Consider the following 70767-nt stretch of genomic DNA (forward strand, 5'->3'; position numbering starts at 1 on the left):
AGGAAGCAGATGAAGGAAATGCCAAGGATCTGGAATTGGGAAACCCATATCAGGAGTTTCCCTTCTGTTTTTCTGGACTTACCTGCTCCCAAGAGACAAGAGGCCACAAATCAGAGAAGCCTGGCACCCAGGGCAGGTCAGGGAGGGAGGGGCGACCCCCTGCCCAGTGTTCTGGTGTTCATAGGTGAGAACTGGCTCTCTGATCCTCTTCACGATCTGATAGCCAGGTCTTCCTGGGATATCAGAACTCTTACAGGTCCTCCAAGCCCAGAATCCCCTCTTATGTGGCTCAAAATTAGCCATTGTCTCTTTCTCTTTTCTAAAATAGGGCCATGCTCCATGGGTTTGGGGACTAGCCTCATGCCCTAGTTTCTCTGATCTTCCTTTGAGGCTATTACTCCTCTGTATACACTTGCCCCTGGGTACCCAGTATGCTCCTTCAAACTCCCTCCCTGTCTACTTTTCTTCCCAGTTTTTTTTTTTTTTTTTTCCCTTTATTTATTTATTTATTTATTTATTTTTGGTTGTGTTGGGTCTTCGTCTCTGTGCGAGGGCTTTCTCTAGTTGCGGCAAGTGGGGGCTACTCTTCATCGCGGTGCGCGGGCCTCTCACTATCGCGGCCTCTCTTGTTGCGGAGCACAGGCTCCAGACGCGCAGGCTCAGCAATTGTGGCTCACGGGCCTAGTTGGTCCGCGGCATGTGGGATCTTCCCAGACCAGGGCTCGAACCCGTGTCCCCTGCATTGGCAGGCAGATTCTCAACCACTGCGCCACCAGGGAAGCCCCTCTTCCCAGTTTTGAAGCATTTCCCACTGTCTACAGAGAGCTCTGCTCGTATTCTTGCAGTGGCTCAAGATCGGCAACCAATCTGCCTGACAAAATTACAAAGCTTTCTGAACTCCTCATTTCCTGCAGCTCTTTCTGCCCCTCCCCACAGCATCTTGCGGTTCAGTGGAACCACAGTGCCTCCTCTTAATAAATTGGAAGTGTTTACATTGTCAGCTGGCGCAGGAAAGTTTCCAGTAATTTCCTGGATGTCTTACCAGCATCCTCTCTGGAGCCCCCCCAGGTTTCCCGTGTGGTATTTCTCAGCTGAGTGTAGTATTAGTCACAACTCTTCTGAATCACCATATTGACCTCCCTTCCCCCGCTTCTACTTTTTTTCCAACACAAACTGAAGCAACTGAAACTCACCTTCCTAGCAAAGATCAGGAATGGGGCACTCTGCTCTGGGAAAACTGGCAGAACAGGCCTTCAGATCGATATTTTCAGGAGAAATTTTCAAGAACCTGGATTCTTGCATTTTCCCATACTTAGAAAAGCACTAAAACGATGAACTAAGGTGTCTGTTCCTTGCGACCAGCAGCAACCTTCTACCAAGATGTGAGCTTGGTTGCATGTACCCTTTGCCAAAATCACAGATATGCTCACATCCCCCCCGCCAATACCTTTCAGAGCAGTTTCTCAGAGCTCTCTCAGAGTCTGTCTCCCTGGCTATATCCCTTGGTAAGACATTGAAAAAACCTGACTCACGGCTTTTCTGCAACCATGGCGAGCCACATGCAAGTTCCTGCATGACATTTTACAGAGAGGAAAAGGAAGATGGGAGGTCTGTAGTAAAAAAAGGGTCCAAGTCTTTTCACGGACTGAGTCCTTGCCAGGAAAGAAGAGGAATCTTTTTCTTCTTCCTCTTGGGCTCTGCTACCATCACAGGGCTTGAGAGCTCCACCTCCTGGTCTCCCAACTCTATTTAATTGAGGCTTCTGTTTATTAATTTTTTACATTACAAAGGAAGGTCACATATTCACGAATATCCAAAATGTGCTAGTTCTGAGCCCTAAGTACCCACATTACCAGCAAGTCCAGCCTTACCCAAAGGCTTGATTCCATATGAATTCCTAAGGAGCCCCAGGGTTGTTTATTGTTTGTGAATCACCTTAAGCTTAGGCTGAACCCAGCAGGGGTTGACCCTTCAGGCCACTGTCTTTCAGGTTGCCTCAGGGGCTTGTGTTTCTTCCTAGCTGCCTGGAAAACCGGCCCTGTCTGCTGCTTCCAGGGGTCAGGATGTGGGGGGGAAAGGGGGGCACGTGTTCAGCTCTTAGTGGTCCCTCAGGGAGGAAGGGTAGGTGCCCCTTCACTTTGGGCCACCCTGTCAGGGAGATCCACCAGCAAAGCCCCATGAGCCACCATGACCACCGCTCTTAGCAGACATTTCTCCCATTAGCCACAGCTGTTTGCCCAGGCCTGAAGCCTCCTCCTGCTCAGGACTCTGAGACGAAGCCCACGTTTGGGACACAGGTGGGGTAAGTATAGGTCTCACCTTGTTGTTCACGGGTAATTATTAACAGCACCACTTTCACTCCCCCAAAAATATGAGACTATACATCTCCTCCTCATTTTGCATGTTCTCTCTATGGTGTTTCTGTCTCAGTAGCCCCAGCACATCTTTTCTAGAGGAACTGGTGATCTCATAACATGAAGGAGAGTTCTTTAGGGTAGGCTGACCCCTCATCACACATGACCCTGTGATTGATTCTTCCTCTGAGACGCATGGGGTCCCTGCGATGCACTAGCCATATTTCCCATATCTTGGGGTGAGGAATCTTTTGTCGGAAGGAAAGAGGGAAGGAAGGAAGGACGGAACGGGGGCGGGGCGAGAAGGAGGAAGGGAGGGAAGGAAGGGGGAGGGAGAGAGAGAGAGAGAGAGAAAGGGAGGGAGGGAGGGAAGGAGGAAGGAAGGAAGGGGAGAGCGAGAGAGCAGAGTGAGAAAAGAAAGAAAGAAAAAAGGAAGGAAGGAAGGAAGGAAAGGAGGGAGGGAGGAAAGAAAGAAAGAAAGAAAGAGAGAAAGAAAGGAAGGAAGAGAGAAAGAAAGAAAGGAAGGAAGAAAGAAAGAAAGGAAGGAAGGAAGAAAGGAAGGAAGGAAGGGAGAGAGAGAGAGAGGGAGGGAGGGAGGGAGGAAGAAAGAAAGAAAGAAAAAGAAAGAAAAGTGTGTAACCAATACAAAATACTTAATTCACTAGCACAACAATACCAATTTATTTCTCTAACTGAATACGTGAGGTCCACCTGCCTTATCAATGGGACATCCAGTATCTCCCTCGTGAAGTATTCTCTGCATCATCCCTCCAGCCAGCTGTTCAGGAACACTCAGGTCTTAGCCTCTGAGAAGTCAGTCCCATCTTTGCCCATCGTGCCCAGAGTGAGCAGTTCACGCCAGTTGTGGGCACGGGAAGTTCTGTGGGCGTTTGCTCTTGCCAAGTGTGTCCTCTGTGGTGACCTTCTTGTTGGCCTGGATCCCTGCTGGCCCAAGAGCATGAGACCACATTCACAGGGGCAACCACTGTTCCCCAAAGAACCTCTCTGTGCTGGCTGGCAGGGTCCTGAGGTGCTTCTGCCTCGGCTGCCTACTGTCCCAGAACATCCCTCTCCTACCGGTACTAGGCTCTGGTGTTGAGATCCTTCGCCTTCTGGAAAGTTCCCAGTTGGGGCTCCTGGGTATCCCTGTGCAAACCCCTCCCCTCCTCTCCAGTAAGCCAGTCTCCACTCAGAGATGGAAGGAAGGCATGTTTTGCTAAATAGGAAATAACACAGAGACCAAAAGAGAATACACAGGTTTCTCTGTAGGCTCCCCAGGTCACTCATTGGCTACACCTGTCCCATCGTTGGGGTCCCCGGCCACATTCTGCGGTGCCTGGGAACCTTTCCCAAATACCACAGCCCCAGATATCCTGTGCAATATTTCCTTTTCTGCAAATTAAAGTTCATTTTGACCTCTGCTACTGGAGAGCAGCTGCAGTCCCACCACACATCCCCCTCCCGCCTTGGGCAGGGCAGGGAGGCTGAGAGCCTGGGGAGAGCAGCGAAGCTGTAGAGTTGGTGGAAGGGCAGGAAGCGTCTCTGCAAGGCTGCGGCTGAGCTGCCGGCACAGAGGCACATGGCCGAGGCCCCCAGCTGTGCAGGCTGGGTCTTCAGAGTGAGGCACACACCATCGGGCATCTCAGCCGAGAAGTGATCCTTCAAAAAGTCTGCCTTCTCTGAAGACACTTGGTTATAGATGGACCTCAGAAACCCCATGCCCTTTCCTGGGGTCTGTCGGTACCAGAAGAGGTACAAACGACGGGGCACAGGACCGCATCCCAGAGTCACATTCCGTCCCATCCCTGTGATACAGTGGCAAGGGCTGACACCAGATTCTATGTGTCCTGTGGGAGGACACAGAGTCCAGAAAGAGAATGAGGCAAAAGTTTGGAACGGGCCTTAGGTCAAGGGAATGGGATGGGAGTTTTCCACATACTCCCAGGACTCACCTACTCCCAGGAGACAAACGATCACCCAGCAGAACCTGTGGTCCATGGCAGGGGCGGGGCGGGGCTGAGGTCTCCCCCAGTGGGGCATCAGGTCTTTAGCAGCCCAAGGGAGGAGACTCTGTGACGATGTCCTAGTGCTGGGCAGCACCCACAGACTCAGGAGTGCCCGCACAGAGGGAGCAGGCAGCCCTCGTGCCAGCGCGGACACATGATGCTCCAAGGCTCAGCCCCCGCGTGCCCTGGAGCGTTCAGGCTCCCACGCCCCGAGTGAAAAACTGCAGCTGCAGAGGGACCCTGGGAGAATACAAGCGTCAGGGCAGTGAGGCCGGGTATGAAGACCCGATCAGACAGGCGGGACCCACTCCCCTCTCTAACGGCCAACTGAGAGCCACAGTTCAGAGGCATGGGCTCTGTGTGTCGTAATTCTAAGCCTGACGATTAAAACATTGGGAATGAAGAGAGCGAAGGAAAACAAAAAATAACCCTGCAAGTGTCAGTGTGGAGAGGAAATCTAGTGAGAAGTTGAGACCTGAAACCTAAAAGGACGTTTCAGTGCAAGGGAAGGAGAGTGGACGAGAAAGTAAGCGCCCAGCCCAGTGCGCTGGCTCTGAACTGAGGGGCGCAGGGGCCCGCTAACTGCCTGAGGGGTGGAGAGCAAGCGTCCGTGCAGATTGGGAGCTTCGATCAGGCTGGGGTTCGGGGTCTAGCCTTGGGTGGGAAAAAGAGAAATCGGAGAACAGACGAGCCAGATTATAGAATATGGATTTGGTGAAGACAGAGAGACACATATTTCTCACACCCGTTTCCCAAAAGCTGGGTCTCTTACTGTCCTTTGCGGGGTCTCCAGTCCTGGGACCCTTGCCTGGAAGTCGTTCTCTGATTCCCCAAAGCTCCGTGCTGCTCGGCCCTGGGCGGCCACAGCCTTGGCAACAGGGAATCCTCGGTTCCTGAAAAGAAGAGGCTCAGAAGTCAGGTACCTGCCGAGCTCCAAGCAACGCACTTCCTCACAGGGCGGAATCCTTCTCATCCTCTGGTGCCATTAGGGTGTGAGTCCTGACGTGCAGGCGTTTGTTTAGAGGATCCCTATGAAACCTTAAACCAAACCATCCACTTTACAGCAGGTTTGTTTATTTCACGACAAATAAAGCATTAAAATACTAGGCGGGGATGTGTTTATCTCTTAACCAGTTGACAGGGCAGAGTCATACTCGGGTGAAAAAAACCCCACACTCTAAAGACGTAGAATAGAGAGTCGCCACAGGGGTTGACTTGGGTATTATGGTTTGAGGCTCTGCCAGGGGTCTCCCTGTCCCTGGAGCGTCCTCTGCAGGAGAGAGGAGGGAGCCTTTGTGCGCATGCAGACAGCTGACTCTCCAGGACGCAGGGCTTTGCCAGCCCTTGGCTGCTGGGTTGTGCAGCCCTGAGACACATTACAAGGAGCAAAGCCGGAAGATACGGGGTTCAGCACCGGGTACAAAGTCCTGCTCTGAAATGTCAGGAGGCCTTCACTGCTCACTGCCTGCTGATGATACAGGATGCGAAGACCTGTAGAGCTAGGGTTAAAGAGACAGAAGGAAAAAGAAGCCTGAAAGTGCTAAGGCTGGAGTGGAAGAGAAGCCAGGGAGGGGCTGAGCCCCTGAACGCGCAGCCGGCAGAGTGAACTAGAGAATAGGAATCCCAACGGGATGGGGGATCCGTGGTCCTCAGGGGCAGGAACGGCTGGAGACCCTGGTGAGGGAATGAGGTGCTTTGAAAAAGGTCTGAGCATAGTTGGAGCTGGGATCTGGGCTGAGATCCAGGGTCTAAATTGGATGGAAGGGGAAGTCAGAGAAAGACACCTTTTAGAAGGAGGATGGGTAGGACTGCTGTGGCCAGAGGGTCAAGTGTCTCATGAAAGACTTCCCAGGGGCGCCAGCCAATTGGAAAATGCTTGGGACAACTTAAACTTGAACGTCTGTCCTCCATTCACCCAGAGGCACAATCTTGGTCAGGATGAGCCCGGCACAGACTGCTGGCGTCTGTGGGGGAACTGAGCCCTGCCGTGCCCCGTGAACCTGCGGGCAGTATTATGGTCTGGGATTTCTGTCCAGGGTCTAATGGGAAGTGGCAAACGGAGCCTTGGCTGGCCCCCTAGCTTCCTGGCTGGACCCTGGAGGTTTGTGCACAGGAAGGAGTTGGCTCTGCAGGGCTGTGTCTTTGCTGCTGGCGCAGAGATACAGGGCGGAGTCTTCCAGTTTCAGGGTGTCCACGTGCAGGTACAAGTGGGAGCTGTCTGGGCATTTGGGCCAGAATCGACTTGGAACAGTCTCATTGCTAGCGAGTTCCTGGTAGTTGTAGACGAACATGAGCTCCAGCGGCTTCTGAGCGCTCTGCTTATACCAGTACATAGCATTGTGTCCCAGGCGTTGTTCACATCTCAGAGATTTCTTACTTCTAGTTTCCATGACTAGGTATTTTGGTATCTGAGTTATTCCCATGTCCGCGGAGGCTGCTGGGAGAAAGGGACAAAATTCAGACAAAGCCCAGAAGGGGAGGTGTTGATGCAGCCGCAGGGCAATTGTTGGGGGTCCGGGGGCAGCCCATGTGAACCCAAGACTCACCTGCTCCCACAAGAGAGAGGACCACACAGCAGAGCAGCCCGCAGCCCATGGTGGTGTCAGGGTCGAAGTGGCATCATCTAACTAGGATGCCCCGGGGGTGGGGGGTGGCCTCTGGTCTCCTTGGCCTTGGTTGGTGCTTTTGCCTGTGATGTCAGTGTCCTTGTCAGTTTCCCCAGCCCCAAGCGATGTTTCTTCCTTCCCCTTTTATGCCTTACACAGATTTCGATAGAAGGTGGATTTGAATGGACTGGGCTGGGATAGTCCTCTGACAGTTGCTCTTTTGCTATTAGCTGCCCTCCTCACTATATAGATTCTCCCTCTGTCCCCCCTCCCTTCCAAGACCCCCTCTCAGCAACAGACCATACTCCCTTGAAGAGATCTCCTTCCTCCCCTGCTCAGTCCGAGGCAGGACAACACTTAAAACGCCCTTTCCCTCAGTGTCTAAGCTTGCTGGGGCCCCTTTGCCCAGCTGCATGGAGGGAGGGAGACTGGAAGGCTGTGGTCCTTTTCTGTACCAGTGCCCATCATTAAAAAGGCACGACTGTGACGCCAGCCAGGAACCAGACATTGGGAAGAGTGCTGAGAGGACCAGAACAAGGAATAAGCCATTCTCTGGCCCTGTATTGAGGGTGCAGCGCTTGGCTGGGCTTAAAGCAAACAAGTTGCCGCAAGTAAACAGCACAAGACGTCCGGTGCAAGACAAACGGAAATCAATTTGAAAATGACTTTAGCTTAGTATCTTTGAGAAGTCTGCAAACGATGCACCCAACTGATATAAGGATGAAGCCTCAACGCCCTGCTCCCCTCCTCACCCCCTCCCTCTACTCACTCCCAGCCCCTCCCCCCCAGTCTCGGCGGTCTCAGTGGAGCCACAGCTCCGCCTTGTGGCCAAAGCTGCACATTTCCCAGCTCACAGGCCTCTTACCGGCCCGCGTCGGCAGCCCAGATCCCTCACTCATTCCACAGACCAGGAGCAGCTGTGATAGGTACGAAACTCCAGGAAATCATGAAGAAGAAAGAAGCACCTGAAGCCACCAAAACAGTCGGCAACAATACCATTCATCCACTTATCTAGGAAATTCAATATTTACTCAATGGAGATTGGTTATGTCTGGATTCTTAGGAATGAACAAAATGCAGCCCTGCAGATACTACCCCAGCCCCTGTGGAGCTTATAGACCATCTTGATTTGTTCAACAAATACTCACTGAGCAACAGCTAGGAACAAGCACAGAACTTCAACACGTTCACCCCCAGAATTCTACTGTCGTGGGTAATTCAGTATAGTCCCAGACAACCACTAGGGAATCAAATGTAGCTTATATGAAGTTTGAGAAATGTGTCCAGTGTTTCAGTATTTAAATCACTTCATGAATGTGATAGCATATTTCCTCAGCTATTACAACATGGGGACTGAATGCAAATGATCTCCAAAGCCCCGTGCATTTCCAAAATGTTAGAAACCAAACCAGGCCCATCCGATCCACAGACAGTTTTCCAATCTGGGACTAGCTTGCGTGATCCACCGTGAGTCATTCCTACTTCACACCATAAACTGTTTATGCCTTTTGTCCACTTACTTATTGGAATATCATCCATTATCTTAAAACATACTGTTAGGCCAGTATTGAGTTTTCATTCTGGAAAATTTGAAGATAAGAATAAACACAAAAATGAAATCTATAGTTGCTAAATATAACATTTGTTTATTGTTATATTAGATATTTATTACCAAGTTGGAATAACAAGAATCTATATAAATCTATGTTGGGACTAGGGAGGGTAGTTATCCATGTGTAAAGTCAAGAGTTGATAAGTGAGATGTTTTTTAACCCAGGGATGTGCTGGGTCAGGAAGAAAATACTAACATTTTTCTAATGTAATAAATATTATCAGATTTTCACTGTGGCCCATAAAACAAAAAAATGTAAGGGTATATGGCTTAGAATTTAAGCAAAGTGGGTTGGATATTCCCCTCCTGAACAGGTTACATATATAATGGACCTTAAATCCACTGCAGTTGGAGATATTCCATTCTTAGATAAGAACCAAAAATTAACCCTAGTTAAAAGGCCAGCATTGTTACTATTAACATTATTATGATGGCCATTTGCTGTAGTAAGAAGACACTGATTGGCCCTTCCACAAGAAAACAGAAAAATATGAGTAAATAAAATTTTATTGCATTGTTAGGCTGTCAATACATATGCAAAATTTCACAGATGACAAAAAGCAATGGAATTTAAACTAAAACCCCGAACAATGAGTAAAAGTGAAAAGCTCGGTTGCCCTGAGAACATTAGCTAACATAAGCATTTCCCAAAGCAAGGAGTGGGGTGAAAGGTGAGCTTAAGTTATCTGAATTAGGGATGTGACCAAAGAAAGAAAATGATCTAAAGACAGTCTGCATTGCAAGAACGAATAGTGAAGAAGTAGAATGGTAAACATGTAGGTAAATTCAAACACTGCCCATTATCAAATAGTAATAGTATATGTTCCTTGAAGATATATATAGAAAAGACATAACTGATTCCAAGACAGCTGGGATTTGGGTTATGGGAGCCCCAAGAATACATGAAGGGAAATTACCTTTTTTCCTGGCCAGTTGTGTCTACACAGGGTGGGACTCCAGAAGGTTCTGGAAGGCTATAGAACTGAGCAGAGATTTCAGAAGACACTCAGCTGGAAGACATTGGCATACAGACCCAGTTAGAGCGAGAGACATTGGTGAATATGCTGTGATTCCCACGGAGACCCCGGAAAGACCAAGCACTGTAACAATGAACCCACATGCTAAGGTTCCCTGAGAGGATTTGCTCCTAGCAAATCCTACATCCAGACCTGCCAGGAAAAATCCAGAGCCTCTCCTCTATATCATCCACAAGGCCCCTCATCATCCCTTCATAATCTTTCATGTAGAGTATTTCAGAAGTCTTCTAATTGTACATTCCACCCGGACTCTATCTCCCTTCTGATCCAGTATTCCTGTACCAAAATACAAACTTGATCATGTTATCTCACTTAAGGTAGGACCACTGGCTAGTTCCTGCCCAGAGATTTGTGGCCAAAGTCCTTTCCGTGCCTCCTAATATCCTCCATCTTCTGGCTACTGCCTGCTCTCGAGGAGGCTTCAAAGATGACACTCAATCAGAATTGGGAACAATGGCACTGGTCCTCCTCCTTAGAGGGAGGAAGTCTGCAGTGCACAAGCGTACCTCGATGGGTGCATCTGCCCCAGCCTTTCTCTCTAGTTTACCTGTTGTTGGCCTGCACCCTGAAGGCCTGCAAGCCTTGTGGTTGCCCAGCCTCGAGACCAAAGAACGAGCCCGGAGACAGTGACAGAGACATCAGTGGTTTATTGGACAGGGGATTATACACAAAGGGTCCTGGAGTGACACTCCATTGTGTGCAGGCAGGACATGGCAGCAGTCTTAGCTACTCCGGGAGAAGGAGGCTACCATTTACAGGGGGAATTGATGTCAGGTGGGCTCATCAGTTACCAGGGACTGATTAAGCCCTGTAATTTAGAAGACTGGATAGTCACGTGAGTGAAGCAGGGTTTGGTCGAGCAGAGGATGTACAGAGAGCAAGAGAACAGTCATCTCAAATGGCCTAACAATACACCTGTCACCCTGGACTTTCATGCTTCTCCAAATATTTTTCCATTAAATGGTGATCTCACTGACAATCTGAATTTTCGTTTGGTCTTAGAGACTTTTATCTTCACCTTACCATCCTTTAGGCTTTTTCTCATCAAACATTCTTAGCAAATAGTGTGTTTTCAATCATAATGTTATGTACAATATGTACCAATATGTACAGCAGAGAAAGGCGGGCAATGGCTTCTTCCATCAGTTAAGATCTTCAGGGCAAGGGACAGGGTCCTGTCTTGTTTGTGGAGCCCTGAGTACTTCAGTGAAATTAATGGAACCCCCTGCTCTAGCTGAGAAGTAGAATTCTGTAAGACTTCTGTGTGTCTAGAACTGCCCCATCGGGTGTGCTGGCAGGATGTCCTGGAGGCTGAAACTCATGGGGGTGAGCGGAGCCTTGAGCTGGGTGAACATGTTGCCCCACAGCTTCCCGACTAGGCCAGGGTTTTGTGCACAGATAGACAGTGACTCTGCAGGGCTGTGTCTTAGCTGCCGGCACAGAAACACACGGCAGAGTCGCCTGGCTCCAAGGAGTTGATGTGAAAGTTTAAATGAGCTTTGTCAGGAGATTCTGGTGAGAAACGACTTGGCACTGTTTCGTTGAGAATGAGTACCTTATTACTGTAGACAAACATAATCTTCAGCAATTGCTTGGAGCCCTGCTTATACCAGTACATACTATCATGGTTCAGCTTTTGTTCACATTTCAGGGGCTTCTTAGTTCCCATCTGTGTGGTGAGATATTTTGGAGTCTGCAGAACTGCCGTGTCTAAGGCACCTGAGAAGGAAAGAAGCAGAATTCAGACGAGTCCCAGGAGGTAGCCTGTTTCTGGAGGGTTGACGAATGGGCTTAGAGACCCAAAGAGGGGTCCAGCCACCTGCTCCCAGGACTCGCCTGCTCCCAGGAGGCAAAGGGCCCCACAGCACAGGGGCCTGGGGCCCGTGGTGGGGTACGGGCCGACTAGGCCAGGCCCGGGCCCGGGACTCTGGTCCTCAGTGGTAAGAAGACCAGGCTGCCGTGCTCACTGCCCTGCCAGGTGACAGGCCTGCCACGTGCCCTGCCACGTCACAGCCCAGAAGGACTGCCTCACCCTCAGGCCTCCTCTAACCTGCTCTCCTCCTTCTGCATGTCCTGCGCTTGCTCTATCCAGAGAAATGTTCATTTCTACTCCTTTCAAAGGAGTTTGGGATTTCTAGGCATAGCTTGAGTATGGTGAGCATGTCGCCTCAAGGACGTTTCTCTGACGGTCATTCTGTGCCAGCAGCTGCCTCCCCCCCCTTTTCCTGCCCCAGGACCCGGCCACCTCCTCCCTTGCACCCCATTCCAGGCCCCTCTCTCAGAGTCAGCCTGGTTTCCCTTCTCTGGATCTTCTGCTTCCCCATCACAATAATGCAGCACGATCCCACTCAGGTCTTGGCTCCCTTGAATGTGTGGTTTACGCTAAGTTCCCCTCTTGATTACTTCAGTTCTGGTCAAGAGACTGACTCTGAGGTCTCCCTGAGAACCAGCTGCAGACCATACACAAGTATGCATTGCTCTCAGTTAGGAGCAAACTCTGTTGATGAGTCTTTGAGGGGGAATAAACGGCAGCCCCACTCCCTGTGACGTTCTCTGTTGGAAAGGCAGAGCCACAAGGCTAATTGGAGGGAATAAGAAGGCAGGATGTGACAGGAGCGATGAGGTTACAGAGGAGAATAATAGCACGGAGCTGGGAAAATCTAAGCGGGATGATTTTACTGCCCTTGCTTTGTCTACAGGTCACCTTCCCTTCTGGCACAAAGTCTACAGCTTGATGCCTAGCCTGGCCTTTCTCAGCCTCGGCGCTATTGACATATTGCACGGATAGTTCTTGGTTTGGGGGCTGTAGGACGTTTAGTAGCATCCCTGGTCTCTGTCCACTACCTGTCCGTAGCACTCCCCACCCCCGTTGTGACAACCAAAAATGTCTCCAGCCAGTGGCATCACGCACACTGAGAACCTCCCCCCCTTCATTCCTTCCCACAGTCCTTGCCCTCCTCCACCAGCCTCTAGGATCCTGTAGGGCCGCAGCGCCTCCTAGTGGCCGGCAAGGTGCAGTTCTCAGATCTCAGTGCCCCTGGACGCCGCCCCAGCCCTCGGTAAAAGCCAAGTCAGCAAGGACCCAGAGTAAGACCAGGGCACCAAGTGCCCCGGAGGCATCTCTCTCTCTCTCTCTCTTTCTCTCTCTCACACACATACACACACACACACGCACGCGTGCGCGCGCGTGCACAAAGTACGGCACCGCTGTCAATTACTGGTGAAACCCCCTTCAGAGACAGACCCAGTGGTTCATTTGCTTTTCATTGAGCACAGAACAAGCACTAGAGACAAGATAGTGAACAAAAGAGAAACGACCACGGTCCCAGAACTACATGCATGCTTTATTTGTTCACAATCACTGAATGGCTGCTTAGTGCAAAACTGGAGTAAGACGGCGTTCTCATTCTCATGATGTTTATATTCTGATAGGAGCCAAAAGAAATTTACAGATTACCCTAGACCAGAAAGATAAAATACATGTTATGCAGACATTAGAAATATAATCAGTATTAATACAGTTAAATACTGTCCTGCACATGGCTTCCCATTTCCTCATCTACAAAACAATGGGCTGAAATAAATCATGTCTAAGTCTCTATCCAGTTTTAAAATTGTATGATCCTAACCAGGGGCACCTCTAGATGTTAACTGGCTCGTGGGTCTTATGCAGCCAGTATCTTAAGTACCTACCTCATTGCACAACACAGCTTGCTTGTGAAGCTTTTCAAAGAAAAGAGGGAAGGGAAGAAGGGAGGGGGGAAGAAAGGATAGAAGGGAAGAAGGGAGGGGGGAAGAAAGGATAGAAGGAAAGAAGGAAAGAGTCAAAAATGAAACTGACAGGAGGCTACATATATTAGTGATTCTGACCATACAAAGAAGCAACCATTCTTAAAAAGTAGATTTCACATGAATTATTTACATTAGCATTTATGCACATGCCCTTGAAAAATCAGGTGCACACCATCCTAAGAGATGCTGGATTGAAACTGATTGAAAGAAAAGTGCCTCACATGAGGTATGTCAGTTCTGGTTGTTGTTTTCTGGTTTTCACAGGAGAGTCTGAAAGCCCGATGTTTTCCCTTGTCTATCAGGAATTGCCCAAAGGAAAGAGAGGAACAAAGAAATAGCTTCTTTGTGCTTCTTTTCTGACGGGTCCAGCTAGATCAGAGAAGGGGAAACCTCTGCAGGGAGAACAGGAGGCTGATGCTGGGATGCTGGGAAGCGCCAGGGTTCAATTACAGTAGAGAGTAAACAAGGAAGGAAAAACACAGTAATTGTAGCATGAAGCTAACTTGATCCACAAAAAGGTGAAGAGTCATAGGACTCTGGTGATGAGGCAGAAAGCTGGAGAAGAACTAGAGCAAAAAGGAAACAGGCTGAAACGATATCAGGATGTGTGTTTTGGACATCGGTCATATTTTTGGCTGTCCAGTATCTAAACTCCTGCTCGTGTTTGGACAGTTTCCCAGAGTTTGTATGTTAGTGGGAAGAGGCATGTGTCAGTATGTTTTGAAAGCGAAACCTTCCTCCCATTCTAGAAGCAAAACTTCCACCACTGCCTCTGCTTTTTGTGACTTTCACGAGAACAGGGTTCCTCCCGGCAGAGCTGTCTCTTTTCACCAGCTCCCTAAGAACTTGGACGTGGGGGGAGAGGGGGAGGAAACTGGGCCATGTGCTTTGGCAGAATGGGATGGAAGGACAATCTCTTGATCCCAATTCTGTCCAATTTAGTTACCTGGGCAGAGAGTCCCATGAAGATTTCAGTTTCATCGAATTTTCTCTCTTTCTTTACTGGTGCTCAGAATTGGTTTCTCAGGTTTGCAAAATTGACAAGGACCATGATTTCCCTTCCATTCTGCTCACCTGGCTGTTAGTTGCTGGTGGCCCTGACCTTGAAAAAAATCCCCTTTCTTATATTGACAAAAATAGAAAAGTCAATGTACACATCAACTGCTGCAAACATACGCCTGCAGGTAGACCAGTGGTCACTGGTTTTCCAAATGAAAATCCAGATCAAAACCAGACGTGACAGTCTGCAGGTCATTCACCCTTCACCTTAGAAGTCATCAACTCATGCTATTTGCCTATTTAGACTTTGAAATCTCCTCTAACTTAAAATATTTATATTTACTGTTTCTATTATTACATGGATCAGAAATGTTTAATCTTGAAGTCACTTGAAAGTAATACAGGCAACAATTGACAAAAAGTAAACACAATATTATGATGAACAGGCATTACTTATTAACTTTCAAAAATGATTAGATGTCACCTTATTTTTGCTTTTAGGAAGAAGCTATAGATGTTTGGTGGAGGTGGCAGTGGGGGAGGTTCAGGGGACCCTGAATTCTCAAGCCTTAAATTAAAGGTAGTCACTTAGAATATTCAATATTGAGCTTAGAAGTGTGTGTTCCTGCACTTTCTAATGTTTATAACTTTCAGCAGATTTTGAAAGTGCCTCATAATAATGTTAAGAAATTTAGATTTGAGCATGGACAAATGAGTTGGCTTTCTTTAGTAGATTCCTCTGTTCTATCCTGAGATGAACTGCAAAATGAACCTTCACAGAAGAGCTAACATTTTTTTTGTGACTGGCCAACCAGACTTTAACTTCAGGCAGAATGGGAGAACATATACGGTAGAATAAATAGATATTCTGAAGCTTCCTCCTGCTATATACAACTAGAATTTACACCAAAGGTAATGGCATTCTTGGATTTCCAAGAAGAAAGAGAAATTCCAAATTTTTAAAAATTAAAAAAAATCTATTTATTTGGACGCTGAATCTTTAGTTGCGGCATGTGGGAGCTAGTTCCCCGACCAGGGATCGAACCCGGGCCCCCTGCATCGGGAGCACGGAGTCTTAGCCACTGGACCGCCAGGGAAGTCCCCCAAATGTTTTTTTTTAAAAATGAGGCAGGAGCCTTGAGTTAAAACAAATGAAAAGTCATATTTAGGTCTATCTTTCGGATGTCTGTCTCTTGTATCTCTAGTGTTTCGGTATCAGGTGTTTTCGTGTCTGGACAAAGCCCCATGTGTCACTGTAGGCAGGGATGGAAGTTAGAGGCAGAGTCCAGAAGGAAGTTTGTTGCTGATATTTTGATGGAACCGTTTTCTCAAACCCAGGAAAGGGGTTTCATCTCATTGCTCCCGACTCTCTTGTTCCAGGAAGGAAGAGGACCACCCAGCAGAGGGGCAAGAATAAAGCCCTTTTTACTTTAACCCCCGGACACGCTGGAGTGAGGCACGGGGCTCCAGGTCTCCTTTGGCCTGGCAGGTAGACGTCCCTAGGTTTTTACCGTCTCTGCAAGATCCCCAGGAAAGCTCTGGCCTGTGGGGCCCCCTGGCTGAGCCCCAGCAGCTCACAGCGCACCGCTCCCCCGTGCCTCTCTGACGGGCCTGCGCCTGCCCAAGGGCTCCCACCCTCCGCACCTCAAACCCCTGTCCCTCGACTCCCACGCAGGCTCACAGGCAACGAGTCTGGCGGTCCAGGCTCTTCGCTGGGACAGAAACACCTGCAGGAGGGGGAGCTTCAAGACAGCGGAAGAGTAAGACGCGGAGATCACCTTCCTCCCCACAGATACAGTAGAAATACATCTACACGTGGAACTGCTCCTACAGAACACCTACTGAACGCTGGCAGAAGACGTCAGACCTCCCAAAAGGCAAGAAACTCCCCCCGTACTTGGGTAGGGCAAAAGAAAAAAGAAATAACAGAGACAAAGAATAGGGACGGACCTGCACCAGTGGGAGGGAGCCGTGAAGGAGGAAAGGTTTCCACACACTAGGAGCCCCTTCGCGGGCAGAGACTGTGGGTGACGGAGGGGGGGAGCTTCGGTGCCACGGAGGAGAGCGCAGCCACAGGGGTGCGGAGGGCAAAGCGGAGAGACTCCCGCACGGAGGCTCGGCACCGACCAGCACTCACCAGACCGAGAGGCTTGTCTGCTCCCCCGCCGGGGCGGGCGGGGCTGGGAGCTGAGGCTCGGGCTTCGGTCGGATCGCAGGGAGAGGACTGGGGTTGGCGGCGTGAACACAGCCTGAAGGGGTTAGTGCACCACAGCTAGCCGGGAGGGAGTCCGGGAAAAGGTCTGGACCTGCCGAAGAGGCAAGAGACTTTTTCTTGCCTCTTTGTTTCCTGGTGCGCGAGGAGAGGGGATTCAGAGCGCCGCCTAAACGAGCTCCAGAGACAGGCGCGAGCCGCGGCGATCAGCGCGGACCCCAGAGACGGGCATGGGACGCTAAGGCTGCTGCTGCCGCCACCAAGAAGCCCGTGTGCGAGCACAGGTCACTCTCCACACCACCCCTCCCGGGAGCCTGTGCAGCCCGCCACGGCCAGGCTCCCGTGATCCGGGGACAACTTACCGGGGAGAACAAACAGCGCGCCTCAGGCTGCTGCAACGTCACGACGCCTCTGCCGCCGCAGGCTCGCCCCGCCTCCTCTGTACCCCTCCCTCCCCGCGGCCTGAGTGAGCCAGAGCCCCCGAAGCAGCTGCTCCTTTAACCCCGCTCTGTCTGGGCGGGGAACAGACGCCCTCAGGCGACCTACACGCAGAGGCGGGTCCAAATCCAAAGCTGATCCCCAGGAGCTGTGCGAACAGAGACGAGGAGGGGAAATCTCTCCCAGCAGCCTCAGGAGCAGCGGATTAAAGCTCCACAATCAACCTGATGTACCAGCATCTGTGGAATACCTGAATAGACAACGAATCATCCCAAATTGAGGAGGTGGACTTTGGGAGCAAAGATATATATATTTTTTCCCTTTTTCTCTTTTTGTGAGTGTGTATGTATATGCTTCTGTGTGTGATTTTATCTCTATAGCTTTGCTTTTACCATTTGTCCTAGGGTTCTGTCTCTCCGTTTTTCTTTTTAGTTTTTAAAAATTTTTTCCTAATAATTATTCTTTATTTTTTATTTTAATAAATTTATTTTATTTTTTCTTTCTTTCTTTCTCTCTCTCTCTTTCTTTCTTTCTTTTTTTCGTTTTCTTTCTTCCTTCCTTTTTCTTTCTTTCTTTCTCTTTCTTTCTTTCTCTTTCTTTCTTCTTTCTTTCTCTCTTTCTCTCTTTCTTTCTATTTTTTCTCCCTTTTATTCTGAGCCATGTGGATGAAAGACTCTTGCTGCTCCAGCCAGGCATCAGAGCTGTGCCTCTGAGGTGGGAGAACAAACTTCAGGACACTGGTCCACAACCGACCTCCCAGCTCCATGTAATATCAAACAGCGAAAATCTCCCAGAGCTCTCCATCTCAATGCCAAGACCCAGCTTCACTCAACGACCAGCAAGCTACAGTGCTGGACACCCTATGCCAAACAACTAGCAAGACAGGAACACAACCCCATCCATTAGCACAGAGGCTGCCCAAAATCATAATAAGGCCACAGACACCCCAAAACACACCACCAGACGTGGACCTGCCCACCAGAAAGACAAGATCCAGCCTCATCCACCAGAACACAGGCACTAGTCCCCTCCACCAGGAAGCCTACACAACCCACTGAACCAACCTTAGCCACTGGCGACAGACACCAAAAACAACGGGAACTACGAACCTGCAGCCTGCGAAAAGGAGACCCCAAACGCAGTAAGTTAAGCAAAATGAGAAGACAGAAAAACACACAGCAGATGAAGGAGCAAGGTAAAAACACACCAGACCTAACAAATGAAGAGGAAATAAGTCTACCTGAAAAAGAATTCAGAATAATGATAGTAAAGATGATCCAAAATCTTGGAAATAGAACAGACAAAATACAAGAAACGTTTAACAAGGACCTGGAAGAACTAAAGAGCAAACAAACAACGATGAACAATACAATAAATGAAATTAAAAATTCTCTAGAAGGAATCAATAGCAGAATAACTGAGGCAGAAGAACGGATAAGTGACCTGGAAGATAAAACAGTGGAAATAACTACTGCAGAGCAGAATAAAGAAAAAAGAATGAAAAGAATTGAGGACAGTCTCAGAGACCTCTGGGACAACATTAAATGCACCAACATTCGAATTATAGGGGTCCCAGAAGAAGAAGAGAAAAAGAAAGGGATTGAGAAAATATTTGAAGAGATTATAGTTGAAAACTTCCCTAATATGGGAAAGGAAATAGTTAATCAAGTCCAGGAAGCACAGAGAGTCCCATACAGGATAAATCCAAGGAGAAACATGCCAAGACACATATTAATCGAACTATCAAAAACTAAATACAGAGAAAAAATATTAAAAGCAGCAAGGGAAAAACAACAAATAACACACAAGGGAATCCCCATAAGGTTAACAGCTGATCTTTCAGCAGAAACTCTACAAGCCAGAAGGGAGTGGCAGGACCTATTTAAAGTGATGAAAGGGGAAACCTGCAACCAAGATTACTCTACCCGGCAAGGATCTCATTCAGATTTGATGGAGAAATTAAAACCTTTACAGACAAGCAAAAGCTAAGAGAATTCAGCACCACCAAACCAGCTTTACAACAAATGCTAAAGGAACTTCTCTAGGCAGGAAACACAAGAGAAGGAAAAGACCTACAATAACAAACCCAAAACAATTAAGAAAATGGTAATAGGAACATACATATTGATAATTACCTTAAATGTAAATGGATTAAATGCTCCAACCAAAAGACACAGACTGGCTGAATGAATACAAAAACAAGACCTGTATATATGCTGTCTACAAGAGACCTACTTGAGACCTAGGGACACATACAGACTGAAAGTCAGGGGATGGAAAAAGATATTCCTGAGAAATCCATAATTCAAAAAGAGTCGTGTACCACAATGTTCATCGCAGCTCTATTTACAATAGCCAGGACATGGAAGTGTCCACTGACAGATGAATGGATAAAGAAGATGTGGCACATATATACAATGGAATATTATTCAGCCATAAAAAGAAACGAAATTGAGTTATTTGTAGTGAGGTGGATGAACCTAGAGTCTGTCATACAGAGTGAAGTAAATCAGAAAGAGAAAAACAGATACCGTATGCTAACACATATATATGGAATCTAAGAAAAAAAAAAAAAAGTCATGAAGAACCTAGGGGCAAGACGGGAATAAAGACACAGATCTACTAGAGAATGGACTTGAGGATATAGGGAGGGGGAAGGGTAAGCTGTGATAAAGTGAGAGAGTGGCATGGACATATATACACTTCCAAAAGTAAAATAGATAGCTAGTGGGAAGCAGCCGCATAGCACAGGGAGATCAGCTCGGTGCTTTGTGACCACCTAGAGGGGTGGGATAGGGAGGGTGGGAGGGAGGGAGATGCAAGAGGGAAGAGATATGGGAACATAGGTATATGTATAACTGATTCACTTTGTTATAAAGCAGAAACTAACACATCATTGTAAAGCAATTATACTCCAATAAAATGTTAAAAGTAAATAAATAAAAGTAGCTCCTGTTAATAAGAAAAAAAAAAACCACCTGCAGATCAACACAAAGCCAATAGTCTGCGTTTAACCCCTCACATTTCAGCACTGACTCACAGCCTCCGCAAACCACATTCTCCTGTGTTGTGAACAAACCCGGACTCTCTCTCAACCCTCTCCCATCCAGGGAGTTCTCTCGACCCTCCCTCTTCTCCCTGAATCTCAAGAGAGTCACAGTGCCTCCTTGTGGCCAAAGGGAAAACTCAGTTCTTCTGTCCTGGACCAAGACAGGAAGGCAGTAAGAGGTCTTAGGGGGGCCTACAGTCAGAGGATTGGGATTAGCCCACGGCCCTCCCGTCTTGGACTGATTTCTCAATCTGGATGAGGCTAATTGTTAGAAAAACAGGAGCTGCAGTGATTTCTCAGCATTCTGTGCATACCAGTATATAGAATTACGTCCCGGATGTCGTTCATACTTTAGGGTCCCGTTGCTCCCCATCACTGTCACCAGGTGTTTTGGGGTCTGGGTAATTCCGGTGTCCAAAGGGCCTCTGGGAGCAAGAAACCACATTCAGTGAGTCTCATGAGGCAGCTCCATGAAAAAAACTTGAAGTTCAAGGACAAAGATGTCCCACCTGTTCCCAGGACTCACCTGCTCCCAGGAGGCACAGGACCACACAGCAGAGGGGCCTGGAGCCCTCCTCAGCTCAGACAGCATGGGACCCAGTGTCTCCCTGCCAGGTCCCAGTCCTCTGAGGGTGTTTCCCTGGTCCTGAAGGGGATGTGCTTGGGGAGTCACGGCTCCGTCAGTTTCTGCAGCTCACATTCCCTCTTTCCCTCTCATGCCCTGTGCCAGCACCTGCAGAGGTGAGTCGGGGCTGGCATGGCAGGACTGGGCGTACAGGGGCGGGGGCAGAGGAAGAGATGCGCCACCAAGCCCCAGCTTCCCAAGGAGGTTTCTCAGCTGCTTTGTTTGCAATTTGCTCGCAATTTGCTCCCCACGCCCAACAAATAACGGGGTCTTTCCTCCCTCTTCCTACTGTCTAGCTCCTCGTCCTCCCTCATACACACAGCCCCGCCCCCCACTCTGGGCAGATATCCTCCCCTGCTGCCTGTCGGGGATGCAGGACCGTCCCCCTCAAGCCTCATCCTGATTTAACTCAGACAGGCTGCCTTGCTCAGGTCATCAGAGCCCCTCCCTGGAACCAGCTCTTTGTCATTTTAAGACCCAGGAATTCGGGGCTAACTAGATAGGAAGCACCCCTCAGTGGGTGCTGAGGGGAATACAAGAGGAATACGCTGCAACCTGTACTCCCAGGGAGCATCTCACCTCCTTGGGTTGCTGAGCCTGAATACGGAGCAGATATACACAGAGGAGGATGCAGGGGCAAAACAAAAGCTTCTGAGGGCTGTGAGCCAAAGGGACAGCAGACACACTGCTGTTGAGGTTGGGCAGGTGCCACGTGCAATGGACCTTAGTGCTCTCAACTCTCAACTGTCCACACACCTTCCCTCCCCTCCCCCACCCCCATTCTAGCCGGGAGTTTCGGTAAAGTCACAGCTCCTCATAGGGGTCAAAGAGGCACGTTAACCTCATCTCAGTCGTGGGACCCCAGTCCTCCTGATAGAGCTCTGGGAGCAGAGATGATGGATAGGGATGAAGCAGAGACGTTTAAGGCAGGGAAATACACAGGCAAGGAGACACCTGAAGCACCAAAGAAAAGCTTTAGCGACTATTACTATCACGTGCTGGCGAAACATCGCCGACTACCACCACCATATACACACTTGCTTAGCATATTCTTTTTTTAAAAAATATTTTTCAGTAAGTGTTTGTTGAACACGTACTATATATGCCAGGTATTGTTCAAGGACTAGGAATAGAGAAGTGAGTAAAACAGACCCTCATGGAGCACACAGACTATTTTAATTAGCTCAACAAGCATTTGTGAAAAAAATGTTCTCGTCCTCAAGATGCTACTAGACTTATAGGAGCAATAAGTCAGGTTTTTCAGATAATGTATAGTTTGGAGAGTTTTAAAGTGTGTATTTTAGGAAGGTTAAAATATAATTGGTTTTTAGATGGCTCCATCATTTCATCTTCTCACCTTATCATTTCTTCATCCATGAAACCTGGATGAGGGGAGAGTCTGAAATAATGGTCTCCGAGCCTCTGTCCAAGTCTGAAACAGCATGAGCCAGTCAGGGTGAACTCCCCCCACCCGCCGTTTACCAGGCTGATGTGCTGGGACCTCCCAGTGTCCTCGGCTCATCTAACTATACTCAACACTTTGCAGGTACTTAATCCATGCTTATTTAATGAACAAATGCATAAATGAATATAATGGAAAATAGTAAGAGACCATATGTAATGAGTCAATCTAACCATTTAAAAAATGTGTTCCACATGTGGTATGTTTGCTGTTAGTGTATTTTTACTGGCGGCTTTACGGAAGTCAGGATACAAGGCTGAAATGTAAATGATAAAAATTAATTTGCCTGGCATGAGGTGAGCTTTTGGTACTATTTTTTTCTTTAATTTTAAAGGATAGGTATAGAATAATAATTTTTCAGTGTGCATCAAGTATTATCCAAAGGAGATATGGAAATAGGGACATTGTTTCCCTTCTTAAACCTTCCTTCCTGTCAGGGTCTCCATCATTCTTTGAGTATTTCCTTCCTTCACGGCACAAGAAGACATTCAAGTCTCGTCTTGTACTTTCCCTGTCTCCGTCTTGGTATCAGCTATTTCTGCAGAGACCTGGTTCCTTTGAGTGGATTATGGTATTTATTTATTTTTGTGTGTTTTTTCTTCCAGTTTTATTGAGATATAATTGACATACAGCACTGTGTAAGTTTAAGGTGTACGGCATACTTATTTGATTTACATACATCATGAAATGATTATCACAATAAATTTAATGAACATCCATCATTTCACATAGATAACAAATGGAAGAAAATTTTTTTTCCCTTGTGATGAGAACTTCTAGGATTTACTCTCTTAACTTTCATACATAACACAGAGCAATGTTAATTATATTCATCATGTTGTACATGACATGCCCAGTACTTGTTCATGTTATAACTGGAAGTTTGTACCTTTTGACCACTTTCATCCAATTCTCTCTTCCCCAACCTCTTGCCTCTGATCTCTTTTGCTATGAGTTTGTTTGTTTGTTTGTTCGTCTGTTTGGTTTTGAAGTATAATTGACCTACAACACTATATTATTTCCTGGTGCATAACACAACAATTCAATATTTCTATACATTACAAAATAATCGCCACAATAATTCTAGTTACCATCTATCACCATACATAGATAATACATTGGATAATGGTATTTAGAAAATAAGACATGGGCACTACATCTGGGCTTTGGGGGTGACTACTTTAGGGTCATCACAGTGGACAGAGTTAGGGAATATACGTATATATATATGTACATACATGTACACACATTTACATGTATCTTTAATTCTATATTTATCTATGCATATGGAAAAACCATGAGTTTACAGAAATACTTCTGTTTCCAATTCCAATATTGTAAGGTTTATTCTAGTGTTCTGCCTTTCCATATTTGCAATCTCCTTATCCAATACTGAGAAACCTGGCTCCTGTTATCTTTCATAGATTTACATATTGGATCCTTGCACCTACCCAGTTGTCCATTGCAATGGCCACCTTTGCTCCTTTGTAAATGCCCTTCTCACTCTGCTTGGATCTGACCCTGTGTCAGGGCGTCTACCCACGTCAGAACCCTCCTTACCTCAGTCCAGTTTCTGATATACCACAACAGGCATGCCCTGCCCTGTGTGGGTGCCCTCCTCAATTTGCTGGCCTTCACCAGCCTGCTGGCCTCACCCTACTTGGGCTCCAACACCCCACTCACTCAGGAATGCCCTCACCCTGGCCTCACCCTACTTGGGCTCCAACACCCCACTCACTCAGGAATGCCCTCCTCGCTTGGCATGGTCTCTGTCATCTTGCACTGGGCTCCTTCCTGCACAGATACAAAGAAATGCACCAGTTCAGTCCTCTGACAACAGAGATATTTCACTTCACAGGATGCTTATTGCATAATCTGCGGAGCCTCAGACAGACCTTGTCTTTTTCCCATATGCTCTAGACAGATCCAGACAGGGTGATGATTATAGCTAATGAATGTGTACTTAATTTACCTGACTTCTTTGAACAACTTGCATTTCTCATTTTTTTCACCCTGTCCTCCAGGAAGCAATGCCAGTTGCTTGGTTCCAAAAGTCCTAGATTTTCCCTTTTTTTTATCCCCCTCCTATTATAACACATTTTTGTCATGTGGGTACTTGTCTTCCCTACTGAATTTTCTCTTTTTAAGGTCACAGGCTGTATCTTTTTTTTTTCCAATTCCTTTTTAAAATTTCCTGCATGTTGTTCTTCATAATTTTATTTATTTATTTATTTGGCCGCACCGAGCGGCATGTGGGACCTTAGTTCCCCGACCAGAGATCGAACCCACGTCCCCTGCATTGGAAGCGCGGAGTCTTAACTGCTGGACCGCCAGGGAAGTCCCTATTTTATTTATTTTTAACAGCTTTATTGAGGCACAATTGATATGAAAAGAACTGCACACATCTAATGTGTACCATTTGAGGAGTGTGGACATATGAAAACACCTATACCATCCTCACAATCAAGATAATATACATATCTTAATTATTTTATTTTTTCTCCTTCCTATCAAAACCCCCCTTCTTACCTGTCAGTCTTGCATGGAATATTAAAGGTGTACTCCTTTTGCCTGAAACAACAGCTATTCCTGAGAGCCCGCTACATGCTTTTCACTATTTCCTCCCTAGGGGTTACCTTCCAACACTCCCAGATGAGCAAACAGTCTAATCACCACCTGTTCATCTTGCTAGGATCCCAGGCTTTAGAACCACGACCAGATGCTGTCTTCTCAGCATTTGAGAGCCTGCCTGAAGTCTCAGCTTCCTCAAGGACTGGTCCCATGCTATGTTCTGGTCACCAAACAGCCATATTGATTCTATGCGTATCAATAGAAGTGCCCTGATAGCAATGGGTTCTGTGTGGAAAGGAGAAATAAAACAATAAAAAACAAAAACCATAGAATATACAGATTTATTTTTGGTGTATGTAAATATTTTAGACAGTAAGACAGAGCCAATATCAAGATGAAGCACCTGAAGAAAGAAATAACTATATATTTCACCGATCATAAAATAATGGGTATACAATATATCCTTGTTGCTTATCTAAATATAGTCATTATTTTGTAATAACTTGAAATGGAGTATAATCTATAAAATATTGAAGCATTATTCTGTACACCTGAAAATAATATAATATTGTAAATCACCTATATTTCAATATAAATAAATAAATAAAATAAAATAATGGGGTATAAGCTGTATTCACCAGCATTGAAAGAATATATAGAAAAAACAGTTATCATTTGGGGTCTGCCAGAGTTGGAAAAGGGTTTTTTGAAGGAGAGGAGTTTAACCAGATCTTTAAGCTCTCTAACGAGTCCTATACTGATTTATTCTTTCTAAGAAATAGCTCTGCTAGGTTGTCTAAAATGAAGCTAGCCTCTAGCTTCAGCTCGTACTGTCTGGCATGGCTTTCTCCAGTAACGTGAAACAACTTCTGAGATTGCCTTTTGAGATGTGTTCCTGCTATATACAGAGGTAAAGGAGTCTCTAACAGACTGGAACCCTGGCTTATCTTGACTCTCCTTGTACTATTCTAGAACCCACAATCTTCTGCTGGTTTTGGCCTCTAGTGACCACTTATTTTCTTACTATGACTCTCCTGGTTCTATCTTCCCAAGGGACAAGACTAAGAAAAAATGGTCAGAGCTTTAACTAGACCGTTTCCTGGTTCAACACAAGGAAGAATTTTCTAACTGGATGGTTGAGGAGATACCATGATCTCTTCTCTGCAACAGAGGCTGGATGACCTTTGGTGGGGATATTGTAGATGGGGCTCAAGTGCCCGAGGGGCAAAGAGGAGCTCAAGCATCTACTCCGTTCCAGAGACAGAGTTACAAACTGGGGATTTAAACACAAAATATGTGCTTCAGAAGCTCAAAATCTAGTTGTCTTCATGACAAGGAAATCAAATCTTGCAACAAAATTCAAAAGTTATAATAACAATGTAATTCCAGTGTCCATAGGGTCTGAGCAATTAAGAAAACACATTCAGAGAGTCTCCTGAGGCAGCTCCATGAAAAAAGCTAGAAGTCCAAAGACAAAGCTGTCCCACCTGTTCCCAGGACTCACCTGCTCCCAGGAGACAAAGGACCACACAGCAGAGGAGCCTGGAGCCCTCCTCAGCTCAGACAGGATGGGACCCGGTGTCTCCCTGCCCAGGTTCCTGTCTTCTGAGTGCACTTCCCTGGTCCTGAGGGGGATGTGCTTGGGGAATCACTGCCCTTGTTAGTTTCTGCAGCTCACATTCCCTCTTTCCCTTTTATGACCTGTGCCAGCACCTCAAAAGGTGGGTTGGGGCTACTTTGGCAGGACTGAGAGGAATAGATCCATCCCCTACCCCCCATGAAGATGGCTGTCAGCCTCAGAGGGATGGAAAGAAGGCAGTAAGTTGGGCTTGGGGGTGACAGTTTGGCTTCAGACTGGTAAAGCTGAACACTTTTCTAAGGAGTTAGGATACTAAGTGGGTATTGACACAAAAACCTGAGAACAAAAGAAACCCATTAATTGGAGATGGTGATCAAATGAGGACTTGGTCACAAGGAAATGGTGACAGCCAAGATGCTTGAGCAGAGAGGAGACAAGAGCCCAGGGGGATGATTGGCCAATATTACTTGATGCTCTGTCATTAGCCTTGATCTCCTTGAATTCCATTTGTCTAGGAATGGCATTATATCAAATCGTGGGTCAAAGTTGAGTCTGGTAGTAGCACTTAAGAGAATAAAATGATTGGAGGACTACTTGGACAAACCAGGGAGATTTTTACATTGGATGTTATATCTTTGGTGCCTTGATTCAGTCACCTGTGGTGTTGATTCTTCTCAGCTCTGGGTCACTAGCAAATCAGCTACATGGCTTTCTGTGATCTCAAATCAGAGACCTCAGGGACTTCTTGCTACATCTCATATGGGCTCTGAGACAGCACTTTGGAAAAAAGTTGTTAATCAGCTGGGAGTCTACCTTGGAGTACAGCAGCAAGAGCATGTATCAACTCCTTACCTGCAAAAATACCATGGAAACTGCAAAAATACCATAGAAACATTGTCAAGTGCTTTGCTGAAAACAAGACATGCTAGTTCCAATTTCTTCCAAATTCCTCAATCTAGTGAGCTCACCCAAAAGAAAATGGGGTCAGCTTGACATGACTTATCCTATGTGAACCTGTCTTCTCTACTAAGATTGCTAAATACTTTGTCTGATGACTGTCACTCACAAGGATGAAGTAGGAAAGTGACAATGACAGAGAGTTTTGAGGGTTACAGCACTTGTGAATGGTTGCTCACTAGCCTATGTCCCAGGAACTGTGTCTTCTTCCTAGAGTGGAATTCAAGGTGCCTACTAGGTTTTTCCTAATCCCCGAATTTCCAAAGCTATAATAGAAAAATATTCCTGAGCCTAGTAATGGAACTCTTTGGATATCTGTGTACTTTGATTTAGGAAATGTATCCCATAAAAGCAAGGTGGGTATATTGAAGAAGGTAGGGATGATGGAGCTTGGAGACAAATCACAAAAAGTTTTCCTGGTGGGGATATAAATATATCTGAAAGAAAACTGTCTTTGTCAAAAAATTAATGTGGGGTGTGTACTATAATTTTTCCCTCTTTCTTGTCATTTTCCATTTGTGATGCTCTATTTTGACCTTCAGCATCATTTTCACCTTCATCCGTCTCTGTTTCTCTTCCTAATCTCATTTCCTTCCAATCCAATAGAAGGTTTTCTCTTAATAAATGCCTCACTAGCCCATCATATTCAGAAGTGGCAAGTTTCCAAATTATTTCAAGATGGCATTTGCGCATGCTGTTCTGACAGCTGTGGGTCTCAGGTTACATACCTGAGAACCTCTATGATAAAACTTAATTGCCCTTGTATTAAGCCTGCTTTACCAACCTAATCTTGAGGAATGGAGGTAGGATGTGGCTGCGAATGGGAAGAGAGAGAAATGTGAAGTGAATTCTGACAGAGACATAACTGAATTAAGTCGGCACTTTAACAAAACGCTGATATGTGGATCAAAGATTAACGTCTCCCATTTCCCCATTATTTTCTCTGGGTATTCATTTTATCCATGAGAATATTAAAGTCCAGACACCGCCCTCCCCCCGCAAAAAAAAACAGGGCTGCACTCACTTATTCATGTACTCTTTAGGGCTGCTCATGGTCAAAAGCAGAGTAGCTGTGACAGAGACCATATACATTGCCTGCAAAGCCTAAAACATTTACTATCTGGCCCTTTACAGGAAAGAGAAGAGGTTTCTGACCCTGCACATAAAACATGGAGAGAACCACATGTGGCTAGAAGAGAAATGCCCCCAGACTAATGGCACCCTTGAGCAGGATTCTCAAGGAAAACGCAGCCTGGTTCCAGGATTCACTTTATCAGGAAAGAACATCCTATTCACTAACACCGATTTGCCCTGATTGTTTACTTCAGTTTTTTAGTAAGTTTCTTAGTATATTATGTTTCAAGGGGAGAAATTCTTATTTAAAATTTCCCTACACATTGTAGGTAAAGAGCCAGCACAGCACAGCCTCAGTGACTGGTGATGTATTAACCAGGAAGGTGACTAGAGAAGCCAAAGAAAAGGAAAAACAGACTCATTGAAGGAAAGGGCACAAACTTACCTTTAATGGTCGGTGACTCTTGCTCTTGCCAATATAAATATCAATATGTTTGCTGGAGCCCAATCAGCACCCAATTTAGGCACAAGTTTAAATAATCCTCTAAGGCCACTAAGCCATGTGCATGGAAAATAAAGGTGACAAATACAGATTAATGAACACAGACACATGCTTCTGGGCCACCATGTGTTTGAAGTTAGGAAAAGAAGTATAAGTACCAAACCACATAAAATGCAGACAAGAATATTTATTTAGTCTGAGACCCAACTCAATTGCCTAGGGTCAAACTTCACAGAAATATCTCAGAAGAATAAGGTATCTTGAAGGTCCAAGCTCCCACACAATCATTCAAAGATGTTTTCTTCAGATTTGTTAACCCACTTCACAGAAATGACAAACACACATACATAGATATAGAGACAGCTCACACTGATCCAGTATTCCACTGGCCTCTTCAATAGGGACCATTCTCCTAGTGACTTTCACTTAGAATACAAAGCTCCTTCACTTAATGCCAGGTCTACTCTGCTCCTTACCCTTTCCACTCACAGCCACCCCCTCCCCTACCCCCATCAGCTATCCCTGGTTTTTCCCACCTTCATGCTGTCCAACCATCTGTCTCGTCCCATGTTGTTATGTGCATCATTAGAATTCCTTAGTATGATTTTACATAGTTCATGGCTGACCATTTTTACTTAAATAGCTTTTAAAAAATAGCATGTGTTCATGTAAATGTGCATTAGATAAAAATCCGCAAAGACATACAATATCAACATCTTTGTTTAAGAAGAGACTCAGGAAAAGAAGTGTAATTTGAAAATGAGAATGCAACTACAGTACAAGCACTGTGCTAAGTGGCTTACATGCAACATGTATGAGAGTTGTATGGGAATTACTGAAGTCTGGAAATGATCACTTGGCATTTTTCTCACATCCCCACTACTGCTTTAGATGAGTGAAGAATCATCACACTGCAGCCAGACAGGTCTCAAGGTGTTTAGCTGGGAATTTGCCATTGATCCTAGATAACTCTCCTTAGCTGGCAACCCTCACTCTTTCCCTTCCTAATAGAATGGGTCCAAGTAAAAAAAAGCCCAGGGCACACCACAGAGAGGCCTCTAGGACTTAGCAGCATATGAGCCAATTATTGTGTAAACTCTTCTCCAAGATGCTGTGTTTTTCATATGGATTAAGATCCCTGATGAAGTTTGGGGGAAGTTTCAGGGGTGATGTAGAATTATACAACACATAACATTTCATTGTGGAAACGTCAACATGGAAGATAATTAGACAGGATGAGAAGACACCCTGTTCCTCATTCTGGGAATGGTTCTCCCCTTACTCCTTAGTATTTCTTAATTTTTAGGGATCAATGAATGGCAGCTTCCTGCCTTGTGGACCATGTACTCAGTGTTACTGAGTTCAGTTAGGGACAATACAGGCATTTTCCCATGGCTGTAGCCTTAGAAGCTGCTTTGCCATCTTTTCACCTTAGTTCAGTCATTCTCAGCTGGGAATGAAATGGACCCCCAAGAGGACATTTGGTAGTTTGGAGACATTTTTGGTCATAACTGGGAGGAGGCCTAAAGCTACTTGTAACTAGAGGCCAGGGATGCTGATAAGTATCCTACAGTGTGCTGGTCAACACCCCACAAAAATTATCTGGCGCATGTTATCAACAGTGCCAGAGTTGAGAAGCTCTGCCTTCTACTAAATCATCTTCATATCAGCAAATTTTCAAATGAAGAAGAAACAGAACCTACTTCAGGAGTGACAATTTGCTAAAGCAGAAATGGCATCCTGGTAGGCCATTCAGATGCATTGTATAGGTGTAGAATTTGGCTATATCTAGCTAAAGGTTAGTTCTCGCTCAGATTCACTTATTCTGGATACTTCCGCCATGTCCCATTAATTATGACAATTCTTGCTCCAGGAACCCATTTCTTAGATATTTCAGAATTCCATACGATCCTTGTAGTTACCCCTTAATTTGGTAGAGTTCAGAATCTTCTCCTATCGAGAAAAATTCAAATGAACTATCAAATTAAGGGGAAAAAAGGGAAATTTTATTTGAGCCAAGCTGAGGATTACAACCAGTGAGACAGACTGTAAGAAGCTCTGAAGACTGTTCTGCCTGTTAGAAGTCAAAGGCACAGTTTGTATACATTTTCGAGACACAGGACCGTACATCAAAATGACACAGTGATATTTTACATAAAGTTCACCAAAGAAACACAGTCCAGGTAAGCAAGTACAAAGTGAGCAGTAAGACATCATGACCCCGTGCAAAGCTGGGAAAAAACTTTCAAGAGGTTATATTGCTAGCTTCAGAAGAAAGGGAAAAAAGTTGATCTTTACCATCAAGCAGGCACTCCCACTTTTGAGGAGCTCTGTTTAATATGAAAAGCAGATGCACACTGCACATTAGGAGGAAGGGGGGTAGCCCAAGGTGACACAGAGAGAATGTAATGTTGAATTTTTCTTGTCCTGCCTTAAAATATAAATGTTATTTCATCATTCCTCTATTATGTGTACGGCATCACAGTGGAGGGCATGGGCTCTGAAGTGAGGCTGCTTGTGTTTGAACTCTGTATGGATCACCTCATAGTATTAAAAGTTTGAGGAAAAAAAGCTTACCTTCTCTAAGCCACAACCTCCCCATCTATAAAATGGCAAAAATTAGAGCACAATACTTATAAAGTTGTTTGTAAGGACTGAATGAGTAGATGTATCAAAATCCCACCCACAGGGTGTGATACATATTATAGTAAGCACTCAATAAATTCCCATTGTCTCTTCGCTGGCCAAGAACTCTGTATTATCTTGGTGTCCAGACTTTGGTGAGCTGACTAGGGAAGTGTTACGTAGTGCTTGAGAGCACAGACACTGAAGCCAGATTTCCGGGGCTGGAATCCTGACCCTACCATGGATTTGCCTTGTGATTTTGGTAAAGTCCCTTATATTTTTGTGAGTCTCAGTTTTCCCATCTGTTAAATGGGAATTATAATAGGGATCTTGTAGGCTTGTTTTGAGAATTACTAATTTAACAAATAGGCTAAGTATTTAGCATATGCCTATTAAATAGTAAGTTCAGATAAGGATAAATTATTCTCATTCTTTCCCTTTCCTATTTTGAACTATTGTGGTTTCAAATCAGAAATGTTTTTCTTTTTTTAGGAGAACAAGTGTTCCTATCAATAACGAAACATTAACATGGGTATACAAGGCCAGAGCTACTACAAAACAAATTATGTAATTCTGAAACAGGCAATGTTATTTACATAAAGGGTATAGCTCTCAAGATAATCCTCAGCATAAAAGTTCATGCTTGAGACAACCAAGTACCTAAATTTTTTCTCTGGGAATCAGGACACCTGTAGCCCTGTTCTGTGACCTTACTCCAACTTACTTTTCTATTATGGGGAACAGTTTCTACCAGGTGGGCTCATTTTTTCCATTCCCATAACCTTCTGGAAAAGTGGACAAAAGTGAATGTTTAAATTGGATGCTGAATCATCTTCAGTGTGGCACGGAACTGAATTCTAAATTTGGATTTGTGACTTTCCAGTGAAATCACATTTCCAGCACCTGTGGCCATGGGTGTCAGTGACAAACCTGGTGGTATAAATAGCTGTGGATGGAAACCCTTCAGCATAGTCCTTAGTCCAGATCCGGGGAGCAACCATGAAGACCTTCATCTTTCTTGCTCTCCTGGGAGTCGCTGGTGAGTCTTGATCAATAAGTGATCAGTAGGTGTCTATGACTCTTTTAAGGATGCACTTTCTACTCTGGAAGACAACAATGAATGCTGAATATAATCTCTATACTCAAGAGGTTTAAGATGTTGAAACAACAGTGTACAGTACATATGTCTGTAGATAACTAAATCTCACTTGCTGGAGAAGATTATGCGGAGCAGGGGTGATCAGTGTAGAAAGTATTAAGGGGAAGAATCTGCCCTGAATTTCAGGTACAGTCTATGAAGTAAGAGTGAAAAAGAAAAGATAGTCAACGTTAAGGAAATGTTGTTTTGATCTTTATAAGAACTTGGAGTTAATAATTGGGACTAATGACTAATCTTGTGCTCCTTGAAGAGGCTGCCTGAGTCTCCTCTATACTAAAGGGCATCTTAAGAGAGATCTTAACAGGAAAAGACACTCTATTTCTCGTGAATAAAAGCTATGGGCTGGTTTTACCACATCTTCACTAATGAAATCTCTCTGATGTAAAACAACATGTCATGCAATCATGAAAAGAAATAGAGAAATGACTATTTCTGTTCTTATACTATTCAATACTATTGTACACTTCAAACTTACTACAGAATTTTCCCGAATTTGGTTGTTATAAATAAATTCAATACACATATTTACATATCAAAAAAGGCTATCTCAAATTACTTTAAAATATATGAACAATAGGGCATATATCATATAATCCCAGACATTTGGAGTCCTTAGAAATCATAATAAATCAGTGGTCCAAAATTTACAGTGCTGAATAAATTAAAAATGTTGGAAATATAATTGGGATGAGGGGAAAGATTAGAGAGAGAAACCTTATAATGTTCTATGAGATTATTTAGTTAACATTTTAGGTGAGAACCAAGAAGAGATTGTGGAAACCAAAGTACAAAACTCCCCATTTTTTCCAGGTCAGAACATTCTCAGGTGGTATTTAAAAGTTTCCTTTCTGTCACCTCATGCGGTGTTTATCCTATACTGAACTCTACAAATAAACACAATCATGGTGACTGCAAAGCTTTATTGAACACATACTTAAACGCCTCCTTAGCAAGGTTTTGTGTAAAAAGTATTCTTTATATTCTCAGCTAGTGGTCTTCAAGGCATTTATTACGTAAGGAGTCTCTGATTTGTATGTGTGTGTGTGTGTGTGTGTGTGTGTGACATACGTAAAAAAATCAGTATATTGATCAAATTTAAAGCATAAATTAAAAATTAGATACTTTGAATAGTGTAAGTAGCATATGTGTTAAATGTATAGAACAATAAGATTTTGAAAACAATTATATTAAAATCACTGTTTCCTGATTATGCATGACAAGAAAACATGACCTATTTTTTTTCTGGTTAATCTGCAAAACCTTGCTGCTGAGTAGAAATTCCACAATAGCTCCAATTTCTCTCTGTCAGTTGCTTTCCCCATTGACGATGATGACAAGATTGTCGGGGGCTACACCTGTGCGGCGCATTCCATCCCCTACCAGGTGTCCCTGAACTCTGGCTACCACTTCTGCGGGGGCTCTCTCATCAATAGGCAGTGGGTGTTGTCCGCAGCTCACTGCTACAAGTCGTAAGTAACCAATACTCACAGCCCTGTTCTCTGAGGTCAGGTCATCCCCAGCCCTGCCAAAGCACAATCAGGGAGAACTACAGAGTTATGCTTGAGGGGGGAGCATTCAGATTTCAAGACCTCATTATTCCCCCCTGCCCAGGCGTTGTACGCATTGAGGGATTTTCCCACAAAAAGATACCCTTAGAGTTCCCTGATGGCCTTCCAAATGAGGGCAATAAAGACATGGGAAGAAAAATAGTGAGTGATTAAATATACCTAGAAAACCCTAACAGCTCTAATCATTATAGCTCAACCAGGAAAAACATGGCATATGCAAGTAACAAAACACAGGAAATTTCCAGTACAACCTAAAGATAAACACAACTCATTCTATTCCCTTCATATTCTGCCATATCTCTGAGGCCTGCCACGGCTCCCTACAATAATTGATAATCCCAACCAGAGTAATCAACACCAGTTGCCTTTTCACCTCCCACTGCTTGATTGGCATCATTTGGTTCCCATTCCTATACCTAATGAATCTAGCAAGATGTTGGGTTGTGAGTCTGGCCTTGGGGTGACGCCTACCTAAGGAATCCTCTAACCTGCACCGTAGGTGGTAGGACTGCCTTAAGTGCACACTAACCTGTGTGTGTATGTGAGGGGGGCTTCAGGGGGCTTCTGTCTGTGCTTATACTCAAGACTGAGTTGTAATGGAATGGGAAGGAGCTCACGTTGACGTTGGAGTCTTAGAGAACTTGTAACCCTTTAATCCAGCCGAATACAGGTGGGTCTGGGAGCACACAACATTGATGTCCTTGAGGGCAACGAGCAATTCATCAGTGCAGCCAAGATCATCGTCCATCCCAGTTACAGCAAGAACACCTTTAATAACGACATCATGCTGATTAAACTGAGCCGACCTGCCACTCTCAACACTCAAGTAGCCACTGTCTCTCTGCCAAGATTTTGTGCAGCTGCTGGTACCCAGTGTCTCATCTCTGGCTGGGGCAACACCAAGAGCAGTGGCTGTAAGTGTCACCTGGAACAGAATCACCAAGTCTGAGAATCCTAGAGGTGAAAAACGTGTTCAGCGTCAGTTAGCCCTAGCTGTCACTCAAGGCAATGTTCCCAGAGAATAGTGGGGTTCTATGGAGTCTTAGAATATACTAATTGAAATGCATAACATCCCTCTGCTTGACAACACAACAAAAAAGGACTATGGTAAAGTTGCCAGGTATGCAACTAAAATGTGATTAGTGATTTGCAGGGAACCAAAACGCGAGGAGGTACACAGAACAGAGACTAAGAGATTTGGAACTTTTCAAAGCATAGCCCCGCTTCAGAAATAAAGTCTCTAGATTTGAGATCTATGGTCACTGATGCTAGTGTCAGAGAGAGAACAATTTGTTGATGAAAACCGTTTGGAAGACCCTCCAGATATAAGTTGTTCTTCCAAAATAGAAGTTACCGGCAATCTGAGAGAAGGGATAGGAATATTGGGAAGAGGGGGGAGAGATACTGAGAAAGAAATTTCCCAGATTGGATGGGTAATCCTCTTCCATTTCCACTCTTGCTCCCAACAGCCAGCTTCCCTGAGCTCCTGCAGTGTCTGAAAGCTCCCATCCTGTCTGACAGCGTTTGCCTCAATGCCTATCCCCGGCAGATCACCAGCAACATGATGTGCCTGGGCTTCCTGGAGGGCGGAAAGGACTCTTGCCAGGTTAGTTGCTTTGCACGCCTTCTCCTTCCAGCTCAGCCTCACATATCTCCACAGTATTTCCCATTTCCTGAAACTCAGAAAATTGAAAAGCTGTCCCTGGGGCTGATTATGAGGGCTGAGGGATAGATTTGGGATAAATGATAAATTCATTTTGCCATATTAATGGTTAGGGATCAGGGGAAAAGATACACAGAAGATCATGTGCAAACAGTACATCCAGGTGGGCTTCTGAGGAGGGCTAGAGCAGAAGGAAACTTTGAAAGGAGCAGGGCTAGATGGGCAGCATTGCACTGCCCAGTCCTCACCTCTTCTTGGCACTACAGCCCTGCAACTAAGGAAAGAGGGAGCTCAAAGGAGGGAGAAGAAAGAATAGGGGTCCAGTATGGAGATTGAGGGTTGGTTTTCCAGGGAAAGAGAAGGGCTTCATGGAGGGTCAGCAGCCTGGGAAGGTGGTCCCCGGGTAAAGGAGGAATACCTTTGAGCCTTTCTCCCATGTGGGCACAGTTGTGAGTTCTAACTGGCTCTTCCTTCTTGCCCAGGGTGACTCTGGTGGCCCTGTGGTCTGCAATGGACAGCTCCAGGGCATTGTCTCCTGGGGCTACGGCTGTGCTCTGAAAGGCAAACCTGGTGTCTACACCAAGGTCTGCAACTACGTGAAATGGATTCAGAAGACCATCGCTGCCAACTAAACAGCTTCATCTCTTCATGCCCTCCACGTTAGTCAGCTTCACCTTCCTCCCATCCTGAAAACAGTATCTAAATAAAAACATTTTCTCCCGTACCAGATATATCCAAGAAGTGTCCTTACTTGGTTTGTGTACTTTCTCTTCAATGTGGCTACTGAGAAGAGGGTGGATATAGAGTTGAACTATTACATGAAGATGGAATTTGAAAGGCTATTTAGTCATTCATTCAGCCTCATCAAAATAAATTACTGCTCACCTACTAGATGCCACATTCCGTGTGGATGTTTGGGCTATAAAGATGAATAAGGTTAGCCATCACTATTACCACTATAGTTTTACACAGATAATCACACTAAAATGCAGAAAGTTAAAATCAACTGCCTAAAGTCACTCAACTAGTTCATTGTGCAGCTGAAGTGAAGCCCCAGCCATTCTTATCCCATCGCTTTGCTGCCGCTGTGACCCTGCGCTCTCCCTTTGTCTCTAATCTACCTGGAACTCTGTGAGGCTAGACTAGGCGAAAGGCTACGTGGAGAATGTTTTAGAAAGTACAGATCCTGTATTTCCAAGGTTTCATCTACCTATTTCTTTTATTCTCCAAGATACTCTTGTTTTCCATCTGGAATTTTACTGCTACAGCATGCATGATTTCTGCCGGTAATCTGTACCCCTCTCCCACACTAGACTGCCCAAACCCCAGCTCAACGTATGTACTATTTTGAACTGTAAGCAAAAGAAGGTGCAAATGCAGATAAGTTTGTGGAAAAATTGATCTGTTACCCTGAGGTCATAAAAGTCTTGACTATAGGGGTGGTGTTCTCTGTTCTCTTCCACCCTATCCCGCGAGGCAACACAGACACCCCGCTTTAGCTCTTCAATGTTGTTCCCTGCAACTTTTCATTTTTCCTTGGATCATCTAGAGGATGATTAGGAGTACAGGTCCCAGTACATGATTCCTATGTATATCTGGTATGAATCAAGGATGAAAGACACAATATGGTCTGAGCATAACAGCATTGGAATAGGTCGGGGAGTTCTGAAAGGTAAAAATGTTTGTAGCCCCAGTAGGATAACGTGATACGGTGAAGGATGGGTATTATCTTACTCAGTTGGTGCTCTGTAACCAGAAAACCACAGATTGGGTGGCTTAAACAATAGACATTAATTACTCACAGTTTTTGAGGCTGGAAAGTCCAAGATCAAGGTGACACAGGAGGTAGTGGGGGCCCCCTTCTGGCTTGTAGACAGCTGCCTTCTTGCTGTATCCTCACATGGCTGAGAGAACTGACTCTAGTATTGTAATAGGGGCGGGGCAGGCGTGCAGCCAATAGCACGCGGCCGTTACCCTGTTACTGAGCAACTGTTACTGCGAGATCAGAAGCAGGAGAACCTTGACCTGGCGGGTGGAGGTCGCCCTTGGCCAATGGTTGGCCATGTCGCGGTCCTCGCGGGGTGTGGTGCGTGTGGTAAGAGGTGTATCAAGGTCTTCTCCCAGGGCCCCTCCAGGCCCTCCCGCCTCGGGCCGGTGGGTGAGCTGGGGGGGCCTGGATGCTGTGTCCTGCAGAGCTCCGGAGCCCTCGCCACGGCACCCACTGGCCGGGCCCAGACCTTAAGGCAGGGGGAACCTCTCCCCCGCCCCTGCCTCTGCGACCTAATGGCCGCAGCAGTCTGCATGGGTCCACAGGACCTGCTCCCCAGCCCCGCTTTGGGTGGCCTGAGGAGCCTGAGCGCTGGCTGGGTCCTGGGCGCCTGGCTCCCTCCGTGATGACAGCTGGGCAGGGTCTGGGGACCTGGCCCTGAGGGCACCGTCAGCAGAGAACTACCTCTTCGGCGGGGCCTGGGTGCTGCACGAGCGCTCCAGGGCAGGGTAACCCTCCTGTGTAGGGACCCCCTCCTCTTAGCCAGGGCCTGGACCTCAGAGGGTGAAAGTCGAGCCTTGGGACCTTGCACTTTCTTGTCAGAACACAGAACAACATTTGTTTTGGTGGAGGTTTACAGGAACATCGTGACCTGACCGCAACCTGACCTCAAGAACAAAGGATCTGACACCAAGAAATCTGCAACAACTAACCACGCCCCTCCCTCAGCTTTCCTATAAAAGGGCTTTGCTGAAAGCTTTCAGGGAGTTCGGGGTTTTTAAGGTATGAGCCACCCGTTTCCTTGCATGGCCCTGCAATAAACCTTTCTGTGCTCCGAACTCTGATGTTTTGGTATTGTTTGGCCTCATTGTGTGTCAGGCACACAGACTTGTGTTAGGTAACAGTATCTCCCTCTTATAAGAGCACTAATTCCATCATGGGGGCTCCACCTTTATGACCTCATCTAAACTTTCCAAAGGCCCTACCTCCTCATACCATCTCCTTGGGTGTTAGTGTTTGAACATACGAATTTTGGCGGTGAGGGACACAGATATGCAGTCCATAACAGGTATCTCAGAAGAGGAAGGTATGGGAAGATACATTCCCCTATTACCGATTTTCTATCCCTTTGTATACCTCTGGATGGCACATTTGTAGGGAGCAGTCCTGAGCCCTTAATATTACCTTATCATGCCACTAGGATGGAGCCCAAATTCCTTAGCCTTGCATTCAGGGCTCTTAAATGTTCAGTTATAACTAATCTGTCCTGTGTATTTCCTTAGTTGTTATTGAATTGCTTTTATGTTTGCTTATGGCCTAAAATAATTTCACATATAACTCCTCTTTTTTTGTTTTTAAATGTTACCTTGTATCTACCTTAAATAAACATCTCAGGCTTCTCTACAGAAACAAATGAGTTTAAAGATTTCCCTGTTCCCTCTGAAATGTTCTTCTACCCCACCCATCACCATCACCAATATACACCTACTCACCTTACCACCTCAGGTAGAGGGAAGATTCAGAGACCTGAAAAGATAAGTGAGATAACATAAAAGATGAGAGATCAGGGCAGGCCCAAAGTAAAGTATGAAAAGGCAAATATATCATTTTTCTGGATGCCATCCAATAGTCCCTTTTCAGCATATCTTGGCATTTTCTATCTCTTACTTAAAATCTGACTTGTTACAATTTGTGAAATTATATTAAAATGTGAAATCTATATGCTCTTTGGCCCAGCAACTAAACTTCTAGAATCCTATCCTATTAAAATGTGCTTATAAAAACAAAAATGTGTAAGTGTGAGTGTATCATTTTGGAATCATTCAGTTGCAAGGAACAGAATGTCCAACTCATACCTTAACATGTACTTTAAAATGCTCTAGTGGAAGCTTAGAAATAGTGAGAACAGCAAGGATGGTTTGATTCAGCAATTCAAAAATGCCATCAGGGGACCCAATTTATTTCTGTCTTTGCCCTCTGCATCACTGTCAGCTTTATCCTAAGGATAAAGCCTTGTGATCAAGACAGCTGTCAGAGCCATACTCTCCCTTGCCTGTATCTAGGGAGAAAGAAGCTTTTTGCCCAGAAGCCCCCTGTCAAACATATTGTGTCTCCTTAACTGAATTTGGTCACTCTCACATCCCTGAGCCAATAACTGAAGAGGATTATGCTGTTGAACTTATAATTAAGTTACATGGCACACCATCAGAGCACACATAACCTTTTCATTTTGCAATAAACATGGCCTACTTGGTATATATTTGGTTAACGGCGTAATTATAAGGTTAGCTATCAAGAAAAGGAGGTGTAGATTTTAAGGAGGCAGCCACAGTCTCCACCAGAGTAATCAAGGATGCTTACTGATGTATCGTCTACATAACACTGAAAATCCGGAAATAACTCAAATAGTCATTAACAGAGGATTGATTAAATAAACCTGGTATGTTGTACAGTGGAGACAATGTAACTATTCTATTCATTTATCCAACCATTTAACTTATTGAGGGCCTATTACGTGCCTAACAGTGTTTTATTCACTAAAGATACAACAGGGAAGAAAACAGTTAAAACCTTGCCTTCACGGTGTATTCATTCTGATTGCGTAAACAGAAAACAAATAAATAGAGACTAGAGAATATAATGCTAATCAATGCAAATGCCACAGGAAAAGAAAACTGGATCAAAGAATGGATAAATGGAAAGCAAAGATCTGCTTCTAAAGTATAATCAAAAGAAAAACGTCAAAAGACCTGTGAAGGCATACTACGATTTAAAAACCCATTTTGCAGTCAGAAGAGATATCTCTCACCAAAAGATATTTACTACAAATAAATACCTAATTCATGATTCAATAAAATCCAGGAAGCCATGATATTTCATAGCAAAAATAAGGCAATGTAAAGAGGTAACAGTTTGAGATCAGGAAAAGTTTTTTGCTTGCTATGTCTCATTACAGTAACAGATAGATTTAATTTACTTATCACTTGCTCTGAAAACTCTCAGATGGCTCTCAACTGTCAACTTCATGGTTAGGACCTTTGATAGCTATGTAAAATAAAGCAATATTTGCACTTGGAAGTTTAGCTACTCATGTAAATATTTTTTCACATGGGATATATAAGCTGGATAGAAGTAACTTCACTTCAGATTGGTACACTCCATAATCTGTTAGTTTTCCCATTAACGAGCAAAAAATTTCAAGGTATACTCAAGATGAATTTATCGAAGAATATTTGCTTTAATAAGACAAATAGAAGCCTCTTTTTCCCTAGAAATCTTATTTAATTCATTATTTAAATGAAAACTAGTTTAATCATTTCTTTTATGGCAAGTAACTTTAGTGTTAAAATCAAATTCTAAAAGACCTTTAAAAAATAAAGATATTTACTATCTTGGTATGATTTTAGCCTTACTTTTAAAAGTCAAGTAAGAGGGTTTCCCTGGTGGCGCAGTGCTTAAGAATCCGCCTGCCAATGCAGGGGACACGGGTTCGTGCCCCGGTCCGGGAAGATACCACATGCCGCGGAGCGGCTAGGCCCGTGAGCCACAACTACTGAGCCTGCGTGTCTGGAGCCTGTGCTCCGCAACAAGAGAGGCCGCGATAGTGAGAGGCCCACGCACCGCGATGAAGAGTGGCCCCCGCTCGCCGCAACTAGCGAAAGCCCTCGCACAGAAACGAAAACCCAACACAGCCAAAAATAAATAAATATATATTTTAAAAAAAAGTCAAGTAAGAATGTCTGCCTTGTTGAAAAAATGCAACTACAAAAGTCTTTATTTAGTCTTAAAAATATCCATCTTTTCTGAGTAGCTCAGTCTAATCCCTTTTTAATTTATATTCCATCTGAGCTGTGGAAACTTTCTAAACATACTCTTGCCATACGATCCAGCAATCACACTCCTTGGTATTCACTCAAAGGAGTTGAAAATGTATCTCCACACAAAAACCTGCACATGGGTGTTGATAGCAGCTGTATTTATAATTGCCAAAACCTGGAAGCAAACAAGATGTCCATCCTATGAATTAGGTGCTAATATTCCTCCCATTTTATAAATGAGAATACTGAGGCTTAAAGAGGTTAAATGTTTCTATCAGGACAAGGCACCGAGAAAGTCCTGAAGCCAGGAATTGAACTCTACCTAGGAGCTTGACTCCTGAGTCTATGCTCTGCACTGCTATTAATAAACATGGAAATGTTACAAAGATTTAAGGGCTTACAACAATATTTGGACATAGATAAAAAAGTGTTCCCAGAGGCCTGGAAAATATGGGGATCCTAAGGTTATAGTTATTTTATTTAACAAGCATTTATATAGCATTTACTATTTACCATTAGAACTTGCTGTTCTAAGCACTTTATAAATAGAAAATCTGAACAGACCAATAATGAGTAAAGATATTGAGTCAGTAATCGAAAACCTCTCAACACAGAAAACCCCAGGACCAGACAGCTTAGCTGGAGAATTCCAACAAACATTCAAAGAATGAACACCAACCCTGCTCAAACTCCTCCAAAAGTTGAAGAAGGGAGAACACTTCCCAACTCATTCTACAAAGCCAGCATTACCCTGATACCAATGTCAGAGAAAGACAACACAAGAAAACTATAGACCAATATCCATGGTTGAAACCACTATTTGTTACATATCTCTGGGTTGGGGGGCAGTCAGAAAGTTAAGGCTAACTTATAAAAAGAAGGAGTGGGGTGCATTAAAAAGAGTACTAATTGTCAAACACAGAAACTGAACAGGTAGGGAGATTGATTTTATTCAGATTATTGCAATAAGAAGAACATCCCAGATCTGGAGATCAGGGTGCCTCAGCAGGATGCTTTTGCCTTAAGACATTTGTAGGGAGATGTAGACAAGTTACAGGTGGGGAGATTAACAGTTGAGGTTGTTTTGCAATCAGGGGAATTCTCAGTTAGCTGAAAAGGAAGTGTTTATCTCTAGTTGTAGTTAGATTCGGGGTGGGGCGGGGGTGGGGGGAAACAGTTCTAAGCTCAGCTAATCATTGATGAGAGAAAGAATGGGGAGCTGGAGGGTCCGCGTGGTTCAGGCAAAAGCGGGAAGGTCTGTGGCTGACCTTGTCACACGTCCACGAAGGAGTCATCCAAAGTCTTATGGGAGCCATGAGAAAGAGTGGATGGAGTCTTTTCAAACTCACGTGGGGAAGGGTCATTCTTTGTGATAAGCCATTTCTCAGAATACAGAATCTCCAAGAATTTTTCACCCACCGCTGTCTTCTGGAAGCACGGGGCTCAGGTAAAGTTCTACACATCAGGGGAAATCTGGAAACACCGTTCCGAGTCCTGACTTGGCTGCTAACTTCCACGAGGCCTACGGCATCCTCGTCACTAAAATGGCGAGGGGAGGATGGTTTGTTAAATCTATTTCATACCCCAATGTTTGAAGAGGCTCTGAGAGGGGCAGAGGGACTCTTGGGGAAAAGGGAGATGGCAAGTGAGGGCAGGGAGAGAGGTTCACAGTCACAAAGGGAGGAGAGGACAACAAAGAAAGACTGTGTCACAGAGAGGGGAGGAGAATGTCAGCAGGTACACCTGAGATTTCTAGGGTCCGAGAAGAGGCACCAGGGGCTGGACTTGGTCTGCCCCTTTCCCTTTCACCCACATCAGAGACAGATCTCAGGTGTGCCTTATGTAACTGGATTTTGATCAGGGCTCGTTTGAAGACATCTCTAAAAGCCTTGCTTCTCCCCCTACCCCCCAACTTAATATTTTCTCTCCCCCGCTGTTCTTGCCAAGGACGCTTGGACTAAAGATTGAGACAGCTGACGGCTGGATCTGACTTGTCTGCTCCTGGCGAGATCCCAGCCTGCCATGAAGTGGTATCTCATCTTTGCACTCATGAGTGCAGCTGGTGAGTCTGGGGTCTTGTTGCTGCTTAGGGAGCGATGCGGTGGTGTGTGGGAGGGTCAGAGAGGGAAGTAGCTAGCCACAACTGAAGAGAGAGGAGTTGGTGGGCATTTCCTTCAAGTAACTGTTGATGCAAATGAAAGGAACCGCTCTTGATGCACAGCTTACCCCACCAGCAGTCTCTCTGAGCTTCTCCGGTGCCTGTGAGCATGTTAGGATACGTAACTGTAAGTCCCCTGCACTCTCCCAGGACTCTTGAGTGTGTGATTTCCTAGATTGCCGCGTCTCCTGAAAAGACACCAGAAAAGTATATCTTCCCTTTCTCTGGGCAGATGGACTTTGGAGGAGTGAGTGCAGGAAAGGAAGAGGGGCTGGGTCAGGGGCTCTGAGAGCCTCGTGGCCCTACCCCAAGCTTTTCCACTCCTTTCACCACCAAAGTCAGGTAGTATTTAACTTTTTCCTTTCATTCCTGGCAAAAGTTAATTTAAACTATTATTTTTAAAGTAGTAATTCTTTTTTTTTTCATTTTTATAATACACAGCACTGCCAATCAGGGTTTTTGATCAGCCTCAGATAAACCTTTGCATTAGTTTCACAGAACTTTAATATACCTCCATCTCAAGCAAAGACATGTGTCAGTTTTCTTCACGTGTAGAGCTCAGGTGACATGCATGATTGCCCTTTGATTTAAAAGAATATTTAAAAATAATTTGAAGATCTTGACATTGTCCTTGAAAACCTTAAGGTGGGAAAAACTATCCTAGTCAACTCTCACCTCTTGCCCTGTCTCTCCTTCTACCTGTGACCCTACTGATTCTTTAGGAGTCATTCCGGCCCAAGATTCCAACACTGAGAAGATGTACGTAGCAGAAGATTTTACTATTCCTTACATGGTCTATCTTCAGTCCTTCCCGGAACCCTGTGTGGGGTCTCTCATTCACCCTGAGTGGGTACTGACCGCTGCTCACTGCCCCTTACCGTAAGTATCCGTTTGCTCTTGGGAGCCATGAGGGTTCTATTCGAACAAAATCAGGTCTGATGAGGCATCCCAGCAAGTTCTAATGGCATCCTAGGGAATTAGAAGACCCAGGAAGAGAGAGGGTCGTCTTCCCAACGGGGAAGATAATACACACTTGGGTGGTTTAGGAGGAGATGAAGAGGAAGGTGTCAGAAGACTCTTTCTCACGGACAGTAAATAATATTCATTCATTCAACATACTTATTGAACATTTACTATATTCTAGGGACTGCTTAATGCACTGAAAAAACAGCAAGGGAACAAGACAGAAATTAGTTTTCCCTCATGGAGCTCACATTCTGGTAGAGGAAGTAAGCCAAAACAAATAAATGTCCCAAAATAAAACATTAAAAAGAGTGCCAAGCTGTAAAATACAGGAATAAAGCAAGATATCTACTTTACTTAGGGTGATCATGTCAGGCCTAGTTGAAGAGATGAGACCAACAGGAAGAGGAGGACGCAACCAAGTGAATAAATCCTGGGGAAAATTCCAGGCAGAGGGAATAGTGTACAGAGTCTCTGAAGCAGTAAAGATAATTGAGTGTTTGCCAAACTGAGAGACCAGCGCTGAGTGAGTGTAATGAGTAGGGGTGGGTGTTCACAGGCTGAGGTCGAAGTGTTAGCAGAAGTCATGTGATGCAGGTAACAGAAGAAGGGCAAAGGAACTCTGCACGAGATGATGCTTACAGACCTCAGTGTCTCTGTTGTGTGTGAGAAACTGTTGTATGATTGGGACCCAGCCAGAGTTTCAGGAGTATATAAGGGTCATTTCTAACTCAGAACTCTCAGCCATCTGGTCGTTCAAGACAGTTTACTCAGACCCAGATTGAAGCCGTGCTCTCTGTGTTAATAAGAAATACAAAGGAAATAAAGACAGTTCATCCCCTCCAAGAACTGGAGCTGGTAAATTGGATATTCTTCTCTCAGCCAGGCCTAATGCATGAACTGTTTCTGGTAGGCAGTGGCTCCTGTATCTGTTACGTGACTGCACTCCTGACTGTGGAAGTCTGTGGGTTTGAATTTGTCCGGAAATATAATGGAAGATGGTAAATGGGAGTCCTGATAGATTACTAAGAGTCTTGTGAATCTATAATCAGTGTAGGCAGCACATGGTAAATACAATGATATGGGCCCAAGAGGAGCTGGGAAGGGCCTAAGAATATCCAGAAACAAAGGGTACAATATGCTTGCTCAAGAGTTGCTTGAGACAGTGTAGTGCAGGCTAAGACCTCTGGAATAATGGATTGTGGTGCCATCTCTGTTCCCTATTCATTCAGGTCATCCATCATCACCATCACCAGCATCATCACCATCACCACCATCACCACCATCATCACAACTAGATTGCATTGAGTATGTTCTAGGTGGCAGATACCATGTCAGGTTTTATGTGTATACATTGAGTCTAACACAACAGTCCTATAAACTATTGTTATTACTGTTTTACAGACCAAGGCTGGTCACTTGAGTTCTCAGGTCTAAGAGATAAAATTAAAATGATTGGAGGAGGTCACCTCTGACACTTCTTGCAATTCTGACATTCTGTGACCCTGTTCTTTTCCAACTCCCTGCCTCCTTTCTTCCATAGTGTTAAAATCCGATTGGGAGTTTATCAACCCAACATCAAAAATAAGGAAGAGCAGGTACGGAATTACTCAATGACGGTGCCCTACCCTGAATTCAACGCAGGATCTCTGAACAATGACTTGGTGATGATAAAACTGTCTAAGCCTGCTGCACTCAACAACCAAGTGGGAACCATAGCCATAGCTATGGAACCCTTATCATTTAATGATTCCTGCTTTATCCCAACCTGGACCTGGAGTAAATATAAAAACCGTAAGTGTTTGACTCTGTGTTCTTCATCCTGAGAAGGTTTTGGCGCTGGGGAAAATGTGGAGGGATATACCTGAAGGAAATAGCTGCTATGAGGTAATGCTCTTGACCCTAGAAGGATTACTGCAGGGCCTTTTACTACCATTATACTCTCTTTCAGTATTATCAAAGGATGCTGGAACCACCACTCGATATCTGAAATGAACTGATAAAGCTAAATGTATTGCTTATTATAGAATAGCAATGCTGAGCTGACACAGTCTCAAGGAGCAGAGTACTAGGCTTATATGGGGTTTGTGGGAAGCTTTCCCTACAGGGTTTGGAAGACTTTCAGGGGCTTAAGAAAGTTGACGTCATCTGTAGAGGCGTGGTTACCTGGGTGAGATTGTTGTTGATTGGTTGGCACTCAGCATGTTTATTGGAGGCGAGTCTGATTTGCTGACTTTAAAAAGTGACATTGATTGATTGGCTTGCCAAAGCCTGTTCACTGAGGCAAATTGCCATGGGCGTTAATCAGGTTTAAACCCTCCTCTGGTAGTTACAGAACAATTCGTATGTTCTGTAAAAACAAAAAGTGGGAGACTGTTTTATCTATCAGTCTGTTTTGTGAAAACAAAAGTAGAAAGTGGGAACTTTTGTATTCTCCGTATTTGGCAACTTCATTTTCAATTTAGAAGCAACATTCCAGGGAATCTAAGTGAATATATTTTCTGAACAAATAGAAGATTTTAAGTCTTATTCAAAGTAACTGTATCACATTTTACAAAGTAATTCATTACACACCATTTGAAAACAAAATAAAACTACATAAATGTTTTATCCCATAGGCTCTGTATGTCAGAATCATAGTGACAAACCAATTCTACAAGCTCTCTGGTGCCAGCCTCCCAATATTTATTGAGTTCATTATTTCAAGTAACTAGGTTACTTTCACCTAGCTTGTTCTATGTATTTCAATTCAATTTCCATAAAAACTTAAAACTGAACATAACTCTTCTTGTTCTTTTCGGACTTGACATTTTCTGGTCTAATCTGCTTTAAGACGTTAGATTGGATATATATCAGAAAAATCCTTCTCTATAAGTAACACTAGGCTTAGCCTGAGCAGTCTCTGGTTAATTTTTTGTTTCCTTCCTCCTTGTTACTCTCTACCAGAGATTAAAATTATATAATGTCTTGGTTAGACTCCTTGCATCCTGAGGTTAACAGTATAGTAACAACTGCTATGAGTGAGATGAGCAATATTACTTCTTAGGGGAAAATATATATGTATATTTATACATATACACTCACATTCACTTATAAATAATCCATTTATAAATTATCTCACTAAAAAAGCATGTTTAGACACATTAAAAATAGTTTTATACCTTTATGATTAAATGTAAAGATGATGAAGTAGGTGCCAAAAATGAAGGTTTCTTGGAGACAATGGCTTTGTGTCTCTCTCTCCTCACAATCATTCATAATTTTCCTGTGGGTTTTTCAAGCTTTCTAAGTTATGCACGCTACAGAGAGAATTATAGATCTGATGATATCTGGCATAAGGCTCACATAATGCTCTGAATCCACTGGTCTGACACAGAGACACTGAACAAGGGACTGTAAGAAGGATGGAATGTCTGATACCTGCCATAAATATTCTCGGGTATTAATGTATTCACAAAGTAGAGGCTGATCACAAGAGTATATGTGATAAGGAGAGTAACCCTGGACTTCATTTCTCTTCCCCACAGTTAGTGACCCTGACATGCTGACTTGGATAAACCAATATACTGTTCCCTACGATGAGTGCCAGAATATGCAAGATGAAAGAATGGCAATAAACATCATGTGTGTGGGACAACCTCTAAAGACCTTATCTGAAAATAAGGTATCTTTCCCTTCCCCAGACAGGACGATAGCAAGGGGTCCATGAGGAGGAGAGGTGCCCATAGGAAACCAAATGGTGCCCATCAAGAAGGCCTGGAGCCCTTCTCCTCTTTCTCCTCAGTCTCTGGATTTCTCATCAACTCCCCTGCCTTCCTTTACAGTGGGAGAGATTCGGTGGGAGAGCCATTTGTCCTTTCTCCTCCTACTTGCTCTCAGTTTGGTCAAATTCAAACCAAGAGAGGTGAGCCCTACGTGGATGTGAAGAGAGGTTTGCCACCTCTCAAGAAAAATGATTCCAGGCCGTTAGATGCTTCTGCCACTATAATGTGCCACTTCTTGCAATTAATTCTTGTTCCACGAGGACAAAGCACTATTGATCTTCTGTTCCCTCTCTCTGGCAGGAAGTCTCAGCAGCTCCAGCCATCTGCGGTGGGAGGTTGCATGGCATCTTGACTTGGGCAAAAGGAAGTGTCACCCTGGGAAGTGAAGGATTCTTCACAGAAGTTAATCCTTATGCAAGATGGCTCATGAGCGTCATTGAAAGCCACTGAGGCTCCTCTGTTCCTCCATCCCTTCAGTGCAGTACCTTCTTGATTTCTACACTGGATCCACAACTCTATCTTTCTTGTTCTTGAACAGAATTCATTAAAAAAAAAAATGACACTAAAAACTTGGGCTGTGGCCCCTGATCTCTTTATCACATAAACTGTAAACATGATGAGAAATTCAGCAACATCCTCACCATTTGTTCATTCAAAAATTATTGAAATATCAGCTATTTGGTAGGTACTGCATATGCTAGGGATACATTATGACACAGACTTTGCCATCAGTTAGCCAATACCTTGTGACAATTGCTACAATGGAATGAGCAATAAGTTCCATGGGAGTATAGAAGAAAAAACATTAGGGTATCAGAGTCACGGGAGGTACCATCCAAGAGGCAGACAAATTCGGGGAGAATATTGTAAAACTGAGGTTTAGTTAAGTAAAAGTCAGAAAAGCATAAAAACTGTGATGTGTTCTGGAAAATATATGTAAATAAGTAATACTGGAGGGTAGAAAATTGTTTGCAGAGGGGGATAGAGAATGTGATAAAAAAGTATTATTTATAGCAGGTAAGTGTTAAGATAGCAAAGGGCCTGACCTGTTTGGTAACGGAATTTAGATTTTTATTTTGTAGGCATCAGAGGGTGTGTCATTAAAGCCACCATGGTAAATGAAACATTGTCAAACTTCTGAATTGGGAGATGTAGGGAAGCAGAGTCTGTACATTTTAGACATACTGACTGTGAGTAGAAACAACAGGGGCAGAGTCAGGGAAAGTCAGCTGAGTTTCTGACTTTCACAACGGCCTAGATGGTGGTTCTAAACAGTAATATAAAGAGAAGCAATGTTTTCATGTGTAATGGATCAGGAACAACGGTTATGAATCAGAGATGGGGCATGTTATATGTGAGATCCTTGAAGGAACTAGAGATGGTCGTTTCAAGCAGACAAAGATCTGGCTCTCAGGTGATATCCAAATAGTAACAACGGGGTGGGTTCTGTGTTTATAGGTAGTAGGTGCGGACCTTAGCAAAGCTCTGTGCTATTGGGAAGAGCTCTGATGGATGCTCAGTGCTTCTCTCACACTGGCATAAAGTGAGGAGATGTACAGCATCCCAAACCCACTGACCAGGACACCTAAGAATACAGAATTGAGAGGATGCTGAATGACCCAAAAGTAGGGGCTCAAGTGATATATGAGAGGCTTTGGAGTTACATGTAGGGGAGGGGCAGTGTGCTATGGGATTACCTGTTAAAAAGGGAAAGAGGAACAGAGAGGGCCAGTGAGATGAGCAGAGAGAATCATGCCACAGGAGAAAAAGACTCTGCAAAGAGTGAAGAGATTTGGAGCTGCATCTCATGAGGGAGGTGGTGAATCTGTGTGTCTGTAGAGATTGCTGAGGTGGGTTGGGTTTTGGTCATTGATATACTCTGAGCATGGATGCTTTTTCTCTCCTACCAAAGCAAAGCAAAACAAAACAACAAAAATAACAAAACAGAAAAACCATCTGGGTTATGACTAAGACCACGCTTATCCTGGCACATAGAGAAAAACCATATCCTCAAATTTGGACACCAAGCCCATTTAATTCAACTACACTTCTTTTTCTTGTAATCTTTGGCCCATCAGAACCACAAGCCCCTGTGTTTGCCTTTCTTCTCCAGTGGGCTTGTCCCTAGTTACGCCCTGCTTCCTGTCTCTGATTCACTGACCAATGCTCCCTGCTCCCTTTACTGAATCACATCTATATTTGCTCCAGAGTTTTTAATAAAATGCTCATCTGATCACTTCTTGTAACTTTTTTTTTAATTGACATAGTTGATTTACAACACTGTGTTAGTTTCAGGTGTACAGCAAAGTGATTCAGTTAACTTCATGTAACTCTTAAATTACATCTTCAGCACTTATTGACCATCCTATATTTTCCAAATCATCATCTATAACATTCTCCATAACGACCATTTCAAATGTTCTCCTCTCTTCCTCCAACTTTCAGGGCTCGCCTTCAGCAGACGACCTCTGGTTTGGGAGGAGAGAGACTGAAACCCTCAGAAGATACCTCAGTCCACTTTTCATCCCCCAATCTGAAAACATACTTAGACTTTTTTCTTATTTTTTTTCCCATCCTTCCTGTAAATGAAGCCTTATTATCAACAGCTTCTATCTCTGCCTGTGATATGGATCTCCTCTCCTCTGACACCCTCATGGACTTGCTTTATTATCTCCACTTTTCAGTATTTTTCAACTTCCCCTATCAATTGGATTCTTCCTGTCACCATTTAAGCAAGATAAAGCCTCTCCCATCTAAAATATCGTGCCCAAGGACACGTTCTCTTGATCTGCTCTCTGGTTGCCTCCTCGTCTTGTTTGCAGGCCGTTCTTACTTGGCAATTACTGAAAGGTCTGTTTTGTAAGATCCTTCTCTGTCTCTCTTTGTATTCTTTTGTGTGTGCTCTGCTCTCTTTGGAGTCCTTGTTCATCTTCCCAGAGATCTCTTCCCCATCTCCCCATTTGATTAACTTCTACTCATCGTTCAAGCCTCAAACAGCACTTCCTCAAGGAGGTCTTCTTCTGACCCTTGCCTTAGGGTCCCAACTATGTGTTTTTCTACCTCCCTTTATTTCTCACATTGTGACATTCATGATAGTAGGTCTTATAACTTCCATCTCCCCTATTAGTCTTCACGATCTATGAGGGCAAGATTCTCCTCCCCCTTCTTACTCAGTCATCTAATAAAGTGCCAGCACCTAGTGTACATTTGTAATAGTTTTCTATTGCTGTGTAAAAGCATTACTGCAAATTGTACAGCTTAAGACAACCTTTATTATCTTATGGTTTCTGTGAGTCAAGAGTTCAAGCCTGGCTTAGCTGGGTCCTCTCCTCAGGGTCTAGCAAGTCTTTGGGAGAAGAATTTGCTTCTAAATTTATTCAGGTTGTTGGTAGAATCCATTCCCTTGTGGTTGCATTACACAGGACCCTTGCTTTTTGCTGGCTGTGAGCTGAAAGCTGTCTTCAGGGCCTTGAGGCTGTACTTGGTACAGGTAGGTCACCCATACATAGTTCTTTGCCACCTGGGCTCCCTCAACATGGCTGCCTACTTTGTCCAGCAGCATGAAGAATCTCCCTTGTGCACGCTAGCAAGATGGGTATTTATACAATGTTAATGCAATAGATTAACATAATCATGGGGAAGACAACCCATAACTTTGGCCATATTCTGTTAGAAGCAAGTCACAAGTCCCACCCACACTCAAGGGGAGGCACTCGGGGATTATGCAGGGTGTGAAATGGGGCACGGCTCTATCCTCTACAACATTCAATGGAACTTTGTGAAATAATGAATGTATTGGTTCCTTAATTCCTACGCAATAAAAGACAATGCAAGTCATACATACAAGACTTAAAAGATAAGGCTTCTCATTCTTTAATTTCTGCTTATGTCTCCACCCTGCTCTTAACATTCCCCCTATAATACTTGGTAGTATTTCCACAAACACACCACGTTGCTTCACGCACTCATGCCTTTATAGAAGAAGCCTTTCCCTCTTTTTGAATTATTTTTTCTCTTCTTTTTATGTCAGACAAGCTCCTTTCTCTTCTCTAAGACCCAGATAAATTTTAACTTCTGGGTAATGTTTCACGTACTCATGCCTTTACAGAAGCTTTTCCCTCTTTTTGAATTAGTTTTTCTCTTCTTTTTATGTCAGACAAGCTCCTTTCTCTTCTCTAAGACCCAGATAAATTTTAACTTCTGGGTAATACTTCCTTGCACACAATGTAGAAGTGAACGTCTTCACTTCTTATGGTATGCTCTGAGGCACATACCTCCATTTTTAAAAATGTTTCTCTGACATTTTATTATGCAAGTTTTCAAACATAAAACAAAGCTGAAAGAATTTTACAGCATATACCTGTATATACCACTTGGATTATACCATTGAGTAATCTACTTCTTCTCTTTTTTTAAAATAAATTTATTTATTTCTTTATGGCTGCGTTGGGTCTTCGTTGCTGCGCGAGGGCTTTCTCTAGTCGCGCAAGCGGGGGCTACTCTTCATTGCGGTGCACGGGCTTCTCATTGTAGTGGCTTCTCTTTGTCGTGGAGCACGGGCTCTAGGCGCACAGGCTTCAGTAGTTGTGGCTCAGTAGTTGTGGTTCACGGGCTCAGTAGTTGTGGCGTGCTGGCTTTAGTAGTTGTGGTTTGCAGGCTCTAGAGTGCAGGCTCAGTAGTTGTGGCACACGGGCTTTTTTGCTCCCGGCATGTGGGATCTTCCCAGATTGGGGCATGAACCCGTGTCCCCTGCACTGGCAGGCGGATTCTTAATGACTGCGCCACCAGGGAAGTCCCTGTATTTATTATTATTGAACGTCTCCACTCATTAGAATGTATGAGTGCAGAAATATTTCTCTGTTTTGTTTACTATGTAGCACAAGCCCTTAGAGCCTGACACACACTAGATGCTTAATATTTACTTGTTGAATGCATGAATGATTTCCTCCCTCTCAGACTCAGTTAGCATTCGCTCTGTTCTTTAAATGACATATATCACTCAGCCTAGCATTGTCAGGAGAAAGGGTTAAGATTGGTCAAAGCATTCTAAAAATGGTAGAAAAATGAGTTGATTTAACATATGTCCACTGAATCATGGAAGGTATTTAAGGAAGGTTGTATTTTACTTTGAAGAATGCTTATGGACAACTAAAAGAGAAAACACCTTTTATCTTTTGAAATAGATATGTTTCTATCATTTTTTCTTGTTTTAGAACAAAGAAATTCAGTTTACAAATTCAACTTACAGATAAAGGTACTGGAGAGAAGGGTGGGGGAACTTGAGTCTGTCGAGTTAGCTTCCTTTGTTTTCTCTAATGATACCTGAAAAACAATCTCAGCATTTCCGGTCTCTGTTTCTCTCTCCAGTTGTTTTGACCTTTGACCCAGATTACAAAGATGTCATCACTCCCCCCTACATGATCTACTTGAAATCTGATTACTTGCCTTGTGTTGGAGGCCTGATCCACCCCCTTTGGGTGATCACAGCTGCACACTGTAACTTACTGTGAGTAATAAGCCCCCAACATCAACCTACATTTTGGGTTCTCAGGTTGGGTACAGACCAGAATCCTGCCTGGGATCCACCCAATTAAATAGGATTAGAGAGGCCTTCTGGGGATGTTCAGTAGTAGAGAAAAGGCTTTGGGGAGGAGCTAATAAAGGCCCATAAGGATGGATAAGCCATGTCTGTTAAGTCCTCTCATGAATATCCCTATTGCTCCAGGAAGCTTCAGTTAATACTGGGGGTTACAAAACCATCAAATCTAAAAGAAGAAAAGCATATACAAGTGGTTGGTTATGAGAAGATGATTCATCATCCACAATTCTCCATCACTTCTATTGAGCATAACTTCATGTTAATCAAGCTGCAAACCCATATAGAACTCAATGACTATGTGAAACTGGCCAGCCTGGCCAAAGAACCTGCCACTGAAGACACCATGTGCACTGTCTCCACCTGGACCTACAATGTGTGTGATCTCTGTGAGTAGCTCTCAGAACCAGACATGCATCTCTCCCGCCTCCACTCTTGGCTTCTTCTAACCTTGAGCTTTCTTCTAACCTTTTCATTCATCCTTTCATCTCCTTTCCCTTCCCTAGAGCCTCACTGCAGAAGTCCTGCAATCTTTTGTTTCCCACTGTATCTTTCTACATCTTTGCTTTCATGTCTGATAGACGTGGTGTTAGTGGAAACAGGACATTTGTATTCTGGTCTTAATTTGCTGTATGACAGCTGGTCGGTCACTTTACTTTTGGAGCCTTAATTTTCTGAATTCTGAAATATGGCACAAACTGTATCAGATGGTTTCCAACCATTTCAGGCAATAAAGAAACTTAAAGCCCTGAAATAGCATGAAATAATGTTTATGTGTTAAACGTAAGATAAATACATAATATTGTGCTAAATCATGCAGAACTTCCATATGCAAAATTGTGATACAGATCAACAAAAGTTTAAGAAAATATTTCTCAAGTATTTTTAACTGGTAACATTCTGAAAATGAACACTCACTCACTTCTTCAGGAAGTTGGAAAACGACTATCATTTTTTTCAGTGGAAGTCTTCCGTATATAATTCAAAACTACTGAATTTCATGTTCTACCTAAGCTTTCTTCTATGTCACGTGTTTCAGACTACATGAAAAAACTTTGAGCAAATGAAGACAGCCTTCTCTTTTCTAAGTTTTGTGTCTGTCTTCCCTCTTCTCACTATCCCATTCCATATTTTTCATGCAAATCCTAATCAACTGTCTCTAGCTATTAATCAAGATGGCAGTGAGTACTGGAGGTGGGGAGAGGTGAGTAACAATAAGAAAAAACTATGATAGAGTCCCTTAGGAAGAATTAATACATTTTTACTCATGAGTAAGTCTGAATATATTTAATATACAGCATACACTAGACATCATAGTATGGAAAGGAGATTAATTTTTAACAAGCTTGTCAGATTACATTTTTTCCATCCACTTCCACTTTCTTTTACAGAAGCCAAGAGGTGGCTACACACTTATCCTAACAATGCTGCCATTACTCAAACCTTTTTAAACTACTTGTTGATAAATACCTTCAGATCTTGGGATACATTTTCTTGAATATATCACAAAAGTAGAAATTCTTTTTTTCCCAGCTTTAGTGAGGTATAATTGACAGATAAGCACTGTACATTTTTAAGGTATAAAAATTCATGTTTTGATATGCATATATTGATACATTGTAAAATGATAGCCCCAATCAAGCTAATTATCCACCACCTCACATATTCACCTTGCGTGTGTGTGTGTGTGTGTGTGTGTGTGTGGTGAGAGCACTTAAGATCTATTCTCTTATATCATCTCACACCAGTCAGAATGGCCATCATCAAAAAATCTACAAACAATAAATGCTGGAGAGGGTGTGGATAAAAGGGAACCCTCTTGCACTGTTGGTGGGAATGTAAATTGATACAGCCACTATGAAGAACAGTATGGAGGTTCTTTAAAAAACTAAAAATAGAACTACCATACGACCCAGCAATCCCACTACTGGGCATATACCCTGAGAAAACCATAATTCAAAAAGAGTCATGTACCACAATGTTCATTGCAGCTCTATTTACAATAGTCAGGACGTGGAAGCAACCTAAGTGTCCATCGACAGATGAATGGATAAAGAAGATGTGGCATGGAATATTACTCAGCCATAAAAAGAAACAAAATTGAGTTATTTGTAATGAGGTGGATGGACCTAGAGTCTGTCATACAGAGTGAAGTAAGTCAGAAAGAGAAAAACAAATACTGTATGCTAACACATATATATGGAATAAAAAAAAAAAAAAAAGGTCATGAAGAACCTAGGGGCAAGACGGGAATAAAGATGCAGACCTACTAGAGAATGGACTTGAGGACACGGGGAGGGGGAAGGGTAAGCTGGGACAGAGTGAGAGAGTGGCATGGACATATATACACTACCAAATGTAAAATAGATAGCTAGTGGGAAGCAGCCGCATAGCATAGGGAGATCAGCTCGGTGCTTTGTGACCACCTAGAGGGGTGGGATAGGGAGGGTGGGAGGGAGGGAGACGCAAGAGGGAAGAGATATGGGAACATAGGTATATGTATAACTGATTCACTTTGTTATAAAGCAGAAACTAACACACCATTGTAAAGCAATTATACTCCAATAAAGATGTTATAAAAAAAAAAGATCTATTCTCTTAGAAAATTTCAAGTACACCATACAGCAATATTAACTCTAGTCACCATGCTGTACATTGAACCTCCAGAACTTACTCATCTTACAACTGAAAGTTTGTACCCTTTGATCAACATACCCCTATATCCTCCACCCCCTAGTCCTTGGTAACCAGCATTCTACTGTCTGTTTCTATGCATTTGGCTTTTTTAGATTTCACATTTAAGTGAGATAGTATTTGTCTTTCTGTTTCTGGCTTATATCACCCAGTATAACATCCTCTAAAACAAGAAAAACGGAGCTGGAGGAATCAGGTTTCCTGACTTCAGACTACACTACAAAGCTACAGTCATCAAAAAAAGTATGGTACTGGCACAAAAACAGAAATATAGATCAATGGAACAGGATAGAAAGTCCAGAGATAAACCCACACACCTATGGTAAACTAATCTATGACAAAGGAGGCAAGAATATACAACAGAGAAAAGACAGTCTCTTCAATAAGTGGTGCTGGGAAAACTGGACAGCTACATGTGAAAGAATGAAATTAGAACACTCCCTAACACCATACACAAAAATAAACTTAAAATGGATTAAAGACCTAAATGTAAGGCCAGATACTATAAATCTCTTAGAGGAAAACACAGGCAGAACACTCTATGACATAAATCAAAGCAAGATCTTTTTTGATCTACCTCCTAGAGTAATGCAAATAAAAACAAAAATAAACAAATGGGGCCTAATTAAATTTAAAAGCTTTTGCACAGCAAAGGAAACCATAAACAAAACAAAAAGACATTCTCTCAGAATGGGAGAAAATATTTGCAAACGAAGCAACTGATGAGGAAATAATCTCCAAAATATACAAACAACTCATGCAGCCCAATAACATAAAAACAAACAACCCAATCAAAAAATGGGTGGAAGATCTAAATAGACATTTCTCCGAAGAAGACATACAGATGGCCAAAAAGCATATGAAAATATGCTCAACGTCACTAATTATTAGAGAAATACAAATCAAAACTACGATGAGGTATCACTTCACACTGGTCAGAATAGCCATCATCAAAGAATCTACAAACAATAAAGGCTGGAGAGGGTGTGGAGAAAAGGGAACCCTTCTACACTGTTGATGGGAATGTAAATTGGTACAGCCACTATGAAGAACAGTATGGAGGTTCCTTAAAAAAACTAAAAATAGAGCTATCATATGATCCAGCAATCCCACTCCTGGGCATATACCCAGAAAAAACCATAATTCAAAAAGATACATGCACACCAATGTTCATTGCAGCACTATTTACAATAGCCAGGACATGGAAGCAACCTAAATGTCCATTGATAGAGGAAAGGATAAAGAAGATGTGGTACATATATACAATGGAATATTACTCAGCCATAAAGTAGAAGTAAATAATGCCATTTGCAGCAACATGGATGGACCTAGAGATTGTCATACTGAGCGAAGTAAGTCAGACAGAGAAGGACAAATATATGATATCGCTTATATGTGGAACCTAAAAAAATGGTACAAATTGAACTTATTTACAAAACAGAAATAGAATCACAGACGTAGAAAACAGTCTTATGGTTACCAGGGGTCGGGGGTGGGGGGGGAAGGGGGAAAGGGATAAATTGGGAGATTGGGATTGACATATACACACTATTATATATAAAATAGATAACTAATAAGGACCTACTGTATAGCACAGGAAACTCTACTCAATACTCTGCAATGACCTATATGGGAAAGTAACCTAAAAAAGTATATGTATATGTAATTGATTCACTTTTCTGTACAGCAGAAAGTAACACGACACTGTAAATCAACTATACTCCAATAAAAAAAAAAAGTAGAATTTCCTTGTCCTTTGAGAGACAACTTGAGTTTTGGAAATAGGCAAATGTCCTTCTGTTAAGCAGTATGTTTGATTCATCTGGGTATGTCACTTGAGTCAAAAAGAGATGTAACTTACAAAAAATGCAGTTTATTTTGATCTGGCTCATGAAGTAGTTAAGTAAGCATTTCCAAAAAAAAACATTCCCAAAAGAAATGTTGAGCTATACAATTATTGCTGGGCTGGAAAATAAGGCAAAGAATCTCAATCATTTTCTTTTAAAGAATTAATATATTATTTTCAAATAAGGACACTCAAATAAACACAAACCCATTAAAAAAAACAAAATCTTAAACTAAAATACTTCCTCCTAAAGAAGAATCTTTGGCAAGAAAACTAACATATATGGAGATACTACTTTGCTCTTGTTTTTCTCATTTTGTTGCAGATTGGAAAAATTTTGTTATGGGTCTGCACAGTTCATAGTATGTGTGAACCACTGATATAAAGGAAATAACTTGAATTAGGAATGAGGAGACTTAGTTTCAAATCCTAGTTTTATGGGTTTAAGAAAACCACTTTTTGAGTGATTTTAAATGAAAAATTAGGCTTAGAGCTCACTAAATTCCTTCAAACTCTCAGAATAGGAGAGACCTTGTTTAAGGGTACAAACTTGCAACTAGTAGATAAATAAGTTCTGGAAATCTAATACACAGTATAGTGAATATAGTTAGCTATATTGTATTACAATCAAACTTGCTGAGGTACTAGATCTTAATTTTTCCCACCACAAAAAAGAAATGATAATTATGTGAGGTGGTAGAGGTGAACTATTGCCCCAATGGCAATCATATTACAATATTCAAATGTGTCAAATCAATATGCTATATACCTTAAATTTATACAGTGTTTCTTGTCAATATATTTCAATTTAAAAAATTAGAAAGGAGACAGTGATTAATGTAAAATATGGGACAAATAAAAAACATGGGAGCTCAAAAAGTAAAATAAAATTGAATGAATAAAATTCCAACTCAAAGGACACTTTTTAAATGTCTGAATTGCCAGAAAAATTTTAAGTAATTTATTTCATTTCATTGCAGAAATGTCTTATATTTACATCTAACTTCCAAGAATTTAGTCTCTTTTATAAGCAGATAGACACTTTGTATCATGAGAAATTGTTAATCTGATCATTTCCTATGGTCGTAGTGGCCATAGTTGTGATTTCTCTCAGTGTTTTAACTCTTCCTTTCTACCAGGAGATGAAATATGTTGAAAAAGAGGGAAAGGAAAAAAGAAAGTTTGGTATCTCGTAACACTTAAAGTTCTATTTCTTTCTTTCCTCTAGACAAGGACCCCGACTCACTGCAGAATGTCAATATCTCTGTAATCTCCGAGACTGAGTGGCGCGAAGCCTATAAAACCTACATCAGAGATAGTATGATGTGCGTGGGCATCGTGCCAGGAAGGAGGCTGCCCTGCAAGGTAATGTACTCTCAATGCCTTAATTTTCCCATTTTATTGTGTCCTTTGCCAGAAAAATAACCCGGTTTCCTTTTTCCTGGCAGGAAGTCACAGCTGCCCCTGCCATGTGTGATGGGGTACTTCAAGGAATCCTGACTTTTGGAGATGGATGTGTTTTGAGAGCCGATGTTGGCATCTATACCAGAATCATTAACTACATACCCTGGATTGAAAATACCATCCGGAACAACTGAGCTCTCATGATGGGAATTCTAGACCATATGACACCACCTGTCCCCAAGTCCAGCCTCAGAATTAAATCTAATCAGTGTTCTGAGTTGCATCACACATACCTGTCTCACCCCTGCCCCACAGAGTGGGTGACTGGTACCTACCTGTACTGTGATTATACATGGCAGCCCTCCCTCCTCACCTAATGATGATGATGGCAAACTCCATACCCCTTAGGCAGTTGGAATTTATGGAGTGGCAATTGTGTTCTCTCTAACGAATTGATCATTGACTTATTGAAAAAAAAAGGCCACTCGATTGCCATCTTGGGGGACAAAACTCCTACTACTTGCACAGAATTCAACAGCATGTGCTTTTGGCAAGTTACACATGGCAAACGGAAGTCTGAGAAGGATGGAGCTACATAGAAGTCCCAGGGAAGGGAGCGGGTTTAAGGAGGGGTGCTGTTGGAGGAATGGCGCTTGGTTTCTCCCTGCCCACACAACTCTCAGCACCAGACACAGATTCTGGACATTCATTTTGCAGGATTCTCAGTAGGGACTTGTGCTCTGAGAGGTTAATACAAAAGTTAACTGGGGCTTAGGACACAGCAGATGAACAGGGAGTCCAGGTTGGATTTTGCCAATATACGTGCACGTGGGCTCTTTCTACTATGCCAGCTGCCCCGGGAACTGCATTCTCCCCCAGTTATCACTCTTGCCTTTTTCTTCCTTCCTTTTGTTTTCATTTCACCTCTGCAGCTCCATTTACCACCTGAGAGTTTTAATTGACAGTTTTCTATGGGGAGTGGCCTTTGGTCAGTTGACTGAGGATCAAAACCACAAAAACAAAACCGAGTTCTAGAGAGTTCTGTCTGTGGCCATTACCAGTGGACTATTACACCCTTACGGTCTAGCTAGGCAAGAAGAGAACTCCTCTTAGGAAGCAGAAGTTCCAGCAGAAAATCTTGTGCTCACTAGGTTCTAAAACCTCTAAGTCAATAAAGCCTAGCTTGCGGTGTTGAACAGCAACATTGTGTGTGGGTTATTCAGTGCTATTGCGAGCACTTCACCTTCATGTATGTTATCAGTTGAATTTTTTTTTGCTTTGGAAGAAACAGATGGTTTTTGCAGGAAAGCACCTCAGCCTCTGTAGATGTTTCCCAGTTTGAAATGGTGCTACAGTTTCAATAGATCATACTGATGTCTTACAAAGCCAACTGACCCTAGGCGATGAAGCAGATGGTAAGGTCACTGAATTCCATGGGCATCAGCCTACTGTCTCACTGCTACCAGTAAGGTAAGTAAGGTAACTTCCTTGGTTGGAAAGTACATTCCATTTTTGTGGAATATATAAGGGATTCAAGGATGGTGGTGCTGAGAGTGACGATGGCAAAAGAAAGAAAATCCAAATCTAGAATATGTCGGAAATTCCCTGGTGGTCCAGTAGTTAGGACTCTGCATTTTCACTGCCGAGGGTGTGGGTTTGATCCCTGGTCGGGGAACTAAGATCTCACAAGCCACGTGGCACAGCCAAAAAAAAAAAGAATATGTCATGTGCAGTGAGAATAAATAGCTACTCCCTCCGTGACAAAAAGGGGCTCATCTCCCACCACATGGCTGGTGGGAGACCTGGGGTACCAGTGATATGTCATCATTATATTAAGGGTGAGATTGGTCACCGACACTGGCAAACTGGGTCTTTGCAAGAAGTCTCTGCATATGCTCCGTTTGGTTCCATTGCTCACTTTGTTTGTGGAGCCATTTAAAAACCACTCAGAACAATGAGGAAGGACTTCAGAACAGACCAGCTTGTCTATCTGATCGTTAAAGTCTTCTGCAGTGAGAGCATTTTGGTGAGAATTCTCATGGGACACATTTTCCTGCTCCAAGCTGACCTTGAAGAATGCTTGTACATAATTCTTCCTCAAATAGCTTATCTCCATTCCCCCGTCTTGCTCTTTCTGATTGCCTACCAGGGAAGACCACCAGCCACTCCTAAGAAATTCAAATAAATCTTGACCTCAAGAAAGAGAACTAGATATGTTGATTGAGCTTTTGTCTCCTGAGAAGAATTCAATTCTCCTTTTTCCTTCATGGCATCCCTCTGAAGGGTTTTAATATCACAACAGTACACGTGCAATTGGACCAATATATCAACCAAAGTTATGCATAATCAAGGTGAAGTCTTTTCACCCTCAGCGAACTGTTCAGGGAGAAATCTCTTTGAGGTCGTAAGTGTGGATTAAGGAAAGGTTGCCCAGAGCAATTGCTTATGCAACTAATTTGGACACTCAGGGCCTGATTTACCTCTGCTCCATTTACGTTTCTAATTGAGAATGGAATGCTACTGAGCATATCCAAGTTAATGACAAGGAGAGGCAGGTAGCCCCACCTAGAGCAAGTTTCATGGTCAACTGGTGGTCAGCAGTCTGGCATTTAATCTCCACCTGACCCTAGTAGCAAACCAGAAGCTATTTCCCAAAAAGCTACCATGACTTTGCTACCTAGTTTAGGGGTCTCTGTATTGATTTTCTTATTAGGCTTTGCCATACACTTCATCTAGGTTGCTAAAAATACTGTTAGCACCATTGGAGCTACAGAGTTTAAACCCAAGAAACAGAACCAATTGCACTTCAACTTGTGCAGGCTGGAGAATCTTTTCTGACTTAGTCTCTCCCTAAACTAGCAACTTTTTAGATCACTCATTAAATGGCTCAGAGCATGATATCCTAATGAGATATATGTTGCTCATAAAATTTAGAGACCTTCGGACATCACTCTTAATGGTGGAGAGCACAAGTTTCAACAATGCGTTCATTTCAGTGGAGGAACCCACCATACACCCACAAGCTTCACTGCAGAAGCAGGTGATTCTATTTTTACTTGTTGCATCACCTACTCATTACCACACATCTGTTTTCCCAAGACATCTGGGAAACTTGCTACTTGCTGTCTGGTCCTATCGACATGATATCATCAATACAGCAGACCAGTATGGTACCCTTTGAGACTGCCAAGTCCCTTAAAGATTACATTCAGGTACAGGGCCAGAGCAATCATGATTGCTCTGGAGGTGAAATATATACTGCTGTTTCTGCCAAATGAAAGCTAAGTAATTCTGAACTTCTCAAAGACAATGTACAAAAATGCACTTGCCGTGATCATAAATGGGTAAACAGATAAAAAAATGTTGTGGTATAGCCACACAATAGAATACTTCACAGCAATATAAACGAATGAACATTCGATACAACTATCAACATGGATAACCTCAAAATAATTAAGCTGAGTGAAATAAGTCAGACAAAATGAATACGTACAGTATGACTCCAGTTTTATCTACATGCACACAGATCTACAGTGACTGAAGGCAGATAAGTGGTCTAGTGTAGGCAAGGATGAAGAAAGTGGAGTGAGGGAGAGGTAACGCAAAGGGAAACATTTCTACGCGTGATAAATATGTTCATTATCTTGACTGTGGTGACGATTTAATCACATGTTTAACAAACCTGTCAAACTCATCAAATTGTACGTTTTAAATATATGCAGTTTATCGTATGACAATTATATTTCAATAAAGCTGTTAAACAACAACAACACAAATGCACTTGCTAGGTGAATAGTTGCATACCAGGAATGAAGGACTGTATTTATTTGCTCTGGTAATGAGGCTACGTATGGAACAGCAACTATAATTGGCATTACCACCTGATTACCTAATAATCGAACACTATCATTCCCCACTACTCTTTTGACTTGGGCCAAGCTGCAGAACTGAATGGGATTATAATAGAAATTACCACCCAGCACAGTTCAAGTCTGTGTTGGTGGTACTGATCTTGGCAATATGCTCATGCTTTAGATTTACTAAAGGAAGTTTCTGTCAACTTCCTCTTAGCCTTTTCTACCACAAAAGCCCTCACGTCACAGGCCAGGGAGAGATTGTAATAGTTGTAGCAATTCTACCAGTTGTAGATTAAAAAGTGCACCTCCCCCGACAATGGTACACGTAGGAAATAAGGAAATAAATTCAGAGCCCCATTGAATTGCTCTCGGAAAGACTTAGGTTAAAAAAAAAGAATCCATGAATCCCTCAATTTTCATAAGCCCCACTCTGATCAGAGGGTGGCACGAACCATGTCTTCCCATCACCACCAATTAGAACTCATTCAGGTTCCCTCAAAAAAGTAAGCTATGTTCTTGTCCGCGGAGCACAAGTCGCCAGGTAAACAGACACTGGTCACTTTTCTATAAGCTCGAAGACTCTCAGTGTTAGAATAGAGTCCATTCTCCAGCTCCCTTCCACTCAAGGGGCATTGAATCAGTTAATATAACTAACGGATCTGTGAGCGAGAGAGAAGGCTGTGATACTTTAGCATATTGAGTCACATCGGTCCACTGTTATCAGATCTGCTGGTGTTTTTTCTGGTTGGTTTTTTGATAATGTAAATCAAATAAGAACTTGAACTTCCTGTCAATTTCGTTCCCGGGGATCCCGTTTTTACGGAGAACCCTTGAGAGAATCCTCTTCAAGTCCCCAAACATCATCATGTAATATCATTCATTTCCATTTTAAGAGTTAGAGAAGCAGGCGAAATTAATAACGTGACATTGTCTATGTTCCTTTAGCAAGTTACATTGAAATGTAAAAGGTTCGGGCTTCCCTGGTGGCGCAGTGGTTGAGAATCTGCCTGCCAATGCAAGGGACACGGGTTCGAGCCCTGGTCTGGGAAGATCCCACATGCCGCGGAGCAACTGGGCCTGTGAGCCACAACTGCTGAGCCTGCGCGTCTGGAGCCTGTGCTCCGCAACAAGAGAGGCCGCGATAGTGAGAGGCCCGCGCACCGCGACTTAGAGTGGCCCCCGCTTGCCGCAACTAGAGAAAGCCCTCGCGCAGAAACGAAGACCCAACACAGCCAAAAATAAATTAATTAATTAATTTTAAAAAATGTAAAAGGTTCTTTAGCAGGAGATAAATGACACTGAAGGAGGAGAAAATGTGACACCTACAACATTCTCCTTCAAGGCTTCTCTGTTCATTTGCATTTTGTGTTTTTAACAGAAAACAGGACGGAGGCTACCCCTCAGTATCCTGAAGGGCGGGATAAGTCTTTCTCATTTTAAGTTGCAGCACTGGGCATCCTGCTGTCATATATCTAAGCCATATTCTCTTTCAGCTCCACAAGTAACATCGCTAGAAATTTCCCTCTCCATCTGCCTTACTCCTTTATCTCTCTCAGTTTGTTCAGAATTTATGTAAAGAAAATAGGGGTGTCATTCATTAGCCTCCTCAAATCCTAACAATACGTCAGGATTTGCAGAGCATGTTGTTCCATTGGTGATACGCCCTATAACCACCATTCTCAAGGCTGAAAAGCTATCGTCCCAAAAGCTAAATGTGAATGGATAGGGTCTCACAAAAACTAGGTGAAGATTAGGCTAGAGCTTGTTCTTGTGCACAGAAATGAACACCAGCTACTGCACTGATGAGACTTTCAAGACGTCTTAGAATTTAATTTAGAATTTCTTCCTTTGTGTATTTACTTCAAGGATGGGAGGATCTGAGAAACCATAAAATGAGCTCTGTTCAATAGGGAACCAGGGTGGGAAAAAAAAAGCCCTGGTTTAAAGTCACTGGCTCAAACAATTGGAATAGAATCAAATTGCCCAGCGGAAGCTAAAGATGGGGGTTTGAGAAGCTGGGCCAGGGGAGGACACTGACAAGAAACCCCAAGGCCATCACTCCCAGGCCCTTTGAAAACTCACACAGTACTAGGCAGCTTGATTATCTTACTCTGGGGTTTCTGGCAGCTACTCTGACCAAAACTAAACCAATATGCCATAGAGACAAATGTCTTTCCCTTGCCTTTCTCCCAGTCTATACTTGTTCGTCCCTGGCTCTCCGAAGCCCCAAACCCCTACCTTGATCAATTTAATTGGCACATCTATAATCCGTAGAGCTCCATCTACAACAGCAGCCCAAGACCTGGGCCCAATGCTGTCCTTTGTGAAAGGAGTTTAAACACCCTCCTTATTCAAGTGACTCATCACCAAGCGAAACTTGCTATTACATTTTTCTACCTTAACAGGCCCAGTTCTAATGACTGGGTTTCTGTTCTGTTCCTGCAGTAAAGTCACCCTTTGTAACCCAGTTCCATTAATGCTGTCTTTGACTTGACAACCTTGTCTGATTCTCTGGCTCCTATAAGCCTAGGACTCTGCCTTACTCTCCCCAGGTGGTGCTAGAAACCCATAAGAGGCCAGCTTCTTGATGTCAGAACGTCCTGCTGCTAAGTGCCTGCCATACACTTAGTTTCCCTGGCCTGCCACGCCTCCACTGGCCACCTGGCCCTGACAGCCTGCCTGGTTGCCCTTGTACCCTCACTTCAGTACGCTTTGGTGTTAGCTTAGCTGACTCCCCCCGTTATTGTCACCCCCATTCCCTCTTTGACTCCTACCATCTGCCCCTCCACTGCAAGTTCATCTAATTTCTAGATTCCCCCAAAGAGTGACCTAGGGTTAGTGTAGTTGAAAGAGTGTGGATTTGGGATCCAAGTTGGTATTTAATCCTAGCTTCAACAGCTACTAGCTGTGTGTCCTTGGGCAAGTAATTAAGTAATTTAACCTCTCTTGCCTTAGTGTATTTATCTCTCAAATGGGACCCATAATACTTTTCTGGATTGTTGGGAATAAATAACTTATGTAAGGCACGTAGCATAATACTTAGCACATAGTAGGCACTCAAGAAATCATAATTCCACTGAAGCCTTTACCAAGGGATGACTGGGAATCTGTCACCATTTCTTTACATCTGTGCTTATTTCTTCAATTAGAATTAAACCTATTTGCTGGGACTTCCCTGGTGGTCCACTGGTAAAGACTTTGCCTTCCAATGCAGAAGGTACGGGTTTGATCCCTGGTCGGTGGAGCTAAGATCCCACATGCCTCACTGCCAAAAAAACCAAAACATAAAACAGAAGCAATATTGTAACGAACTCAATAAAGACTTTAAAACAATGGTCCACATCAAAAAAAATCTTAAAAAAAAAGAATGAAAACTATTTTCATGTCCAAACATGTCAGGATTCATCCTAAACCCAGTTTATCCAGTTCATCCCAGTTTATCATCAACAAGCTCCCACCAGGGCACTCTGTGTGTATGCCTAAGCTCAAGGGACCCTTGCGTGGATCCTGAAACCCTAACAATTATTAACTCATTATCAACTCCCCTCTCCCCAAGCCCACCTGTATTTAATCCCCTACCTTCACATTAGACCCCCTCTTGCTCCCCTACTCAGGGGCCCTGAAACGATGGCATATGGGTCTTAAATACTAGCTGTGTTTCTGCTTGGGGCTCAGGAGTCTGAATTATAACCAAGATGTTACACAAAGATATATAACTCCTTTCTTTGCTGCTCGGAACTACAAGCCAAATTTTGAGCTCATGCTTTCTGCTCTCTGAGGACCTTCTAAATGAAAGAATAAGGAAGGAAGTAAGAGGGGTAAAATTTGGAGGAAGTAAAGAGGAAATATGCCTCATACTTCTTGAAAGTCACACCCTATCTAGTCAAATACTGACAACTGAGCAGGCATTTTTATACATTGATGGATTGATTGAGAGAGTGACTGAGACAAAGGAGAACAAGTAGACGGCTGTCATTGGTGACTGTATTCAAGTGCCAGTCCTTCAATTCCACGATCTTCAGACTAATCCAAACCGTGAAGATAACTATGGGGCAGAAGATGGTTTACACAATCAGAACATACATTACTTTTCCCTCCAAGTGATTAGATTTAATCAGTACAATTCTGTCTATTCCAGTCTGATCCTGAATCCTGGGTGACTAGCTTGGCCCTTTCCTCACTCTTCTTCTCGGACCACTCACCTGACCTGCTCCATGTGGTGTGTAGACTTCCCTGCGTTCTCTGACCATATTCGCCAAACAGCCTCTCCTGATGGCATCACCAGCAATGATTTTTATTTCCCCCAACCAGGGTTTGAACCCTGGGCCCCAGCAGTGAGAGCACTGAGTCCTAACCACTGAACCACCAGGGAATTCCCAAATCACTAGCAATGTTATGTGCATCGGCTTTCTGGAGAGGGGCAAAGCTGCCTGCCAGGTAACACCTCCCCCATCCCAGTAGTAATGTATTCATTATGCAGAGAGAGGTGTTGAGAGTCCTAGACGTAGAATCAGAATTCCTGTTTTTTGAGACCTGGTTCTACTACTATTAGCTATGTGACATCAGGCAAGTCACCCAAACTCTTGAGCATCCATTTCCCTATTTTTAAAAAAATGGTGGTATGTACTTGCCTAATAGAGCATTTGAAAGTACTGAAGGACAAAATGAAGTTAAATATACTTTGCAAAGACACGGACAAATCACTTTTATCAACCTGAAGACGGGAGACTCACAGGACATTGATCAATATTTCCTATCTGAGTAACCAAGGAATAACATTATCCATTCCGTCAAAAAGCATTGTTTGAACCCCTACCATCTGTCATTCTGCGAGGGCTAGTTTCATCACCATGGAATCAAGGATACAGGCAATAGTATTAAGGCATAGTTCATGGTCTGAGAGAGAATTGCATCCAGGAAGTCGCCAGAGAGCTCTCAGGGATTGAGGGTGAAGGGAACCCATCAGAGCCATGGTCCTTTCCATCACTCCAGCCAGATGCTTGGCTGTAGTTGTTTTAAGAACTGCCAGCAGAGGGCCCCAGCCTTCCTTTAAGAGCCGGTGGCCCAGGGCCTCCCTGCCCTACCATCTCCTCTGTATTAAACCGCCTCCTGATGGCCTCTGACTGCGGACCTCGCAGTGATATTCTCAAACAGAGGTACCCTTCCTGGAGGAAGGAGAGAATACAGGTATCCAAAGGCCCCCAGGGCTCTGGGCCAGGCTCTCGACCTCCTCCTCAGCCCTGTCCTTGTCCTCTAGAGCCGGGCAGGTGTCCGCCACCACACCTGAAAGGGGCTGAGAGAAGACCAACACCTGTGGCTGCTGCCATGCCCTTGGTGCAGGTCGCGGAGACCCGTGGGCAGATGGCGCTCCCTGATGGAAAAAACTTCTCACTGCCCACAAGCACTGAGGAAAGAGCAAGTGCCTGCAGCTCTGCACCGCAAACCACCCACCCACCCCACCCCCCGCCATCAGCGACGGGGCTGCCTTTGAAGTGCCTCCTTATTCACTCCCTCCCACCCTGCACCCCAGTTACCTGCTCACGTGGTCCACACCGCCTGGGATGGAGAAGCTCCGAGCCGGAAGCAGAGTGGATTAGCTGCAGGCCGGTCTCCCATCTCTGCAGGGGTCTCAGGATGGGGGTCTCTCTCATAACACCTCTCCCGCCGGTTCCCGGCCATTTGTCTGGGGCTGAGCCTCCTCGTTCGGCCCTCACTCCACGTGTGCCCTTCCTCAGGCTGCAGACCCAGTTCTGAGCCATGGCTTTTAGGTCAATATTTGGTAAGTCCTCCGCTACGGAACCCAGACGCTGGTCCTTTCTAGGTCAGGCCCTCTCTGTGGATCTTAATTTTAGAAAGATCGACTTGAGATTGAGGTGTGAGAAATTTAGGCAGTGCTGAGTGCCGAGAATGTGGATCTAATTGGAAAAACCGTGTGCTTATTTATTCCAGGGGTGTGAGTGGGGGGTCGTACGTTGAGATATTCACTCCACCCCTTTTCTGAGCTCCCAGAATTTCTCTGGGTTTCTTTTCAGCACCCCTCTGGTATTGAAATGCAATATGCTTTTTATACATACATACTGTGGAGAAAATAGCTAACAGTGATTAAGTGCTTCCAACATGCCTCTGTATTTTCCTAAAGGCTTCACCTGAATTGTGTCGTTTAATCCTAGCAGCAACCTTCTGAGTTGGGTAGAGTTACTGTCTGTACTTTGCAGACACAGAAACTAAGTTTCAGTGAGATGAGGTCTTCCCCAAAGTCCCAAGTGGCAGAGCCAAGGCTGCCCCCAGCCCTGCAGAGCCCACGGGTCGATTGCTGTGCCCATTTGGCCGAGTGTCTCTGAAGCGCAATGGGAAAGTGGCAGGGGAGGTCTGCTTGTAGTAAAGAGGCCAGAAGGGAGTCTCTGGGTGGGGAGGAAGCAGGCTGGGGAGGGCCGTCAGGGCAGAGGAGGAGGAGGAGGTTGGGTCTGTGGTTGGGAACCAGGGGTGGTTTTTATTCATTTGCCCAAGAAGGATGTCTCACCGTGTCTTTACTGCAGGTGCAGAATAGGGTTCTGCCCTGGGTCACGTTGGCCACGTGTAGGCTCAGCTCTCTGTCACCGACCCGCATGGCCCGGTAATCTGCTCCAGGAAGGGATATGACCTCCTCATCCCCAGAACTCCGCAGACTGGCCAGCACCTGTAGCTGCCCCTGGAGATCCTGTTGGTACCAGCTCATCCAGGGGTACTGGGAATCCTTCAGGATGCAGCGCAGGGTTTCAGCCTGTCCGCGAGGTACCAGGACCCACCTGGG

General features: G+C 43.9%; 3 protein-coding genes across 3 annotated transcripts; all 3 read left to right on the top strand.

Annotated features, from left to right (window-relative positions):
- Window positions 1-32476: 32476 nt before the first annotated feature.
- Window positions 32477-36605, top strand: LOC118900921 (trypsin). The gene is made up of 5 exons (XM_036863796.1): window positions 32477-32539; window positions 33969-34128; window positions 34888-35141; window positions 35697-35833; window positions 36373-36605. The coding sequence occupies exons 1-5, from the start codon at window positions 32500-32502 to the stop codon at window positions 36520-36522; spliced, it is 741 nt and encodes a 246-aa protein (XP_036719691.1). The 5' UTR covers window positions 32477-32499; the 3' UTR covers window positions 36523-36605.
- Window positions 36606-43440: 6835 nt separating this feature from the next.
- On the top strand, window positions 43441-49135 carry LOC118901231 (probable inactive serine protease 58). Its single transcript, XM_036864340.1, has 5 exons — window positions 43441-43757; window positions 44576-44732; window positions 46360-46610; window positions 48344-48480; window positions 48881-49135. The coding sequence occupies exons 1-5, from the start codon at window positions 43718-43720 to the stop codon at window positions 49028-49030; spliced, it is 735 nt and encodes a 244-aa protein (XP_036720235.1). The 5' UTR covers window positions 43441-43717; the 3' UTR covers window positions 49031-49135.
- Window positions 49136-53674: 4539 nt separating this feature from the next.
- On the top strand, window positions 53675-60380 carry PRSS58 (serine protease 58). The gene is made up of 5 exons (XM_036864295.1): window positions 53675-53681; window positions 53948-54086; window positions 54306-54565; window positions 59945-60081; window positions 60165-60380. The coding sequence occupies exons 1-5, from the start codon at window positions 53675-53677 to the stop codon at window positions 60312-60314; spliced, it is 693 nt and encodes a 230-aa protein (XP_036720190.1). The 3' UTR covers window positions 60315-60380.
- Window positions 60381-70767: the final 10387 nt, after the last annotated feature.

Source organism: Balaenoptera musculus, chromosome 9 (genome assembly GCF_009873245.2).
Source record: "Balaenoptera musculus isolate JJ_BM4_2016_0621 chromosome 9, mBalMus1.pri.v3, whole genome shotgun sequence".
NCBI classification, from domain to species: domain Eukaryota; kingdom Metazoa; phylum Chordata; class Mammalia; order Artiodactyla; family Balaenopteridae; genus Balaenoptera; species Balaenoptera musculus.

Excerpts from the sequence above, each read along its gene's own strand:
- LOC118900921 (XM_036863796.1), top strand. The coding sequence starts at position 32,500 with ATGAAGACCTTCATCTTTCTTGCTCTCCTGGGAGTCGCTG. Across the intron at positions 32,540-33,968 it reads TGCTCTCCTGGGAGTCGCTG|TTGCTTTCCCCATTGACGAT; the intron begins GTGAGTCTTGAT and ends TCTCTCTGTCAG. Across the intron at positions 35,142-35,696 it reads CAACACCAAGAGCAGTGGCT|CCAGCTTCCCTGAGCTCCTG; the intron begins GTAAGTGTCACC and ends TGCTCCCAACAG.
- LOC118901231 (XM_036864340.1), top strand. The coding sequence starts at position 43,718 with ATGAAGTGGTATCTCATCTTTGCACTCATGAGTGCAGCTG. Across the intron at positions 43,758-44,575 it reads TGCACTCATGAGTGCAGCTG|GAGTCATTCCGGCCCAAGAT; the intron begins GTGAGTCTGGGG and ends CTGATTCTTTAG. Across the intron at positions 48,481-48,880 it reads AGACCTTATCTGAAAATAAG|GAAGTCTCAGCAGCTCCAGC; the intron begins GTATCTTTCCCT and ends TCTCTCTGGCAG.
- PRSS58 (XM_036864295.1), top strand. Across the intron at positions 54,087-54,305 it reads GCTGCACACTGTAACTTACT|GAAGCTTCAGTTAATACTGG; the intron begins GTGAGTAATAAG and ends CTATTGCTCCAG. Across the intron at positions 60,082-60,164 it reads GAAGGAGGCTGCCCTGCAAG|GAAGTCACAGCTGCCCCTGC; the intron begins GTAATGTACTCT and ends TTTTCCTGGCAG.